Source organism: Salmo salar, chromosome 28, assembly GCF_965601325.2.
Source record: "Salmo salar chromosome 28, fSalSal1, whole genome shotgun sequence".
Lineage (NCBI taxonomy): Eukaryota > Metazoa > Chordata > Actinopteri > Salmoniformes > Salmonidae > Salmo > Salmo salar.
Window position 1 is genome coordinate 22,369,027 of NC_138318.1, and position 72,089 is coordinate 22,441,115.

General features: G+C 41.7%; 1 protein-coding gene across 3 annotated transcripts; it reads left to right on the forward strand.

The window, feature by feature from the left end:
- The first annotated feature begins 8,408 nt into the window (after window positions 1-8,408).
- On the forward strand, window positions 8,409-59,827 carry phactr2 (phosphatase and actin regulator 2). Of its 3 annotated transcripts, none has more exons than XM_014179906.3 (13): window positions 8,409-8,696; window positions 32,706-32,873; window positions 38,908-38,982; window positions 39,454-39,594; window positions 46,264-46,518; window positions 47,861-48,404; window positions 49,759-49,940; window positions 50,375-50,531; window positions 50,781-50,836; window positions 53,150-53,211; window positions 57,045-57,182; window positions 57,853-57,929; window positions 58,097-59,827. In XM_014179906.3, exons 1-13 carry the CDS (start codon window positions 8,654-8,656, stop codon window positions 58,110-58,112), a joined length of 1,914 nt encoding a protein of 637 aa, XP_014035381.2. In that variant the 5' UTR covers window positions 8,409-8,653; the 3' UTR covers window positions 58,113-59,827. The 3 variants fall into 3 exon arrangements, with proteins under 3 accessions (XP_014035381.2, XP_014035383.2, XP_014035384.2); XM_014179908.3 differs by having other exon boundaries at window positions 46,303-46,518; XM_014179909.3 differs by lacking the exon at window positions 46,264-46,518.
- Window positions 59,828-72,089: the final 12,262 nt, after the last annotated feature.

Consider the following 72,089-nt stretch of genomic DNA (forward strand, 5'->3'; position numbering starts at 1 on the left):
GGTGCAGAGATCATCTAAAAATGTAGGTGAATAGCAGTAATGGAATTAGTCTGGTTTTAATGAAGGTTGCAGAGCTCCCCCCCCCCCCCCCCTCTCCTTCCCTCTAAATGTCTCTCTTCCCGTGGCCTCAGGCTGCAGCTAAAAGCCCCAGTGGACAGGAAGGTTCCAGACTGGCTCAATCAGGCCCTGCTAATGGAGGTAATGGTTGTTGTGTCATCCCCCTGTGCTGCTTCATGGTCAGGTCCACTGCAGAGAGGCAGGCAGCGAGTAACACTGATGAATGTCAGAGAGCTATCTCCCTGCACGAGAGAGAGAGAGAGAGAGAGGGAGAGAGAGAGAGAGAGAGCCATCTCCCTGCACGAGAGAGAGAGAGAGAGAGAGAGAGAGAGAGAGACATCTCCCTGCACGAGAGAGAGAGAGAGAGCCATCTCCCTGCACGAGAGAGAGAGAGAGAGAGAGAGAGAGAGAGAGAGAGAGAGAGCCATCTCCCTGCACGAGAGAGAGAGAGCGAGAGAGAGAGAGAGAGAGAGAGAGAGAGAGAGAGAGAGAGAGAGAGAGAGAGAGAGAGAGAGTGAGAGAGAGAGAGACATCTCCCTGCACGAGAGAGAGAGAGAGAGAGGGAGAGGGAGAGCGCGAGGGAGAGCGAGAGAGAGAGATCTCCCTGCACGAGAGAGAGAGAGAGAGAGAGAGAGAGAGAGAGAGAGAGAGAGAGAGAGAGAGATATCTCCCTGCACGAGAGAGAGAGAGACGAGGAATAGAAAGGATCTGCTTACAAGGGTGATCGCTTTCTCCTCTTCCAGTCATGGAGCATGCTCGTGAGTGCCCTTTATTCTGTCTCTGTGTGTGTGTCTATGTTACTGTGTCTATTTGAGTGTGTCTGTGGGTGTGAGAGAGTTTCTTGTCTTTGTGTTTGTTGTCAAAGTTAGTGTGTGTGTGTACTGTACAGTAGTTGATAGCAGGAGCTCTCTAATGTTCTCTGTTGGCAAAATTGCCCCTGGACTGTGCATGAAGAGGGTCACCTAGAGCCAGCTGTGATTGCTAAGTACCCTACTGTGCAAGCCTATTGAAGAGGACCTTTATGAGTTTCCCTCTGTGCATTCAGATCAGCTGTTCAGGGAACACCGCCAGGCAAATAGACCCTTGCCTGTAGTGTGATTTTGTTGGTTTTCAGTTGTTTAAATTACTTAGTTTTTGCCAAAAAAATTTCAAAACCTGGTTTGTGTTGTAGTTATTTGATTAAATAACGACAAAACACACAGCCTTATCACTTTGAGGCATTACATTTAGTAATATTACATGCATCATCATCACATAACTTATCATATAGTGATATCTAGTGACAGGGTATGATGACTTGGTCTTTAGTAGTGCATTACGGTCAGTCTAAAATCACGTTTGCCACACTGTGAATGTCATAACATTTAGCCGAGTCTATTAACTCATGCCATAACTCCTGTTCAAATACAACTTGTATTGGAGAAAGTGGACTGACAAGGAGGACTAAGTACGTAGATTGCCCACACAGAAATATATCAACTGCCACTATGATAATACTACAGTAGTAAAAAAAACAATGATGTAATGTATACAAAGATGCGATACAAAGCCATTCTGCATGACTTTGTGTGTGTCTGTTATAGCTTTGTATATTTCTTTACCCATGATTTCATATGGTCCAGGTGGATTCTTAACAGTAGATTGTGTTCTTCAATATTTGTTTAACAATGCAAAACGTAATTTGTATTCTGTATCATACGAGGCAGGTTGTCCACATTTGCATCGCCTCAGACCACAGTGAATCAGCAGTGTCATATTGATGTAGAAAACCCCAATGCTTGACAAAGGCTAAAGTCATTTAAAGTGATTGATAGGATCTGCTTACTCCTTTGTTTATTTCACAAAACTCAAGAAAGAGTGAAAACTGATTTCTCAACTTCCCTGTGGCATTATTAATGCTGAAAGTTAGCTTTTTCTGTCACAATCAACCATACCCCAAAATAGATGTACTCCATGGTGAGAAATGTTGTACTATTTCCATTGGTTAATGATTGAATACGTTCTGACAAATGTTTGATTATTTTGTGTAGTTTTATGTTGTATTTTCAATTGAACTTTTAATTGAAAGAACTTTAGTACAGCGTGACAGCGTATGCCCTTGAAGCAGCAGACCAGCCTTGGTCCAAACAACAGGACTCATTGTGGCAGTGTAACGGTTCAATCTTGGAAAGGGACCAAAGTAACTGTAATAATGGTGAAAATCAATGACACTAAGCATCAATAACCTTAGCAGCATGAAACGTCTGAACAAAGACAATTGGATTGTAATTGAGGAAGATCAGATTTGTCATTTGCTACAGGTAGTGGTGGTGATTTTTCATTTTTTTCATTTTTTTGTGAATGAGCAATAGGTGTGTAGACCTCTGTCTCTGGCTGAGTCTGTTGTTGCTCTCCTCTCTCTCATAATGAACCTGTATGTGATCATTAAGCCCCAATTTCTCTGCACTGTGAAATATAATGCTCTCAATTCTCTCTGCAATGGGCTATTATTAAGCAGCCTAGATTTCAAAATAAGAGCCATCCAGACCAGGGAAAATAATCTACTTACTGACAGGATGCCATGTATTGATTTGTATATCTACAACATTTAGGTGTAGGAAGTGAAGTGGTCCCGTAATGATAGATTCACGCCATCCAAACAAAGTAACAAAGTAACTGGTATCAGTTTCAATAATAGTTTGCTTGTGGAGAAGATCAAATCTAATCATGCTGTGGATAAAGTAGATCATTCTGATATGTCAATGTTAGTTTTTTTCTCAATATACCATACAGGTATATACAGTATTTGTATGTGATCCCTTTTGATTTGTGTATGTGCTGAAAGGTTGAGGTTGCAGCATACTTTGAATCAAACTAGGGTGCAAATTGCACATGCAAAACATAGTTACCATCCCGTCACTACCATTGGAAGTATGAGTACGTGCTTGCACCTCTCTAGCTCACATTATGCCATTTTCATTTTTGTCTTTTAACTGTTGCTAAAACAGCCAATATTAGCTGGGTCCATCACATAAATTCACTTCAATGTGTACTGTACTGCCGCCGGTAATCTGAATGCACTCACTGACACTTAGCTCTGTGTGATTAGACTATAAGCAACTTGGCAAACTCAACGACCATCCAATTATTTCCCAGTGCTTGATGGCGAAACTAGGCCTTTGCTTTTTGGATCTAATAGCAATTACCTGTATGGGCAAACGGTCCTGTCTGCTCCACTCATTCCTTCATGCAGAACTAGTCATACAGTATGAGGCCTAACTCGATTTAGAGCACTGAATGTATCAAATTTGTTATGACATAGTTAGAAATGTTCACCATGGTTTTGCTGTCATTTTAGACCGATAGATCCTAGGTTATATAAAAGATTGTTTACCAACACTTTGGAACACATTCCCTTTGGTACCACATTTGAGGTTAATAAATAAATAATCTAAAGGAAGAGGAACTAAAAAGCACCACTTAAACAATAATTACCTTGTATTTTTTCTGAGATTGCTGCTTAATAATGTATGACTCTTTCTCTTTTTCCTCCACGTCGATGAGCTGTGGCCCATTGAGCTATTTTCTCAGACATCCTGTTACAGTGCAGTTCCTTTTTTATCCTTGGCCATTAGTCAATAAGTGAGGTATACTGTAACAATACAAAGACATACAGTCAGTATCCATTACGCTATTTCACTTCCTACTACTGGGCCTTCTTCATGATGAATAACTATGATAATACTGAGCAGTAATTGGTACTAGAATAGAAAAGTAATTAGGCCATACATAATTACTTGTCAAGTATTGAAACAATATAAATGTTGTACTATTTTTAACTTAGTATTTACCCAGTGATTTGTAAAAGTAGGCTGTGTTCCCAACATACCTATCAATACATTCAGGAACTGAATACGTAGTGGAGCTGGCTGGGGAATAAGTGTATTAGCACTGATAGATTCATGGGGCTGTATTTGGGTTCTTGTGGAGAGGTTGATAAGTAAAGAATATACTCTTGGCCAATCAGAAATCAATTCCCTTCCATATGCACTTAGACTGCACATTGGTTATAGTCCTCAGGGATTTCCTTCCTATGCCACTGCAGGCTTTCATCTCTAGAGCAATGTTTGGTAACACTTTACTTAAAGCTGACTAGTAATGCTTTAGTACAAATGTTGGATCTTAATTTGATCAGTAGTGTCACAGCAAAATAATTCTGCAGCAACAGGATTTGAACGTTTAGTCCATAATGTTACTTGATTGGTGGTTTGGCTATTTGCTGGCCAAAATTAGGCTACATGAAAAGTGCAATACTGTTAATATAACCATGTGTTAATATTAGTGCGAGTTTTCAAAGAATATATGTAAATCACAAAGCTCATCTGAATTTCCTGTGGTGTAGAAAAATTCTCAGCAACAAGAGTGATCAAATGAAGATCCTACACCTGTAATTATTATAAGCATATATATATATATATATATATATATATATATATATATATATATATATATATATATATATATATATATATATATAATTTATTTTATTTATTTAACCTTTATTTAACTAGGCAAGCCAGTTAAGAACAAATTCTTATTTTACAATGACTGCCTACCCCGGCCAAACCCTCCCCTAACCCAGACGACGCTGGGCCAATTGAGCGCCCCCCTATGGGTTCTTAACAGTAAATTGTGTTCTTCAATCTGAGTTTTACAATGCAAAACATAATTTGTATGCTGTATCATACGAGGCAGGTTGTCCACATTTGCATAGCGTCAGACCACAATGAATCAGCAGTGTTATAGTGATGTAGAAATATATGAGCCGTGATTGTGTTCAATATTATAAGGCTAATGTTATGTTTCTCCATGTACTGTGGAACATTTTGGTAACACTTTTCTTAGGTCTGATTTTGATTTATGGTATAGTTTCAATAAATCCTTGTATACGGAACATTGTTTATTAAACAGTAGATGGCAGCCTTGCACCTAAACCAAACAGTCTCTGTAAAGGCCAATTCATTTTTACAGACTCTTTTCATTAGGCTACTCTGTATATCAACTCACCATAGACCCTATTGTGTACATACATTCTGGCCATTAATCATGATTCAAATTTTCCTACATGTCAACACTACCTGGTCCTTTAATTGAGCTTCTATTTATAGTAGTTTGTACATTTCACTTTATCTACACTCACAGATTCCCTATTTGTACAATGCCAATGCTCTTACTTAAGGTATAAATTGTAGTCAGTGTGTGTGTCAGTGCTGGACTGTTTAGTATATCCATGTTTTGGTATGTGAAGGTATTTTATCTCTTGCTAACACACATCATGCAGCCAAGGTGTCAGCTGAGCCCCTGCAGAGCACTCTATGACATAAAAATCGCATTGCCCACGGTGGGCTGTCGAAAGCTGGAGTTCACTCCAACACACGGGTTGAGCCTCTTGCCTCGAAAGGAAATAGAGTCAGCCATCTTTGGTGTATTTTTAAATGGTGTGAGTGCGCTCAAGGCTGGTGATCTCATAGCATTTAGGGCTAAAGTAACAGCATATGCTTATTGTACAGTGCTGGCTTTGCCAATTCCAAATGATTGTGTTGTAACATTAGGAGATACACTATGGACTAGGAGGGAGCTGGGAGGACGAGGAGATGGATTATGGTGATAAGTTCACCATGTAGCTAGCTGCCTGTGAGACAATGCTCAGAGAGGGTCTGGAGGCAGGAGAGGGCTGGTTTCCGTCAGCTCTTGGCAGGAATTGGAGAGCCTTCCTGAGTGGCCTCCACCCACTGGCAATACAGCTCACTCAGGGCTTTTTTGTTCTTCTCAGGAAACCATAGCCTACAGCTAAAGAGGAACTGTTTGGATGGCTGTTACACTCTAAGAAAGTTGTGGGAAAAAAGAAAAGAAAAAAATAATATATATAATAAAGTTGTGCAGGTAGTAGCCTAGGCAGCCGATAGTAGCCACTAGATCTCTAAGATTGATGTTCATTCTCGGTAATACACTCTTGTCCGGCTAGTACATAAAGCATCCTCCATTCAGGCTGAAAAGGCATCATTTTCCTCCTCAACTAGCTTTAATGGTGGACCGTCAACAACAAAAAACGGGGGAAATATGTGTACTGTCTTAATAAATAAAACATAATTTTCCACCACAATTTTCAGATTTTCAGATAATTTAAGATGATTTATGTAGATCTAAGCTTTCCATTGGTCAAATACATTATTAAACAAACTTTCTATTCAGTTTTCAAAGACCTATTTTAACATTTCTGCTGAGTTCATATTTATTTTAAACTAGCTAAGTAAAAAACAAAATAAACAATAGCATGATTATTGTGATTTTAGAGATAAAACTAAATAAAACTTATATTGTCACATGCGACAAATACAACAGGTGTAGACTTTACTGAGGAATGCTTACTTACCTAAGAAAAGATTAGCAAAAAAAAGGAAATCGTAATACAATAAAATGACAATAACGAGGCTACAGTATATACAAGGAGTACCGGTACTGAGTCAATGTGCAGGGGTACGAGGTAGTTGAGGTAGTTGAGGTAATATGTACATGTAGGTAGGGGTAAAAGTGACTAGGCAATGAGGATAGATAATAAACAGAGTAGCAGCGTATGTGAAAAGTGTGTGAGTGGCGTCGATATGCATGTGTGTGCGTGTATTGTGTGTGTGAGTGTACGTAGTTTATGAGTGTGTGTGTGTGTGTGTGTGTGTGTTAAAGTGTCAGTGTAGTATGTGTGAGTGTGTGGGTAGTCTAGTGAGTGTGCATAGAGCCAGTGCAAGAATGTCAGTGCAAAACAAATAAAATATGAAAGGGGGACAATGCAAATAGTCCGGGTAGCCATTTGATTAACTGTCAGCAGTCTTATGGCTTGGTGGTAGAAGCTGTTCAGGAGCCTTTTTGTCCCAGATGTGGCGCTCCGTTACCACTTGCCGTGTGGTAGCAGAGAGGACAGTCTATGACTTGGGTGGCTGGAGTCATTTACATTTTTTGGGGTATTCCTCTAACACCACCTGGTATAGAGGTCCTGGATGGCATGGAGCTCAGCCCCAGTGATGTACTGGGCCGTACGCACTACCCTCTGTAGCGCCTTGCGGTCGGATGCCAAGCAGTTGCCATACCAAGTGATGATGTAGCCAATCGAGATGCTCTCAATGGTGCAGCTGTAGAACTTTTGGAGGATCTGATGGCCCATGCCAAATCTTTTCAGCCTCCTGAGAGGGAAGAGGCATTGTCGTCCTCTCTTCACGACTGTATTGGTGTGTTTGGAACATGATAGGTCTGTAGTAATGTGGACACTGAGGAACTTGACCCGCTCTCGACCCGCTCTACTACAGCGCTCCACTACAGAGCTGTTGATGTGAATGGGGGTGTGCTCGGCCCTCTGTTCCCTGTAGTCCACGATCAGCTCCTTTGTCTTTCTGACGTTGAGGGAGAAGCTGTTGTCCTGGCACCAGACTGCCAGGTCTCTGACCTCCTCCCTGTAGACTGTCTCATCGTCGTCAGTATTTTTGGTTGAAGTTTAATTGAACAGTATAAAACAATCAGAATGGAGAAAGACCCACTGAAATCACTTAGAATGCATGTGTTGCAACCTACCCAAAGAAAATGTAGAACGTGTATTATTCGAAAACATCAAATACCATCAAATACCACCATGCCTTCAAAAAAATGTAAAATACTGTGATATTATATTTTGGCCATATCGCCAGTCCGTGCTAGCTAAACAGTCCTGTATCTTAGATTGTTCGCTTGTTATGCAATCCTCAAACTGCCATCAGTTTGAAGATCTGAACACTGCAATTGTATTATGGTGTCACTGTGTGGTTGAAACATATCTATACTGTGTTGATTAAATGACATCCAACTATTTACATCTGTTATAGGCACGTTGGTGGTTGTAGGCTATTGGGGCGGTATAGCAGAGATTGTGGCTATAATGACGAGATGCTCGTGTCTCCACCCTAACAACGGGAGTCGTTGTTCACAAAGGCGGAAGACAGGCAGGAGGACGCCAGATCAGGTGGGACCATTATAGCCAATGAGAGGGCAGATACGCGTGTTAACAGTGGACAGAACTCTGATATCAGATATGTGTTCAAAGTTGCTGGAATGCCACGTGCGTCCACTCAAATCAGTACACTTGTAACAACCTAAGCATTACGAAACTTCTAGTCGATCAAATAAATCTCACGTAGCAAATTTGCAATATATATATATTTTTTAACCAAATTCGACACTCTCATTGGCCTCCATACACAAATTCCTCACTTCGTGGAATTATTTTCGTGGACAGATTTTGGGCGGAGTAAACCCTCTCGCTTCGCCTCTTCCTCTCTGGTTGTAGAGAATTCCTCCCCTCGACCTCTGACGGGTGGTATCCTAATCTGCATAAAGAAATGACAGGCATTCTTGAGTTGAATCGGAGGGAGGTTAAACAGGGGTTTTCAGTCCCAGCGAAGTTTTTTTTCAAGAGTTTTAACCCAACAATTGGCCTGAAGTAGGTCAAATTAACTTTAGTATTTGGCGATGATTTTACTGTGAAAGTTCATCGGGGACCGCGTGATTGTTGGCTTGGCGGTCCATTGAAGACAGAATGGGCCAGACGTCTGTCTCCACCTTGTCTCAAAATGCGAGTGGTGAGTCTGCTTTCCTCATTCACGCGCATACCGATATATCTTATTGTTCAGGAAGTCGATAATGTCTGACAATTTTAACTCGTCTTACTTTACCCTTTTGAAATTCACCTATTCAACAAGTTTGAGTTGGTTTGCTTGAAAATATCGGTCTTATTTTCCTTTTACTCCAATGTGATTGTGCATATGCATCTACATCATTGCAACTGATTTTGAATGCATAAAGCTGTTAGAATAATTGTATTGCATTAGGCGATAGTAACATTTACTTTGACAAGAATCGGATACGTTGTACCACTAACGGTTACGTTATGCTCATCAGTCATGGAACTAATGAGTCAACAATGTCTCATCTTCGAAACCAGTTTTCAATACCCAAACTAAATCACAATGCCCACTGGAAGACATGCAAAACAGATAATTTGTGCAATAGTGAACGGTTATTGCATAATAAAAAATCCAGTACCAAACTGCTCTGACTCTCCTTTTGACCGGTTTGAGTACTATGAACTACATATTCAATGGGAGAGATAATGATCAGCACATCTGTTGTCTTTTCAAAAGAGAGCAGGGGCATGTAGGTTTGGTGAATTATCATACAATGAGTAACGAAACCTCGACTAAGACCAGTGGTGTAAAGTACTTTAGTAAAAAATACTTTAAAGTAAGTTGTTTTCTGTACTTTACTATTTCTTTGCCTACTTTTACTTCACTACATTCCCAAGGAAAATAATGTACTTTTTACTCCATACATTTTCCCTGACACCCTAAAGTACTTGTTACATTTTGACAGAAAAATGGTCAAATTCCCTACTGCCTCTGATATGGTGGACTCACTAAACACAAATGCTTCGTTTGTAAATGATGTCTGAGAACACATATTGTGCTATCTGGTTTGCTTAATATAAGGAATTTGAAATGGTTTATACTTTTACTTAAATACATTTTAGCAATTCCATTTACTTTTGATACTTAAGTATATTTAAAACAAAATACTTTTAGACTTTTACTCAAGTAGTATTTTACTGGGTGACTCACTTGTACTTGAGTCATTTTCTATTGAGTTATCTTTACTTTTACTCAAGAATGACATATTAGTACTTTTTCCACAACTGACTGAGACCAGGGGGATAACACAGTAGTCTTGCAGACGACATGGGTTCAATACCTGGTTGGTCACACATGCTCGAGCAAACTGACATTACTGTATTGATGTCAAAGTTACAGTAATATGTGGGTGGTTTAGAAAGTTGCATGGTCTCTGTCCGCATGCCACCTTTGGCGAGACAAAATCCCACAGTAGAATAGAGTAGCCTAGGCTATGCAGTATCAGCCGACAATGCACTTTAATTAATGCCTATCCATGTGGTAGCCTCTGTTTATAAAACAGGCAGTTGTATTGGCTTTATAGTCCTGATACCTGACAAAGACTTAAGACATCATTTTGGGTATTCAAGCTCTAAATATCAGCTACCATAGGCGGCGGTTCCTAAAGTAAATTGGAAAACATTTTCCAGATGTGTGTATACAGTGGATTGGCAAAGGATTCAGACCCCTTTTCTTTTTCCTCATTTGTTTTACGTTACAGCCTTATTCTAAAATTGATTTAACAAATATTTTTCCTCCTCAAGCTAAACACAATACCCCATAATGACAAAGCAAAAACAGGTTTTTAGAATTTTTTTTTTAGCAAATTTATTAAACATAAACGGATACCTTATTTACACAAGTTTTCAGACCCTTTGCTATGAGACTTTCGAAATTGAGCTCAGGTGCTTCCTGTTTCCATTGATCATCCTTGAGATGTTTCTTCAACTTGATTAGAGTCCACCTGTGGTAAATTCAGTTGATTGGACATGATTTGGAAAAGGCACACACCTGTCTATATAAGGTCCCACAGCTGACGGTGCATGTCAGCACGAAAACCAAGCCATGAGGTCAACGGAATTGTCCGTAGAGTTCCGAGAAAGTATTGTGTCAAGGCACAGATCTGGGGAAGGGCACCAAAAAAATGTCTGCAGCATTCAAGATCCCTAAGAACACAGTGGCCTCCATCATTCTCAAGTGGAAGAAGTTTGGAGTTGGGCGCCCGACCAAACTGAGCAATCGGGGGAGAAGGGCCTTGGTCAGGGAGGTGACCAAGAACCCGATGGTCACTCTGAAGGAGCTCCAGAGTTCCTCTGTGGACATGGTAGAATCTTCCAGAAGGACAACCATCTCTGCAGCACTCCACCAATTAGGCCTTTATGGTAGAGTGGCCATACTGAAGCCACTCCTCAGTAAAAGGCACATGACTGCCTACTTGGCGTTTGCCAAAGGGCACCTAAAGGACTCTCAGACCATGAGAAACAAGATTCTCTGGTCTGATGAAACCAAGATTGAACTCTTTGGCCTGAATGCCCAGTTTCACGTCTGGAGGAAACCTGGCACCATCCCTACGGTGAAGCGTGGTGGCAGCATCATGCTGTGGGGATGTTTTTCAGCGGCAGGGACTGGAAGACTAGTCAGGATCGAGGGAAAGATGAACGGAGCAAAGTACAGAGAGCTCCTTGATGAAAACCTGCTCCAGAGCGCTCAGGACCTAAGACCTGGGCCAAAGTTCACCTTCCAACAGGACAACGCAGGAGTGGCTTCGGGACAAGTTTCTGAATGTCCTTGAGTGGCCCAGCCAGAGCCCGGAACTGAACCCGATCGAACATCTCTGGAGAAACCTGAAAATAGCTGTGCAGCTACTCTCCCCATCCAACCTGACGGAGCTTGAGAGGATGGGCAGAGAAGAAAAGGTGAAACTCCCCAAATACAAGTGTGCCAAGCTCGTAGCATCATATCCAAGAGGACTTGCGGCTGTAATCACTGCAAAAAGTGCTTCAACAGTACTTGTTGAACAGTACAAGTACTGAGTACTTGTAATATTTCAGCTTTTTATTTTGAATACATTTGCAAAGATTATTAAAAACCTGTTTTTGTTTTGTCATTATGGGGTATTATGTGTAGATTGAGGAACACAAATTATTGTAATCCGTTTAAAAATAAGGCTGTAAAGTAACAAAATGTGGAAAAAGTTACGGGATCGGAATACCTTCCAAATGCTTCAGTGGATCATTAACTTCTTAATTGTTTTGCTGTGGATTGTTTCAAATCACAGGCGAGTAGGCTTTGCATTGTTGGGCAGTCCACAATTTTGGCAGCTCTCATGGCAATAGACTTAGCTGATTATTGAGTTGTGCCTGTCAGTGAAAAGCATCAAAAATATGTGTGAAGATGTGTCTTGAGTATAATTTGAAATGTTGAGACAAGAAGGGGAGGTTTTGGTGGCGAAGATATAGGCTCATCGCTCTCCGGAATGTACTCAGCTCTCCGGAATGTGCTCAGCTCTCCGGAATGTGCTCAGCTCTCCAGAATGTACTCAGCTCTCCAGAATGTGCTCAGCTGTCTCCTGCCAATTCATGCACATTAATTGTTTCATTGTGTGAATTGTTTGCCCTTTGTTTATTTGTATCAATTCCTCATTACATATATCACCAGTAGTAGGCTGTATCACATCTGGCCATGATTGGGAGTCCCATAGGGCGGCGCACAATTGTCCCAGCGTCGTCCGGGTTTGGCCGGGGTAGGCCATCATTGAATAAGAATTTGTTCTTAACTGACTTGCCTAGTTAAATAAAGGTAAAATAAATGTAAAAAAAAAATTATATATAATAAAAATAGTAAATTTACAGTTAATCTCTGTCATTTGGTTACATTAATTTCTCTTAATGCATGGATTAATTACAGTCATTCTCTGAATGGAAACATTGTTTGCAGAGTTCAAAAGTTTTGGTTTATTTCATACCATGATTTATGAGGTTTGTCTATTATTTTTTTATTGTCTTGTTTGGAGCGCTCCATGTGAGCAATGAACATGTCTGGTTGTTTCTCTATCCTGTTGATGGAGTGCGAGCGCCTGATCACGCATAAAGTAGGCTACCTGGCCTGCAGCGCGCAAATGTAGGAAAGTGCATTTGGGGATCAGACATTTGAGTATGTCTGATTTCTGACCACCACTAATAATACACTGAGCTTCTGTCATTTTTGTAACCATGTGACAATGATTTTGAGAAATATGAAAATCATAACTGGCACGTAGAAATGGTAGGATACATTCTTAGCTTACCCAAAAGTGAAACTCACGTGCTGCCTGTCAGCTACCCAAGTTTATCATGCGTTGCGTTATCTTGAAAAACGCAGTTTGTATTTTCTTCTTTGCATGAACATATCAGAAATGGAAGAATTGGCCTACAAACTTGAAATCGCTAATTATCGTGACAATTTAGCCCACTTAGTGAAACAGCAGTAGTGAGTAGCCTAATTTCATTCCATAGGCTACTGTCCATTTGACCTGTCCTGTTTTTAGAATATGGTGTGTTTGTTAACATGTTAGTTCATATTCACATTGAAGCAAATGTTTTATTTGATTGGGCGCCATTTAGGCTATTTCATCGGAAGCGTACATGATGTAAAAAGTGTCTCATGACATTTCTATAAATTTGGTTGCCCTGTAGGCTACAGAAAAGGCCACAGAGGCTATATACTATCTACTGTATAGGCTACATGATTTGACGGAGTATTGGTGAAGTGCCACAGCACTGTGTCTCCAACAGCACCATGGAGAGGTGTGCTGTGCATGGACAAGATACATATTTTGCACCCCTGCCTTTGACAAAGTGCACTGCTTATCATGGGGAGGCATCGGCGTTCAATTTAATAGCCCAAATGCCACTGGGTGAGAGAAGTTTTCATTTTTTTGAGGCAGAGTTATGTGAGGTGTTATGTGTTTGAGGTGCGTCTTGATCAGTTTAGCTCGGAAAAGGCCGCCCTCGTCAATCTGCAGCTCTAGGCATCCGCCTAAACCTGCCTAATGAGCGGGCCTGCCCTGCTGTCGGCACAGGGTGGAGCAGGGATGCATCTTCTATAGCATACTAACCACAATGCTTACTTAACAATAACATTACTCACAAGTAAATGCATGCCTGACATTTCAACTCTTCAAGGCCTAAAGAACCTTATAGTGCAGCCACATAACCCAAGGTGTTATGGTTGAGTTTACCTAGCAAGGTATGTATTCTCTTTAACAACATTTTTCTCTCCATGTTCTTTTTCCTTCTATAAGCAATCATAGCCCATAATTTTCACTGTTCATAATAAAACATTTCAGCTTTTTACATGTTTGGTCGGTTACACTAAATTTGAAAAAACAATCTTGAATGTCAAATAGCTTGGGATCTTAAAATACCTTGATGTTTAAGTGCATAAGCCCCCCCCCCCCAGTGACTGTATAAACCCTCCCCGGTGGCTTCAGCTGAGGAAACCTCTCCCTATTTCCCCTTGACCAAATATTTTTCTGGTTGCCGGTGGCACATAAAGCAAGACAATGGGAAAAACATCTGGTGAGCAAACAGCATGTCTGATTGGATTTAAAGCACGCAGATGGATGTGAAGCATTTGAATGCTTTTTGATTTGGTGTGTAGTTCCATCGTATGTCATTTGACTACTCAAAGTTCTATTTGAGGCACAACCGGTATTGGTGTTTTTGGTTATGACATGCCTTTCCAATGATGTCATCATCCGTTCACTACAAGTCACACAGCTTCAAATAAAACTCCAGGCTGTTTGCAAAAAGTGTTTACCAAACAATATGTAAGTCCCTCAATAATCACATAGGAGCAGACATGCAATGTGCTTTGGCCCTCCTACGCAGCATTGTGGAAGACCAGGTTGAGGCTGAGCACTTTAAACCATTTTGCTGCTGTGTTGATAATGTCCTTTCATTACTTTAGGAAAAAAAAAAAAAAAATGTTTTTCAAGGAGCCTTCAAGTAAATGTTTCTCTTGGATAGTGATGACTAGATGCCTGTATTCTTCCCTTTGTGTTCTCCATTTGTGATGTTTCTTTTGTCTGATTCAGTTCTGCTTCCTGTCTCACTAGACACCTCGCAAACAATAATTATCAACCTGACTGAGACATGCTAGACCTTTTGTTTTTCAAAGTCTTATAGGCCTTTTGTTTTCTCTGAAATGGCTTGAATGTTATGTCATTACAGCCGAAGCTGATATAAACCTACTGATTTACATTTAAGTAATCTTAAATCTTAGATGTATGACTGGGACTATACAGAATCCATTTGTCTATGGCTGCGTTTAAACAGGCAGCCCAATTCCAATCTTTTCGGACGGGATACGTTTTACTGGGGGAGCTCAGGTAATGTAATTCTGTGTACGACCACAAATCACCGCATCTGTAATTTTAGTCTCGTCCGAATCTACCATGTCAGTCATTTTTACTTGGCAGAAAGGTTATTATCCCAACCCTAAAAACCTACTGTTTTTCGGCAAACTCCAACGTCCTCTGATAATACGAATCCCTTGCGAATCGTCATCCCTGTGTTGGGCTCCCGAGTTGCGCAGCGGTTTAAGGCACTGTATCTCAGTGCTAGAGGCGTCACTACAGACACCCTGGTTCAAATCCAGGCTGTATCACAACCGGCCGTGATTGGGAGTCCCATTGGCCCAGCGTTGGCCGGTGTAGGCCGTCATTCTAAATGAGAATTTGTTCTTAAATGACTCGCCTAGTTAAATAAAAAAGGAAACGTTTTTTTTTGTTTAAGGATATTAGAGTTTAACAGGTGCTGCAACCAGTTCGGGTAAGAACATGGGAACAAATTGATGCATAAAACAAAGTGCTACGCATGTAGCCGACAGATTAATGATCTGTTTTGTCACATATCAACTTTCCTAGTGCCATACTTCTCTTGTAAAAGATGAAGTGGATGATATTGTGCCAATGAATTGATAAATTGCCAAATCCGTCAGGTAATTAAATGTCTGCATAGGTTACAGTTCATAGTTCTTATTGATATGCATTATTATTTAGACTTTCTCCGAACTGAAGACCATCAGGCCAATATTAGGCTATCCCTAGACATTTGAAATATTCACGTCTAGAAGAGCCTCCAGGTTTCCGTCATAGCGGAAAAAATATATAATTACACGGGCAGTTTGGTGAAAATAATCCCGTCCGGACATGACGTTCTATAGTAGTACTAGTCCTGTGTGAATATGGCTTATATACACATTTATGACTGGGACTGTACAGAAGTGGCATTTTCTGTTTCCTTCATTTCGTTATGGCTCCAGGTCATTCTCCTTGACTCTGAAGGGAGGCATTGTTAGAGCTGAGGACTAACTTTGTTTGTGTCCCTAAATCATTTTCTCTCTTGTCAAGCAGCTGTTTGAATTATTATTGTCATGCAGTACTTTGTTTGATACTGTCTGTGAGTTATACCTCCACCCAAACATGAAAGCTGCTGCCTGGACTATACCAGAGATCAACACTAATCTAATAGGCTTTGTATACTGTATGTGATAGGAGATCCACATTGACAACAAATCCTGAATGTTTTTTTTCCCCTAGCAGATTGGCATTCTGCTGTATGTGGCCTAGATGTTTGTGCTGTCAGTGCAATCTCAATCATTGTCTGTTTGTTTGGTTTGACACAGTCAATTCACAAGATAATCAAACACATTTGAGAAGGACTACTGTTCCCTCTGTCAATGAAATGTGCTTGTCTAAGAACAGAAGAAAGTTGTCAGTAGTCCCATTTAAAAGTTGGTACTGTAAATTTCAATGTCTCTCAATTGATTTGAAATATAGAGCTATGTCCCAAATCAGTTCTCCCAAATAGTCAACCTCTAACTCTCTCCACTGAGCAGCAACAAGTGAAGCCGTTGTCCATTCGCTCCCAGGCAGTTCTAGTCTTTTTATTGAAGTCTAATGGTGATAATTGTGAGCTTTACAGATTTTTCTGTCATTAACCACACAAAGAACCTACTGTAACAGTCCCATTGTTCCTATTTGATATCAATCTGGGAATGAAACCATGGGATCGGAAGTTTGGAGTGCAGCTGGCCCCACGTCTTTCATATTTGTTTGTAAGCTTAGCTTGATTAATTGAGACTAAATGTGATTATTGTAGAAAACATAATAAATGTAATGTGTCCTTCAATAGGCTTACCCCAAAATGGCCTAAACAGTTTGTGGTTGTTTGTTTCAAACTTTCAGTTTTTTTTATTGGTAGCTGTTTGGGATATAGATAACTATCTATCAATCCCCCTACTGGGGAGCCAGGCCCAGCCAATCGGAATGAGCTTTTCCCCACAAAAGAGCTTTATTACAGACAGAAATACACTTCTGGTGTGGTTACACGTGGTCCGTGGTTGTGAGGCCGGTTGAACGTACTGCCAAATTCTCTAAAACAATGTTGGAAGCTGCTTATGGTAGAGAAATTAACATTCAATTATCTGGCAACAACTCTGGTGGAAATTCCTGCAGTCCACATGCCAATTGCACATTCCCTCAACTTGAGACATCTGTGGCATTGTGTTGTGTGACAAAACTGCACATTTTAAAGTGGCTTTTTATTGTCCCCAGCATAAGGTATCTTGATATGCCACACCTGTCAGGTAGATAGATTATCTTGGCAAAGGAGAAATGCTCGCTAACAGGGATATAAACAAATTTGTGGACAACTTTTGAGAGAAATAAGCTTTCTGTGCATAAGAAACATTTCTGTGAATATGACATTCACTGTAAATTCCTTGTCAGAATTGAGGAGCAAAGTCTGAACGGAAGGTATGTACTGATCTGCTGTAGTGGTGTATGACATGTTCTTGCAGTATTCAATGCTCATCACCTCAGGCCTTTTCAAAATTGAATGTCAGGCCTCAGGCAAGACATTATCCCTGCCGGTCTGGTCATTCATGTTAGTAATCACGAGTCATCATGGTTGTAAAAAAAATGTATAATAATAATAATTGCACCAATGTTTGGTAACTGCCATTTGCAATGAGAGAGAGTTATCAGTTTTTATATAGCTAATCAGTTTTATATGGGTAGAATGTTTGAACTTGGAACTGGAGCTCTGCTGAAAGGATGACTGGTCAATACATATTGGAAATTATATGTCAACCGTGTAAACACAATTCGGGCTATAAACCTGCCGGATGGCTTGAAAAAGTACTTTTCATTGCAATGGCATAATGATGGACGCCTTAGAATGATGGACAATTGTCATTCTCGAATCAAACCCAACCCTCGAACAGTGTCACATAAGCTAGCAAGACAAAAACAAGATCAGCTGAAATGGAGGTGTTAGCTCAAGCTGCTGGAACTCACACTTGCCTCATACTGTGCTTCTCTTCACACTGAAGCACTTGCAATGTACAAAACATTAGGAACAGACTCAATTTGTCGGGGCATGGACTCTACAAGGTGTCAAGCATTCCACAGGGATGCTGGCCCATGTAGACCCCAATGCTTCCCACAGTTGTGTCAAGTTGGCTGGATGTGGTGGACCATTCTTGATACACACGGGAAAGTTGAACGTGAGAAACCCAGCAGCGTTGCAGTTCTTGACACACTCAAACCGGTACGCCTGGCACCTAATACCATACCCCGTTCGAAGGCACTTAAATGTTTTGTCTTGCCCATTCACCCTCTGAATGACAAATACACAATCAATGTCTAAAGGCTTAAAATCCTTCTTTAACCTGTCTCCTCCCCTTATTTTACACTGAAGTGGATTTAACAGGTGACATCAATAAGGGATCATGGCTTTGACCTCTTTTCACCTGATCAGTCTGTCATGGAAAGAGCAGGTGTTCCTAATGTTTTCTACACTCTGTGTATAAACACTGGCGGTGACACATTTGATTATTCTTTAAGACCGGTGCCTGGGGTAAAACTCTCACAGCGCATTAGCTTATTACCTGTTATTTGTTTACTCAAAATGTCATGCAGACATGATACCATTCAGACCAATCAAATACATCTGTCTTTGATTCTACTGGGTTCTACTCTATAGACGTGTGTGAATATAGGTTGTGTGACAGTGAATAGTGATTTGACGTAGACTAGGTAACTTTCTTTGAATCAGAATGCAGTTGAGTGACGGAGAGAACAAGGATGGTCTGATTAATTCAAATGCCATTATCTTTTTGCTTTTCTTTTCCTCGTGACAGTTCGTTACCTCCTTTCCTTTTTCAAATGAGGTCAAGCTAAAGTCATAAAGAAAGACACAAGGTCACATTTTACAGCCTAGGAATCCAAAAACAACCAAGGACTCCCTCAAGATCACTGGACCTTGGGGGAGTGTCCTTGGTAGGGAATGTGGGTGTACTCCTTTGACTGGTGTGGAGGAGTACATACTGCGTAGTCTCCATGTCTCTCCTCATATAACATAGAATTGCTAATGAAATCCATCATAAGGTGCATGGCACACGGTTCCTGGTTGTTAGTGCTACGATACCCCTTGTCTGTCGTAATCTTGTGGTCTTTGGAGAGCCACACCTCCTAAGGTATTGAGGTAGGTAATGTTAACCTATATGGCCTTTTTGACGCCTCCAGCAATCGACCTTTGAACTACCTTCCGGCTTCCGCTTTTGAATCCTTGAGAAAAATATACATATAGGCTCATCCTTGTGCACTGCAGTGAACAGCAAATCTAAAAAGGAAGTGTTGAGTATACTGGAGATGTTGGTGTGCTTTTGTACTACAGTGCTATTACTCAAAGGGAAAATCTGTAGTTGCTACATATACTACCATTCAAATGTTTGGGGTCACTTAGAAATGTCCTTGTTTTCCATGAAAACATACATAAAATGAATAGGAAATAGTCAAGATGTTGACAAGGTTATAAATAATGATTTTTTTATTGAAATAATAATTGTATTCTTCAAACTTTGCTTTCGTCAAAGAATCCTCAATTTGCAGCAATTACACGCCTTGCTGACCTTTGGCATTCTAGTTGTCAATTTGTTGAGGTAATCTGAAGAGATTTCACCCCATGCTTCCTGAAGCACCTCCCACAAGTTGGATTGGCTTAATGGGCACTTCTTACGTACCATATGATCAAGCTGCTCCCATAACAGCTCAATAGGGTTGAGATCCGTTGACTGTGCTGGCCACTCCATTATAGACAGGATACCAGCTGACTGCTTCTTCCCTAAATAGTTATTGCATAGTTTGGATCTGTGCTTTTGGGTCATTGTCCTGTTGTAGGAGGAAATTGGCTCCAATTAAGTGCTGTCCACAGGGTATGGCATGGCGTTGCAAAATGGAGTGATAGCCTTCCTTCTTCAAGATCCCTTTTACCCTGTACAAATCTCCCACTTTACCACCACAGCACCCCCAGACCATCACATTGCCTCCACCATGCTTGACAGATGGCGTCAAGCACTCCTCCAGCATCTTAACATTTTTCTGCGTCTCACGAATGTTCTTCTTGTGATCCGAACACCTCAAACTTAGATTTGTCTGTCCATAACACTTTTCCTCTGTCCAGTGTCTGTGTTCTTTTGCCAGTCTGAGATATGACTTTTTTTCTTTGCAACTCTGCCTAGAAGGCCAGCATCCCGGAGTTGCCTCTTCACTGTTGACGTTGAGGCTGGTGTTTTGCAGGTACTATTTAATGAAGCTGCCAGTTGAGGACTTGTGCGGCGTCTGTTTCTCAAACTAGACACTCTAATGTACTTGTCCACTTGCTCAGTTGTGCAACGGGGCCTCCCACTCCTCTTTCTATTCTGGTTAGCGACAGTTTGTGCTGTTCTGTGAAGGGAGTAGTACACAGCGTTGTACGAGATCTTCAGTTTCATGGCAATTTCTCGCATGGAATAGCCTTCATTTCTCAGAACAAGAATAGACTGATGAGTTTCAGAAGAAAGATCTTTGTTTCTGGCCATTTTGAGCCTGTAATCGGACCCACAATACTCAGCTAGTCTAAAGAAGGCCAGTTGTATTGCTGCTTTAATCAGCACAACAGTTTTCAGCTGTGCTAATATAATTGCAAAAGTGGTTTCTAAAGATCAATTAAGCCTTTTAAAACAATAAACTTGGATTAGCTAACACAACGTCCCATTGGTTTGGTTGCTGGTAATGGGCCTCTGTACGCCTATGTAGATATTCCATAAAAAATCTGCTGTTTCCAGCTACAATAGTCATTTATAACATTAACAATGTCTACACTGTATTTCTGATCAATTTTGTGTTATTTTAAAGGAGAAAAAAAAGTGCTTTTATTTAAAAAACAAGGACATTTCTAAGTGACCCCAAACTTTTGAACGGTAATGTACATTTTTGGAGTTATAAGTTAATGATCTGTACACATTTGATTCTAGAAGAATATAACTTCTAAATGTCTCATGAGCTTAGTTCAACTGTCGTACCCCATCAGAACCCAACATATAACCTTGTTTTAATCCAATGTTTGTAAAAAGAAGTACACTGAACAAAAATATAAACACAACATGTCAAGTGTTGGTTTCATGAGCTGAAATAAAAAAAATCCTAGAAATGTTCCATATGCACAAAAAGCTTATTTAGATATGCCAACCCTGTCAGGTGGATGGATTATTAAGAATTACCAGTGGTGTAAAGTACTTAAGTAAAAAGACATTTTCCCTGACACAAAAAAAGTACTCATAACATTTTGAATGCAATTCACACACTTATCAAGAGAATATCCCTGGTCATCTCTACTGCCTCTGATCAGACGGACTCACTAAACACACATGCTTCATATGTAAAATATATCCTGAGTGTTGGAGTGTGCCCTAGCTATCAGTAAATGAAAAATAAATTGTGCTGTCTGGTTTGCTTAATGTGAAGATTTGTATACTTTATGATACTTAACTATATTTAAAATCAAATACTTTTAGACATTTACTCAAGTAGGTTTTACTGGATGACTCCCACTTTTACTTAAGTCTGTTTCTATTCATCTTTATTTTACTCAGGTATGACAATTGGGTACTTTTTCCACCACTGATCATTACACAGGTGCACCTTGTGCTGGGGACAATAAAAAACGACTTTAAAATATGCCGTTTTGTCACACAACACAATGCCACAGATGTCCCAAGTTTTGAGGGAGCGTGCAATTGGCATGCTGACTGCAGGAATGTCCACCAGAGCGTTTGCTAGAAAATTGAATGTTCATTTCTCTACCATAAGCTGCCTCCAACATCGTTTTAGAGAATTTGGCAGTATGTCCAACCGGGCTAACAACTGCAGACCATGTGTAACCATGCCAGCCCAGGACCTCCATCAGGCTTCTTCACCTGTGGAATCATCTGAGGGGGGGTGCTGAGGAGTATTTCTGTCTGTAATGAAGCCCTTTTGTGGGAAATACACATTCTGATTGGTTAGGCCTGGCTCCTCAGTCGGTGGGCCTGGCTGCCAAGTGGGTGGGCCTATGCCCTCCCATGGCTGCACCCCTGCCCAGTCCTGTGAAATCCATAGATTAAGGCCTAGTTAATTTATTTCAATTGACTGATTTCCTTTTATGAATGGTTTAAAAAATATATATATTTCACCTTTATTTAAACAGGTAGGCTAGTTGAGAACAAGTTCTCAGTTGCAACTGCGACCTGGCCAAGAAAGTATAGCAATTCGACACATGGAATAAACAAAACATACAGTAAACAAAAGTCTATATACAGTGAGTGCAAATGAGGTAAGATGAGGGAGTTAAGGCAATAAATAGGCCGTGGTGGCGTAGTAATTACAATATAGCAATTAACACTGGAATGGTAGGTGTGCAGAAGATGAATGTGCAAGTAGAGATACTGGGGTGCAAAGGAGCAAGATAAATAAATACCGTATGGGGCTGAGGTAGATAGATGGGCTATGTACAGGTGCAGTGATCTGTGAGCTGCTCTGGCAGCTGGTGCTTAAAGCTAGTGAGGGAGATGATAGTCTCCAGCTTCAGTGATTTTTGCTGTTCGTTCCAGTCATTGGCAGCAGAGAACTGGAAGGAAAGGTGACCAAAGGAGGAATTGGCTATGGGGTGACCAGTGAGATATACCTGCTGGAGCGTGTGCTACGAGTGGGTGCTGCTGGTGACCAGTGAGCTGAGGTAAGGCGGGGCTTTACCTAGCAGAGACTTGTAGATGACCTGGAGCCAGTGGGTTTGGCGACGAGTATGAAGCGAGGGCCAACCAACGAGAGCATACAGGTCGCAGTGGTGGGTAGTGTATGGGGCTTTGGTGACAAAACGGATGACACTGTGATTGACTGCATCCAATTTGTTGAGTAGAGTGTTGGAGGCTATTTTATACATGACATCGCCGAAGTCGAGGATCGGTAGGATGGTCAGTTTTACGAGGGTATATTTGGCAGCATGAGTGAAGGATGCTTTGTTGCGAAATAGGAAGCCGATTCTAGATTTAATTTTGGATTGGAGATGCTTAATGTGAGTCTGGAAGGAGAGTTTACAGTCTAACCAGACACTTAGGTATTTGTAGTTGTCCACATATTCTAAGTCAGAGCCGTCCAGAGTAGTGATGCTGGATGGGCGAGCAGGTGCGGGCAGTGATCGATTGAATAGCATGCATTTAGTTTTACTTGCATTTAAGAGCAGTTGGAGGCCACGGAAGGAGAGTTGTATGGCATTGAAGCTAGTCTGGAGGTTAGTTAACACAGTGTCCAAAGAGGGGCCAGAAGTATACAAAATGGTGTCGTCTGCATAGAGGTGGATCAGAGAATCACCAGCAGCAAGAGCGACATCATTGATGTATACAGAGAAGAGAGTCGGCTTGAGAATTGAACCCTGTGGCACCCCCATAGACTGCCAGAGGTCCGGACAACAGGCCCTCAGATTTGACACACAACTCTATCTGAGAAATAGTTAGTGAACCAGGCGAGGCAATCATTTGAGAAACCAAGGTTGTCGAGTCTGCCAATAAGAATGTGGTGATTGACAAAGTCGAAAGCCTTGGCCAGGTCGACGAATACGGCTGCACAGTAATGTCTCTTATCAATGGCGGTTATGTCATTTAGGACCTTGAGCGTGGCTGAGGTGCACCCATGACCAGCTCTGAAACCAGATTGCACAGCGGAGAAGGTACGGTGGGATTCGAAATGGTCGGTAATCTGTTTGTTAACTTGGCTTTTGAAGACCTTAGAAAGACAAGGTATGATAGATATAGGTCTGTAGCAGTTTGGGTCTAGAAGAGGGGGATGACCGCGGCAGCTTTCCAATCTTTGGGAATCTCAGACGATACGAAAGAGAAGTTGAACAGTCTAGTAATAGGGGTTGCAACAATTTAGGCAGATCATTTTAGAAAGAGAGGGTCCAGATTGTCTAGCCCGACTGATTTGTAGGGGTCCAGATTTTGCAGCTCTTTCAGAACATCAGTTTTCTGGATTTGGGTGAAGGTGAAATGGTGGTGGCTTTGGCGGGTTGCTGTGGAGGGTGCCGGGCAGTTGACCGGGGTAGGGGTAGCCAGGTGTAAAGCATGGCCAGCTGTAGAAAAATGCTTATTGACATTCTCAATTATAGTGGATTTATCGGTGGTAACAGTGTTTCCTAGCCTCAGCAGTGGGCAGCTGGGACGAGCTAGCCTTAGCCTTCCTAAATGTCTGTGTATATTTGTTCCAAACTTCCCTGAAAAGTTGCATATCACGGGGGCTATTCGATGCTAATGCAGAACGCCACAGGATGTTTTTGTGCTGGTCAAGGGCAGACAGGTCTGGAGTGAACCAAGGACTCTATCTATTCCTAGTTCAACATTTTTTGAATGGGGCATGTTTATTTAAGATGGTGAGGAAGGCACTTTAAAGAATAACCAGGCATCCTCTACTGACGGGATGAGGTCAATGTCATTCCAGGATACCCCGGCCAGGTCGATTAGAAAGGCCTGCTCGCAGAAGTGTTTTTGGGAGCGTTTGACAGTGATTAGGGGTGGTCGTTTGGTCGCAGACCCATTACGGATGCAGGCAATGAGGCAGTGATCGCTGAGATCTTGATTGAAAACAGCAGAGGTGTATTTGGAGGGTGAGTTAGTTATTGAGGGCATCAAGCTTAGATTGTAGGATGGCGGGATGTTAAGCATGTCCCAGTTTCAGTCACCTAGTAGCACGAGCTCAGAAGATAGATGGGGGGCAGTCAATTCACATATGGTGTCGAGGGCACAGCTGGGGGCAGAGGGTGGTCTATAGCAAGTGGCAACAGTGAGAGACTTGTTTCTGGAAAGGTGAATTTTTAGAAGTAGGTTCTCTAATTGTTTGTGTACAGACCTGTATAGCCTGCAGAGTTCTGTATTACTATCTTTGCAGTAGATTGCAACACCGCCCCCTTTGGCAGTTCTATCTTGGCAGAAAATGTTATAGTTAGGGATGGAGATTTCAGGGTTTTTGGTGGTTTTCCTAAGCCAGGATTCAGACATGGCTAAGACATCCGGGTTGGCAGTGTGCTAAAGCAGTGAGTAAAACAAAGTTAGGGAGTAGGCTTCTAATGTTAACATGCATGAAACCAAGGCTTTTACATTTACATTTACGTCATTTAGCAGACGCTCTTAACCAGAGCGACTTACAAATTGGTGCATTCACCTTATGATATCCAGTGGAACAACCACTTTACAATAGTACATCTATATCTTTTTTTGTGAGGGGGTTAGAAGGATTACTATATCCTATCCCAGGTATTCCTTAAAGAGGTGGGGTTTCAGGCGTCTACGGAAGGTGGTGATTGACTCCGCTGTCCTGGCGTCGTGAGGGAGCTTGTTCCACCATTGGGGTGCCAGAGCAGCGAACAGTTTTGACTGGGCTGAGCGGGAACTGTGCTTCCGCAGCGGTAGGGGGGCCAGCAGGCCAGAGGTGGATGAACGCAGTGCCCTTGTTTGGGTGTAGGGCCTGATCAGAGCCTGAAGGTACGGAGGTGCCGTTCCCCTCACAGCTCTGTAGGCAAGCACCATGGTCTTGTAGCAGATGCGAACTTCAACTGGAAGCCAGTGGAGTGTGCGGAGGAGCGGGGTGACGTGAGAGAACTTGGGAAGGTTGACCACCAGACGGGCTGCGGCGTTCTGGATGAGTTGTAGGGGTTTAATGGCACAGGCAGGGAGCCCCGCCAACAGGGAGTTGCAGTAATCCAGACGGGAGATGACAAGTGCCTGGATTAGGACCTGTACCGCTTCCTGTGTAAGGCAGGGTCGTACTCTGCGAATGTTGTATAGCATGAACCTACAGGATCGGGTCACCGCCTTGATGTTAGCGGAGAACAACAGGGTGTTGTCCAGGGTCACGCCGAGGCTCTTAGCACTCTGGGAGGAGGACACAATGGAGTTGTCCACCGTGATGGCGAGATCATGGAAAGGGCAGTCCTTCCCCGGGAGGAAGAGCAGCTCCGTCTTGCCGAGGTTCAGCTTAAGGTGGTGATCCGTCATTTTACGGTGAACCGCTTTTACGGTTACAGAAGTCAACAAATAAGAGCACTTGGGGAGTGCGAGTGGAGCTAGGCACTGCAGGACCTGGATTAACCTCTACAGGATAAGGGTACGGCTAAAGGCTATACGAACTGGCCGTCTAGCACGTTCGGAACAGAGAGTAAAAGGAGCAGGTTTCTGGGCATGATAGCATAGATTCAAGGCATAGTGTACAGACAAAGGTAAGGTTGGATGTGAGTACATTGGAGGTAAACCTAGGCATTGAGTAATGATGAGAGCGATATAGTCTCTAGAGACGTTTAAACCAGGTGATGTCATCGCATATGTAGGAGGTGGAACAACATGGTTGGTTAAGGCATATTGAGCAGGGCTAGAGGCTCTACAGTGAAATAAGACAGTAATCACTAACCAGGACAGTAATGGACGAAGCATATTGATAATAGAGAGAGGCATGCGTAGCCAAGTGAACATATGGGTCCAGTGAGTGGTTGAGCTGGCTGGGGACACGGCGATTCAGACAGTTAGCAGGCCGGTGCTAACAAGCTAGCAGTTAGTAGACCGGGTTAGCAAGCAAGCAGTTAGCAGACCGGGCAAGCTATCTAGCAGTTAGCAGACCGGGGCTAGCAGACCGGGGCTAGCAAGTTAGCAGAAGGGCCTTTGGGGCACGTCGCGATGGAGGTAAGTCTGTTTTTGCCTCTTCGTGCGGTGACGTCGATAGACCAGTCGTGGATTAGTAGGGTTCCAAGTAGCTCTAGGTAGCTAGCAGGCCGCGGTTAGCAGAATGGGCCTTCAGCGGACGTCACGTCTGAGGGGCCTGTAACTCAGTAATATCTTTGAAATTGTTGCATTTATATTTTTGTACAGTATGACGGTAAACAACACTATATAGCCTCAAAACATGGATAAAACTATGGTTTTGATATCATGGATGGTCAGTCCTTGCATCCATAGCTGTGTGAATTTGAGTGGTTACATTTCTCCAGCCCCATATTTTTGCCTTTTACTGAAACGGGCGGGGAGTTGGCGTTGTTGTTTCAACTAAGGATTACCGCTTTTTAAGAGGGTGTTCACATTTACTAGACTTTTTGCAAAAATACCCTCGGCTACACATATATAGGTCCAGTCAAAAGTTTGGACACACCTACTCATTCCAGGGTTTTTCTTTATTTTTATTATTTTCTACATTGTAGAATAATAGTGAAGACATCAAAACTATGAAATAACACATATGGAATCATGTAGTAACCAAAAAAGTGTTAAACAAATCAAAATATAGGGCCTCCCGAGTGACGCAGTGGTCTAAGGCACTGCATCGCAGTGCTAGCTGTGCCACTAGAGATTCTGGGTTCGAGTCCAGGCTCTGTCGCAGCCGGCCGCAACTGGGAGACCCATGGGGTGGCGCACAATTTGCCCAGCGTCGTCCGGGTTAGGGGAGGGTTTTGCCCGGCATGGATGTCCTTGTCCCATCGGGCACTAGCAACTTCCGTGGCGGGCCGGGCGCAGTGCACACTGACACGGTCGCCAGGTGTACGGTGTTTCCTCCGACACATTGGTGCGGCTGGCTTCCGGGTTAAGGGAGCATTGTGTCAAGAAGCAGTGCGGCTTGGTTGGGTTGTGTTTCGGAGGACGCACGGCTCTCGACCTTCGCCTCTCCCTAGTCTGTACGGGAGTTGCAGCAATGAGACTAGACTGCAAGTATAAACACCATGGGACCACGCAGCTGTCATACCGCTCAGGAAAGAGATGCGTTCTGTCTCCTAGAGATGAACGTACTTTGGTGTGAAAAGTGCAAATCAATCCCAGAACAACAGCAAGGGACCTTGTGAAGATGCTGGAGGAAACGGGTACAAAAGTATCTATATCCACAGTGAAACGAGTCCTATATCGACATAACCTGAAAGGCCGCTCAGCAAGGAAGAAGCCACTGCTCCAAAACCGACATAAAAAAGCCAGACTACGGTTTGCAACTGCACATGGGGACAAATATCGTACTTTTTGGAGAAATGTCCTCTATTCTGCTGAAAAAAATAGAACTGTTTGGCCATAATGACCATCGTTATGTTTGGAGGGAAAAGGGGGAGGCTTGCAAGCGGGGGTGGCAGCATGATGTTGTGGGGGTGCTTTGCTGCAGGAGGGACTGGTGCACTTCACAAACTAGATGGCATCATAAGGACGGAAAATGATGTGGATATATTGAAGCAACATCTCAGGACATCAGTCAGGAAGTTAGGGCTTGGTCGCAAATGGGTCTTTTAAATGGACAACGACCCCAAGCATACTTCCAAAGTTGTGGTAAAATGGCATAAGGACATCAAAGTCAAGGTATTGGAGTGGCCATCACAAAGCCCTGACCTCAGTCATATAGAACATTTGTGGGCAGAACTGAAAAAGTGTGTGCGAGCAAGGAGGCCTACAAACCTGACTCAGTTATACCAGCTATGTCAGGAGGAATGGGCCAAAATTCACCCAACTTATTGTGGGAAGCTTGTGGAAGGCTACCTGAAACGTTTGACCCAAGTTAAACAAGTTAAAGGCAATGCTACCAAATACTAATTGAGTGTATGTAAACTTCTGACCCACCGGGAATGTGATGAAAGCTGAAATAAATCATTCTCTCTACTATTATTCTGACATTTCACATTCTTAAAATAGGTGTTGATTCTAACTGACCTAAGACAGGGGATTTTACTAGGATTAAATGTCAGGAATTGTGAAAAACTGAGTTTAAATGTATTTGTCTAAGGTGTATGTAAACTTCCGACTTCAACTGTATGTGTGTTATTTCTATGCTTCCCGTTAAGTTTTGCTTTTGCGTCTTTTAATTTCAGAGTTGTACACCAGCTGAAAATACAATATTTTTGGTTATGGAAAAGATATTTCACACCGGTTTAGATGGTTCAATGATTCTCTATACTATATTTGCTTGCTTTCTCACATAAACTGTAATTAGTTGAACTATTAGAATGTTAGCAACCAGGAAATGGCGTAGCGGATGTTAAAATAAACCCTTTAATTGTCTGCACATGCTTGTGGATTGTTGCTTTATTCAAGAGTGTAATATGATTTGGTTTAATTATTCACTATTGTAATATGTTTTAGAAGAAAAGTTACTTGGATTGTTAAATAGTTTGCTTACTGGCTAGTGGCCACTGTGATATGTACGTTGTTGAGCTGCGGACCAAGAATGTCATGTTGCAAGCCACAACGAAAGGTAAGGTAATTATGTAATGTAATTGAAAAGTGGAAATCTATTTGGCCCCTCCGCTCCTTAGACTCTCCTCCATCTCTCGTAGTTGGAATAGGGCCTACATCTTTGACACTTCCTATGTTTCTCAAGCACATTATTTTTACACTGTCTTGGGAACCTCCCATGTGTTGCTCTTGTGTTCCCCTTTTGTTTGGACAGGCCTCACTTCACTTCCCCTCCATCAGAAAGAGACCCAAGATTTCATATACAGTTGTGCTGCTTATTTACAGCTACCAGGACATTAAATGAAACAGAGCTTGAATTGTTCTTGAGATGGTTAGGGATTCTATCCCACCATGTTTATTTCAATTTTAATAAATCATCCTTGGGTATTGTTTTTTTCCTGAACAAGGATGTGCCTCTTCAGCAATCAAAACAAACATCAAACATACTATAATAATAATAAATTGCATTTGTAGAGCGCTTTTCATTTACAGACATAAATCACAAAGCTCCTTAAATTGAGAGCTACCATTAAATGGAAAGAAATTGAATTAACCTCTCTGGGATATGTGGGACAGCCAGTGAAATTGCAGGGCAAACAACAGAAATCTCATAATTAAAATTCCTCAAACATACAAGTAGTACACACCATTTTAAAGATAAACTTCTTGTTAATCCAGCCACAGTGTCTGATTTCAAAAGGCTTTACGGCAAAAGCACACCATGCGATTATGTTAGGTCAGCACCTAGCCACAGAAAACCATACAGCCATTTTCCAAAGAAGGAGATGTGTCACAAAAGACCGAAATGGCTTTAAAATGAATCACTAACCTTTGATCTTCACCGGATGGCACTCCCAGGACTCCATGTTGGACAATAAATGTGTGTTTTGTTCGATAATGTTCATCTTTATGTCCAAAAATCGCATTTGAAATTGCCGCGTTATGTTCAGAAATGCATTGTCTCAAACAAACATCCGGTGAAAGTGCAGAGAGCCACATCAAATTACAGAAATACTCATCATAAACATTGATGAAAGATACAAGTGTTTAACATACGATTAAAGATACACTTCTCCTTAATGCAACCGCTGTGTGTGATTTCAAAAAGGCTTTACGGCAAAAGCACACCATGCTATTATGTTAGGTCAGTGCCTAGCCACAAAAACCATACAGCCATTTTCCAACCAAGGAGAGGTGTCAGAAATAGCATTAAAATTAATTGGAATAGGGCCTACCTTTTGATTATCTTCATCTGATGGCACTCCCAGGTCTCCATGTTAGACAAATGTTTGTTTTGTTCAATAATCTTTATGTCCAAATACATCCTTTTTGTTCGTGTGTTTTAGTCCAGTAATCCAAATGCACAAGGTGCACTCACAAAGTCCATTATAGTTTGTAGAAACATGTCAAACGATGTGTATATAATCAATCTTTAGGATGTTTTTATCATAAATCTTCAATAATATTCCAACCGGACAATTCCTTTGTCTTTAGAAAGGAAAGGGAACGGAGCTCACGCTCACGGCGGCACGCAATAAACAACTCAAGGCTTTCAGCCAGACCCCTGGTTCAAACAGCTCTTATTCGCTCCCCTTTCACAGTAGAAGCCTGCAACAACGTTCTAAAGACTGTTGACATCTAGTGGAAGCCTTAGGAAGTGGAATCTGACCCCATAGACACAGTATATTGGATAGGCAATCACTTCAAAAAACTACAAACCTTAGATTTCCCACTTCCTGGTTGGATTTGTTTTCAGGTTTATGCCTGCCATATGAGTTCTGTTATACTCACAGACATTATTTTAACAGTTTTGGAAACTTTAGACTGTTTTCTATCCAAATCTACAAATTATATGCATATTCTATCTTCTGGGCCTGAGTAGCAGGCAGTTTACTCTGGGCACCTTATTCATCCAAGCTACTTAATACTGCCCCCGTTCCCAAATAAGTTAAAGGGCTAAAAAAAATTTAAGCAAGAAAGTAAAAGATCGCAAGCAGCCTAGTATTATACAAGATACATACATACATTTTTAATAAAGGAGGCGACAAGGACAAAATAATAACTTGAAACGAATGTATAAGACTGACAACAGATACCACAACAATCACATTAAGCGAAATCCAGTTTGAAGAAGTGTTTCTTTAGCTCAGACTTAAAGGCAGTGGTGGTCTGGGGCATGCGGAGGTGGGGGGAGCTCGTTCCACAGCCGGGGGTCGAGACAGCAAAATGCTCAGCGACCCATTGTTTTTAGGTGCGTCTTTGGGACTGCAAGGAGTCATTGATAATTTGACCGGAGTGGGGTTGAAGTGTTCACTGAGGTATTGGGGACCAGAGGAATTGGGGGTTATGAAGGAGAGGGAGTCTGGGGTTGTGTTTATGTTTATGTTCTAGTGGAATTGGGTGTTGCGTTTCCTGATTAGGAAAGGAATGGGGCCTAAGACGGATCCTTGGGGGACGCCACTGTTAATCGTTGAGGCGATGATTCCACTTCTTAATCTTTTCAAATAAGTAGGTGGAGAATCTTCTACCATCCTCTGTGGTAGCAATGTTTTATGGATGGATGGATGGATTGATGGATGGTGCAGAGAAAACATTCAGCAGCCATGGGCCATGGAACCTCCCTATTCCTAAGAAGTGAGGCATGAGGAAACGCCACACCTTCTCCCTCCCCCTCCAGCCTTAGCATTCCAGCCTGTTCCCATTCCCCTGGCTTCTTACTTTCAAACAGGAAAGGAAATGATTAGGGAAGGACATGAATCTGGTTGCTAAGGCCAAGTACAGCAGCAAATGAATCACTGTGAAACGGGGCTGCACGTGGGTTATCAAAAGGTTTTATCTGCTATTTTGCTTTGCTATGGAGATTATGATTTGTTTTGCAAAGAAGATAAATTATTAAATGCAACAAAGTTGGGATAATTGTTGACAAAATGATTGGCCTAGGAAATCTAATTAAAGTCATGTGAAAGTACATGTTTATTTCTGACACATACTGAAGTGAATTCACCATTGTGCAATATCCGCTTTCTCATGTTGTGTTTAGTAATTCTTAAAGCATAGTGTTGCAAATGGAGGGTCGATTACCAAAAGTTTACTAGTAAACTACCGGAATTTTGAAAACATTCAGGATTTTATGGAATTTTCATAACATATCAAGTATATTTATTTTACTATGTCAATATGTTTTTGTAAATGTTTTGATGCCAAACTGGTGGCAGTTGTGAAAAAGTGTATTAGTTGGAAGAGTTGCAGAGTTAATAGAAAATTATGCCATTGTTGATTTAGATGTTTTTTCATTAATTAGGCTCTTTTCCCTTGAACCTTTGGTCTATTTACTAGAAACTCGTGGACAATATGTACGCAGATATAAGGATGAATAAATATGTGTTTGTAATTCAAATATATTACCAAAATTACCATAGATTACCTGTTAATTACCAAAATTATAGAATTATATAACTTGGTAAATTACTGGTAGTTTTGCAACCCTGTGTTCCACATAGGAATGAACAGGGCTAAGTAAGTAAGTTTTCTGATCAGGTGTGTCCTTGTGTGATTTCCCCACAGTTGATGGACTGGAAACAGCATCTCTGTCCAACTGTGATGTTGTGCTGGGCAGCACCCAGACTCCTCCACTGAAGCAGAAGGGGAAGCTCTCCACTATAGGGAAGATCTTCAAACCCTGGAAATGGCGCAAGAAGAAAACCAGTGACAAGTTTCAGGACCTATCCAAAGGTACTTCTGAAGTAGCCTGGACACATACTGTTTTATTATGCTGTTGCCATGCCATATGTTTTCATGCTAACATGAAACTTGTTCTATTTGCTATCCCCTGAAATTACCCCCCCACACACACAAAGCCATTGGTTTGTATTTTGCATGACGCTGAAATTCTTGGCAAGCTACATAGTGTGAGTACCCTAACTAATGTAAATCTTGTGATATTGACAATTTACATTTATGTAAAGATCTCGAGCGATACAATATAGGCTGGCTAGGGGCAGGTTTGAAATGAATTCAGTGCTGCCAAAGAATAGAAGTGTGATCATGGGTTCAATTTCTATGTAACACAGAACTAAATTAAGTGATATCTGATCATCATATGCAGTCATGTTGAGCTCTTCATGTCATTCTAGACCTGGCTTCAAATAATTTTTGTTTTCTTTCAAATACTTTTACCATTTTGATGGAGCCTGTCTGGGTGGGGTTTACATTGTTGGTTCTAACCCAGCTCAATCAAATGTAGCTATTTGAAAGAAAACCAATACTATTTGAACCCAGGTCTGTTGGCTGGTAGTGGAAAGGACTTCTAAGGTTCAATTCTTGGTGTGATAATTGTTTTTAGAACACAAATGCTCTCCATTAGCTGTGTTACAGTGGAAGTGATTGTCTGGGAGCATCTCATTTGAACAAAAGCAGCTTTTTGCACTCTTGCATGGCTAAAGTGTTGGATGGCTGTATCTGGGCCGCCAATAGTCAGCAGTGTATCCCCAGTCTATGCCAGCCTATCGAAATATCTGTCACATGCAAGGTGGTATAAAATCCAACCTTCTCGTGTAACTAGTATGAGTGAAACTGTATGCTTCCAAGTCAGTCACTTTTTCTATGGAAAACTAGAAGAACTAGGCCTAAATGAAAGTTGTAAGCAGATTACATTATCTAAAGGCTTCAGTTCTGAGAATACTCCTCTGGTGTGGACTGAAGAATGGTCATACCTAGGACTGTTGCGGTGACCATATTACCGCCACACCGGCAGTTATGAGTCATGACCGCAGTAAAATTCCACTTGACCGTTGAGTCACGGTAATCTCCTTTTATGCACTCTGGACATGCGTTGGTAGTACCCAACTCACTAACGACCATCAGGTCGCTAATGGCCTGGTACTCAGGGCTCTATTGTCCCTCTAACCACTCTGACATCAATGCAAATGCCATTAAAAATCACATCAAACACTTATCATCAAAACAGTATCATGCTTTTAAAACTCACTTCACTGTGATCGATCAATTTGAAGAAAGAAGTTCAACAACAGGTTGAAACTGAGTGGAAAACATGGTCATTGTGAATCTTGTTTCAAAGCCTAATACAACTAAATGGACAGCACTTCCTAAGGGGATGATGAATTAAAACCCCCCAAAATAGCCAAGGGCGTTTAAAAAAAATATTTTCATAATTAATAGACTGACATTACCCCAAGCTACAGAATATCTCACCACTGTGCGTTTCCCTCCTTTCTCGAGCGTGCAGAGAGGGGGGGGCTGTCAATAGTTTAATGAAATGTTTTCTTGCGAAAAAAAAGTTACTATCAATATTCCCTAACAGATTTGACTTTGTTTCCCAAATGAAGCTGCTGGAACAGGGTTGGACAGCCCATGGCATACAGAGTTTGGGCGGAATATAACCTGTCGCACAGCGAGAGGCTGCATGCTCCTCAAACAGCGGAGTGAAATAGGTGTTACTATGAGCCCAGTGTGAAAGCAGAGTTTTGATGGTTGCCACTAAAAAGAGGAGGATCCCAGCTGCTACTATATTTAGTTTTCAGCTGCTCATATTAAGCACATGCTCCACTATAATACTGGAGTAGCCTACCCTGCATGATTGAAAAACAAGCTACGGGAAAGCGGCCTCCGTTCACCATTCGAGTGCATGTGGATGACGTCTTTTTTCCCCTACACCTGTTCTTGCCCATTTTAGAATGGGCCATTCTAAATCGAAACAACTTTGACATATTAGTAAAGACAAGATTACATTTAGAATAGTCTGATGGGTGAAATATGGTCACTTGATGAGAAGAGTGTGTGCAGCCTGAGGCAAGGTACAGAGCGCCAGCTTTTTTTGTGGCTTTCTCAAGTCTTCAATAGCATATAGTCGCACCATGCAGTCCCATATACATTCTAAGGTTTGTATCATTCACAACTAAAGTTGGCAAATAACTCTAAATCTAGCATATAGGACCTGTTTCAAATGATCACTTACGCTCAACATAGCCACTTCATATGCACACTCACTCCAGAATGGGAAAATATATATTTTCTATTTTATCCAGCTATGTTCAATTATATTCTTCTTAATATAAAATCATATAATATAAAATAATGGCACAGGATTTATAAGCAATATCTTGTCTGCTGAATGAACAAGCCTACAGCCTATGGCATGGCGCATAGCCAGATAACATACAGTAGGACAACTCATATTCTGTTCTTCTGAAATACATTTTCTTCATATCATAATGTTTCTTTAGACCTGCCTAAAATAATGGATTTATTGTGATGATGTATATTAAATGGATTTATTCTACTCTTTTTTTTTTTTTTTTTTTTTTTTTTTAATGTAGATATTCCAAAGACGCGCATCAGTGGCTTGTAGGCCTATGCGTGGAGGCCTGGAGATGCTAAACGTGTTTTTATGTCAATTAAAAGGTCAATTACTGTGAGACTGGCAGTCATTTGCATGACAATAACCGTCTGACAAAATGTCAAGTCCTCCACAGCCCTAGTCATACCAGGTATTGTATTAGTCCTATGCAGTTTACTCCTTTTATCTCACCTTGGACCGCCTCTAGTTAGAACTAATCCATTCTCTTGAACACAATCTCAACTAAAGGCTCATGTAACACTTCACTGTGAGATTGTCATGCAAGTACTATTAATGATGTTAGGTGCTGTCGTGCTATTAGGTGACCTAAACTGGGACATGCTTAACACCCCGGCCATCCTACAATCTAAGCTTGATGCCCTCAATCTCACACAAATGATCAATTAACCTACCAGGTACAACCCCTAATCCGTAAACACGGGCACCCTCATAAATATCATCCTAACCAACCTTCCCTCTCAATATACCTCTGCTGTCTTCAACCAGGACCTCAGCGGTCACTGCCTCATTGCCTGCGTCTGTAATGGGTCTGCGGTCAAACGACCACCCCTCATCACTGTCAAACGCTCCCTAAATCACTTCAGCAAGGAGGCCTTTCTAATTGACCTCATTCCGACAGTAGAGGATGCCTGGTTATTCTTTAAAGTGCTTTACTCACCATCTTAAATAAGCATGCCCCATTCAAAAAATGTAGAACCAGGAAAAAGATATAGCCCTTGGTTCACTCCAGACCTGACGGCCCTTGACCAGCACAAAAACATCCTGTGGCGTTCTGCATTAGCATCGAATAGCCCCCGCGATATGCTACTTTTCGGGGAAGTTAGGAACCAATATACACAGTCAGTTAGGAAGGCAAAGGCTAGCTTTTTAAAACAGAAATTTGTATCCTGTAGCACAAACTCAAAAAAGTTATGGGACACTGTAAAGTCCATGGAGAATAAGAACACCTCCTCCCAGCTGCCCACTGCACTGAGGCTAGGAAACACTGTCACCACCGATAAATCCATGATAATTGAGAATTTCAATAAGCATTTTTTTACGGCTGGCCATGCTTTCCACCTGGATACCCCTACCCCGGTCAACAGCCCTGCACCCCCCAAAGCAACTTGACAAAGCCTCCCCCATTTCTCTTTCACCCAAATCCAGATAGCTGATGTTCTGAAAGAGCTGCAAAATCTGGACCCCTACAAATCAGTCGGGCTAGACAATCTGGACCCTCTCTTTCTAAAATTATCCGCTGAAATTGTTGCAACCCCTATTACTAGCTTTTTCAACCTCTTTTGTATCGTCCGAGATCCCCAAAGATTGGAAAGCTGCCGCGGTCATACCCCTCTTCAAAGGGGGAGACATTCTAGACCAAAACTGCTACAGACCTATATCTATCCTACCCTGCCTTTCTAAAGCCTTCGAAAGCCAAGTTAACAAACAGATCACCGACCATTTCGAATCCCATCGTACCTTCTCCGCAATGCAATCTGGTTTCCGAGCTGGTCATGGGTGCACCTCAGCCCTCAGCCATGCTCAAGGTCCTAAACGATATCATATCCGCCATCGATAAGAGCCAATACTGTGCAGCTGTATTCATTGGCCTGGCCAAGGCTTTTGACTCTGTCAATCACCACATTCATATCGGCAGACTCAACAGCCTTGGTTTCTCAAATGACTGTCTCGCCTGGTTCACCAACGACTTCTCAGACAGAGTTCAGTGTGTCAAATCGGAGGTCCTGTTGTCCGGACCTCTGGCAGTCTCTATGGGGGTGCCACAGGGTTCAATTCTCGGGCTGATTTCTTTTCTCTGCACACATCAATGATGTCACTCTTGCTGCTGGTGATTCTCTGATCCACCTCTACGCAGACGACACCATTTTGTATACTTCTGGCCCTTCTTTGGACACTGTGTTAACTAACCTCCAGACTAGCTTCAATGCCATACAACTCTCCTTCCGTGGCCTCCAAATGCTCTTAAATGCAAGTAAAACTAAATGCATGCTCTTCAACCGATCGCTGCCCACACCTGCCCGCCCGCCCAGCCTCACTACTCTGGATGGTTCTGACTTAGAATATGTGGACAACTACAAATACCTAGGTGTCTGGTTGGACTGTAAACTCTCCTTCCAGACTCAAATTAAGCATCTCCAATCCAAAATTAAATCTAGAATCGGCTTCCTATTTTGCAACAAAGCATCCTTCACTCATGCTGCCAAACATACCCTCGTAAAACTGACTATCCTACTGATCCTTGACTTCGACGATGTCATTTACAAAATAGCCTCCAACACTCTACTCAGCAAATTGGATGCAGTCTATCACAGTGCCATCCGTTTTGTCACCAAAGCCCTATATACTACCCACCACTGCAAACTGTATGCTCTCATTGGCTGGCCCTCGCTTCATATTCGTCGCCAAACCCACCTGCTCCAGGTCATCTATAAGTCTTTGCTAGGTAAAGCCCCGCCTTATCTCAGCTCACTGGTCACCATAGCAGCACCCACCCATAGCACGCGCTCCTGCAGGTATATCTCACTGTTCACCCCCAAAGCCAATTCCTTCTTCAGCCGCCTTTCCTTCCAGTTCTCTGCTGCCAATGACTGGAACGAACTGCAAAAATCACAGAAGCTGGAGACTCATATCTCCCTCACTAGCTTTAAGCACCAGCTGTCAGAGAAGCTCACAGATCACTGCACCTGTACATATCCCATCTGTAAATATAACATCCAACTACCTCATCCCCCATACTGTTATTTATTTTATTTATTTTGCTCCTTTGCAACCCATTATCTCTACTTGCACACTCACCTTCTGCACATCTATCAGTCCAGTGTTTAATTGCTATATTGTAATTATTTCGCTACTATGGCCTATTTATTGCCTTCCCTCCGGTATCCTACCTCATTTGCACACACTGTATGTAGACCTTTTTTCTACTGTATTATTGACTGTATGTTTTGTTTATCCCATGTGTAACTCTGTGTTGTTGTTTGTGTCGCACTGCTTTGCTTTATCTCGGCCAGGTCACAGTTGTAAATGAGAACTTGTTCTCAACTAGCCTACCTGGTTAAATAAAGGTGAAATAAAAAAAACATGATAGAGAATCGGAGTTCCATAAAGCCTTCGAGGGATCATAATTTACATATTTAATGGGCTTACTTTCCCGACTGCAACATGGAACCATTTCCCTAAGCTGTCCATCTTTCACATGATCTGTTGTAATTGATTCCTCTGTGTAATTGTTCCTGTGCTTTTATTTAATCCCTAACTTAGTGTGTGTGGGGTGGGGAGGGTGGGGTGCAGGTGTAGTGGGTAATATCCTCCCCTGTCATTGCAAAAGGCATAGAATTAATGACTGCATCTGGTCAATGATTAACAACTCTGCCATGCTCATCTCCATAGTTCTGGAGAGGAAAATCTCCACGAGGCAAAGTCGAGAGGAGCTGATAAGACGAGGTGTTCTCATTCCCGATCAAGGTGAGTTATGGCGGGGAAAATGTATGAAATCTAACAGTGTTCCATTTGTTTATTATAGTATTGTGTAGAAGTCCCGCTCCAAACCCCGTTTCCCTCTACGTCATCGGGGAGTGGAATACTGATGTTAGCTGTTGCTACGATGGGGGAAGAAACCCAAACTGCAGTTCCATCTAAGTTGTTTGTGTCCTCCTGGTACACTGTACTGTAGTCCCCTCCCACGCATTGTTAAACGCCAATTTAACATTACCTCAAATCTGCGTCAAGGAAGACAAATTTAATTTTGTTCTTAGGGGAGCTAATCTAATGGTAAATGTCTCGAGACGGAAGCCTCCTTTCTTCTTACATTCCTTGTGTGTACTGTATAATTAATGGATGTAGTAAAATAGCTGTCAGTTAAATGTCAGGTAATGTCAGCTAAAATGTACCCCATTCTCACCCCCTGCTAACTCCTAAATGTTTCGTTTGCACCAGAGGAGCCAGTGAACTCTGAGAATCTAAATGGCCATGCAACGCCTAGTGTGGGGTCAGATGAGGTCAAAGTTGACATGGAGTCTCTGCAAACACCTTTGGAGGAGAAGACAGAAGGGTCGGAGAATGCTGAGGACAAAGCAGGTATACTGGAATGCTTTTAACATGTTTGTCTGCAAGCAGGCCAAAGCTAAATGAAATGGCATGGTCTAAATCCATTCGGTGAGCTCCAATTGAATGTGTCCACTAGCGCTTCCTATTTTGGCTTTGACCTCCAAGCAGGAGTCTGAACAGAGCAATAACCCATCCACTAATGGTCAATATCACCCTTTTAGACCTGCAGGAGTATTGCCATCTGAAGCTTTTTAAGTGTTTTGGGGGTTCCTCAATAAAGAAATTCCATCCCATATCCATTAACACATCTCCATCGCTGTTGATCTTTTAGCGGTAGCCCCTGACACTCCAGCAGAACGTATCCAGATACACCTATGTTAAATCCCCTTGACAGTCAGATAGGGAAACGAAAGAAATCTCCTATTCTTAAGCCCTGCAGACAAAAGGAGGCTGTCACTTCTGCAATGATCAAAGGCCCTCAGTACTCTACTGACCATCACAATGTGGGCCTCTATTGAACCACTGGAGCCAGAGCTCTGGCCTCTTCAGATCAATAGTAAGCCAATCTACTGCTAGAGCGGCAGGTAGCCTAGTGGTTAGAGTGTTGGGCCAGTAACCGAAAGGTTGCTAGATCGAATCCCCAAGCTGACAAGGTAAAAATATGTCATTTTGCCCCTGAACAAGGCAGTTAACCCACTGTTCCTAGGCCGTCATTGTAAATAAGAATTTGTTCTTAACTGACTTGCCTGGTTAAATAAAAAAAATAACACTGCTGCCAACTTAATACTGCTGACCAAAGACAAACTGGGATGACCAGCTAGATCTCTCTCCAACAACACATTCAGAGTGGTTCAGCTGGTCAGTGTGGGTCAGGAAGACTGATTCAAATGAGGCCTCAGTTCATTATGGAGCCATTTGGTGCCCTGTCAGGGCAGATACCCAGACAATGCCTCATCTAAAGTGCCCGGGCACTGAGGGCTCTGCCTGGCAATAATATGTTGCATTATTGAAGGCAGCAGGAGCTTGGTCGTGATAGCTCAGATGAGAAGAATGTAAAGAGAAATGATCCTATAATGACTCTATAAGATATACTTTATTAGTCCATACTAGATGGACATTTGTCTTCTGCTTTTTTCCCCAACCCTTCCAAGATAGATGGATACTGTACATACATACAGTACATATATTTTGTGTATATAGTACCAGTACCATTCAAAAGTTTGGACACACCCACTCATTCAAGGGTTTTCCTTTATTTTTACTATTTTCTACAGTGTAGAATAATAGTGAAGACATAAAAACTATGAAATAAAACACATGGAATCATGTAGTAACCAAAAAAGGTTTAAACAAATCAAAAGATATATTATATTTGAGATTCTTCAAAGTAGCCACCCTTTGCCTTGATGACAGATTTGCACACTCTTGGCATTCTCTTAACCAGCTTAAACTGAAATTCTTTCCCAACAGTCTTGAAGGAGTTCCCACATATGCTGAGCACTTGTTGGTTGTTTTTCCTTCACTCTGTGGTCCAACTCATCCCAAACCATCTCAATTGGGTTGAGGTCGGGTGATTGTGGAGGCCAGGTCATCTGATGCAGCACTCCATCACTCTCCTTCTTGGTCAAATAACCCTTATACAGCCTGGAGGTGTGTTGGGTCATTGTCCTGTCGAAAAACAAATGATAGTCCCACAAAGCTCAAACCAGATGGGATGGTGTATCGCTGCAGAATGCTGTAGTAGCCATGCTGGATAAGTGTGCCTTGAATTCTAAATAAATCACTGACTGTGTCACCAGCAAAGCACCATCATAACACCTCCTCCATGCTTCACGGTGGGAACCACACGTACGAAAATCATCCGTTCACCTACTCTGCGTCTCACAGACACGGCGGTTGGTACCAAAAATCTCAAATTCGGATTCATAAGACCAAAGGACAGATTTATACCGGTCTAATGTTCATGTTTCTTGGCCCAAGCAAATCTCTTCTTCTTATTGGTGTCCTTTAGTAGTAGTTACTTTGCAGCAATTCGACCATGAAGGCCTGATTCACACAGTCTCCTCTGAACAGTTGATGTTGAGATGTGTCTGTTACTTGAACTCTGTGAAGCATTTATTTGAGCTGCAATTTCTGGGCTGGTAACTCTAATGAACTTATCCTCTGCTGCAGAGGTAACTCTGGGTCTTCCTTTCCTGTGGTGGTCCTCATGAGAGCCAGTTTCATCATAGCAGTTGATGGTTTTTTGCGACTGCACTTGAAGAAACATTAAAAGTTATTGACATTTTCCAGATTGACTGACCTTCATGTCTTAAAGTAACGATGGACTGTCATTTCTCTTTGCTTATTTGAGCTGTTCTTGCCATAATATTGACTTGGTCTTTTACCAAATAGGGCTATCTTCTGTATACCACCTTTACCATGTCACAACACAACTGATTGGCTGAAACGCATTAAGAAGGGAAGAAATTCCATAAAATAACATTTAAGAAGGCACACCTGTTAATTGAAAGGCATTCCAGGTTCTGGGTGACTACTTCATGAAGCTGGTTGAGTGAATGCCAAGAGTGTGCAAAGCTGTTGTCAAGGCAAAGGGTGGCTACTTTGAAGAAAATATATTTTGATTTGTTTTATCTTTAAAAAAAAAAAAAATGTTTTACTTAACTTTTTTGGTAACTACATGATTCCATATGTGTTATTTCATACTTTTGATGTCTTCACTATTATTCTACAATGTAGAAAATATAAAGAAAAACCCTGGAATGAGTAGGAGTGTCCAAACTTTTGACTGGTACTGTATATATTTTATATATACAGTTGAAGTTGGAAGTTTACATACACTTAGGTTGGAGTCATTAAAACTCGTTTTTCAACCACTCCACAAATTCCTTGTTAACAAACTATAGTTTTGGCAAGTCAGTTAGGACATCTACTTTGTGCATGAGATAAGTAATTTTTCAAACAATTGTTTACAGACAGATTATTTCACTTATAATTCACTGTATCACAATTCCAGTGGGTCAGAAGTTTACATCCACTAAGTTGATTGTGCCTGTAAACAGCTTGGAAAATTCCAGAAAATGATGTCATGGCTTTAGAAGCTTCTGATAGGCTAATTGACATCCTTTGAGTCAATTGGAGGTGTACCTGTGGATGTATTTCAAGGCCTACCTTCAAACTCAGTGCCTCTTTGCTTGACATCATGGGAAAATCAAAGTAAATCAGCCAAGACCTCAGCAAAAAAACTGTTGACCCCCACAAGTCTGGTTCATCCTTGGGAGCAATTTCCAAACGCCTGAAGGTACCACGTTCATCTGTACAAACAATAGTACGCAAGTATAAACACCATGGGACCACGCAGCCGTCATACCGCTCAGGAAGGAGACGCGTTCTGTCTCCTAGAGATGAACATACTTTGGTGTGAAAAGTGCAAATCAATCCCAGAACAACAGCAAAGGACCTTGTGAAGATTCTGGAGGAAACAGGTACAAAAGTATCTATATCCACAGTGAAACGAGTCCTATATCGACATAACCTGAAAGGCCGCTCAGCAAGGAAGAAGCTACTGTTCCAAAACCGCCACAATACAGCCAGACTACGGTTTGCAACTGCACATGGGGACAAAGATTGTACTTTTTGGAGAAATGTCCTCTGTTCTAATGAAACAAAAATAGAACTGTTTGGCCGTAGTGACCATTATTATGTTTGGAGGAAAAAGGGGGATGCTTGCAAGCCGAAGAACACCATCCCAACTGTAAGGCACGGGGGTGGCAGCATAATTTTGTGGGGGTGCTTTGCTGCCGGAGGGACTGGTGCACTTCACAAAATAATGGCATCATGAGGGGGGAAAATTATGTGGCTATATTGAAGCAACATTTCAAGACATCAGTAAGGAAGTTAAAGCTTGGTCGCAAATGGGTCTTCCAAATGGACAATGTTCCCAAGCATACTTCCAAAGTTGTGGCAAAATGGCTTAAGGACAACAAAGTCATGGTATTGGAGTGGCCATCTCAAAGCCCTGACCTCAATCCTATAGAACATTTGTGGGAAGAACTGAAAAAGTGTGTGCGAGCAAGGAGGCCTACAAACCTGACTCAGTTACACCAGCTCTGTCAGGAGGAATGGGCCAAAATTCACCCAACTTATTGTGGGAAGCTTGTGGAAGGCTACCCAAAACGTTTGACCCAAGTTAAACAATTTAAAGGCAATGCTGCCAAATACTAATTGAGTGTATGTAAACCTCTGACCCACTGGAAATGTGACGACAAGAAATTAACGCTGAAATAAATCATTCTCTCTACTATTATTCTGACATGTCACATTCCTAAAATAAAGTGGTGATCCTAACTGACCTAAGACAGGGCATTTTTACTAGGATTAAATGTCAGGAATGATGAAAAACTGAGTTCAAATGTATTTGGCTAAGGTGTATGTTATCTTCCGACTTCAACTGTATATAGGCGTACAGAGGCCCATTATCAGCAACCGTCACTCCTGTGTTCCAATGGCACTTTGTTTTAGCTAATCCAAGTTTATCATTTTAAAAGGTTAAATGATCATTAGATACCACTTTTGCAATTATGATAGCACAGCTGAAAACTGTTCTGATTTAAAGAAGCAATATAACTGGCCTTCTTTAGACTAGTTGAGTATCTGCAGCATCACCATTTGTGGGTTCGATTACAGGCTCAAAATGTCCAGAAACAAAGATCTTTCTTCTGAAACTCGTCAATCTATTCTTGTTCTGAGAAATGAAGGCTATTTCATGCGAGAAATTGCCAAGAAACTGAAGATCTCGTACAACGCTGTGTACTACTCCCTTCACAGAACAGCGCAAACTGTCTCTAACCAGAATAGAAAGAGGAGTGTGAGGCCCCTGTGCACAACTGAGCAAGAGGTCAAGTACAGTAGTGTCTAGTTTGAGAAACAGACACCTCACAAGTCCTCAGCTGGCAGCTTCATTAAATAGTACCCACAAAACACCAGTCTCAACATCAACAGTGAAGAGGCGACTCTGGGATGCTCTGTTCCACCTCTCTGATCCACCTCTACGCAGACGACACCATTCTATATACTTCTGGCCCTTCTTTGGACACTGTTAACTAACCTCCAGACGAGCTTCATTGCCATAACTCTCCTTCCGTGGCCTCCAACTGCTCTTAAATGCAGGTAAAACTAAATGCATGCTCTTCAACCGATCGCTGCCCGCCCGCCCAGCATCACTATTCTGGACGGTTCTGACTTAGAATATGTGGACAACTACAAATAATACCTAGGTGTCTGGTTAGACTGTAAACTCTCCTTCCAGACTCATATTAAGCATCTCCATTCCAAAATTAAATCTAGAATCGGTTTCCTATTTTGCAACAAAGCATCCTTCACTCATGCTGCCAAACATATCCTTGTAAAACTGACTATCCTACCGATCCTTGACTTCGGCGTTGTCATTTACAAAATAGCCTCCAACACTACTCAGCAAATTGAATGCAGTCTATCACAGTGCCATCTGTTTTGTCACCAAAGCCCCATATACTACCCACCACTGCAAACTGTATGCTCTCGTTGGCTGGCCCTCGCTTCATATTAGTTTCCAAACCCACTGGCTCCAGGTCATCTATAAGTCTCTGCTAGGTAATGTAATGTAAATGTAAAGCCCCGCCTTATCTCAGCTCACTGGTTACCATAGCACCACCCACCTGTAGCACGCGCTCCAGCAGGTATATTTCACTGGTCACCCCCAAAGCCAATTCCTCCTTTGGCCGCCATTCCTTCCAGTTCTCTGCTGCCAATGACTGGAACGAACTGCAAAAATCACTGAAGCTGGAGACTCATATCTCCCTCACTAGCTTTAAGCACCAGCTGTCAGAGCAGTTCACAGATCACTGCACCTGTACATAGCCTATCTGTAAATAGCCCATCCAACTACTTCATCCCCATACTGTTATCTATTTCATTTATTTTTGCTCCTTTGCACCCCAGTATCTCTACTTGTACACTCATCTTCTGCACATCTATCACTCCAGTGTTTAATTGCTATATTGTTATTATTTTGCTACTATGGCCAATTTATTGCCTTACCTCCGGTATTCTACCTCATTTGCACACTGTATGTGGACTTTTTTTCTACTGTATTATTGACTGTATATTGTGTTTATTCCATGTGTAACTCTGTTGTTTGTGTCGCACTGCTTTGCTTTATCTTGGCCAGGTCGCAGTTGTAAATTAGAACTTGTTCTCATCTAGCCTACCTGGTTAAATAAAGGTGAAATAAAATAAATAAAACTACATACATACATTGTATCATACAGGGCACAACGAGTTTTGATCAGTCATGGAAATAAAAGTGATGAAAAAGAGTGCTAAGATGGAGAACAAGATACTGGAGTTTTGGTGCCGGTACAGCCAACTAGTGCATACATAATATTGCGATATTATCAAAACAATACGATATATCATCTAAGATAATATCCCGATATGTAACTGTATCAATTTAAAAAAATTATTCTCCCATCACTATAATACACATTAGGTTGGAGGTCATGTCTGTTAGACTTCGCTTCCTACCTTAGATATGCACATGATGGAGCCACTTTACGTTCCCGACTTTTACGAGAATTAGCTAGACACATTTTTCTACATGGTCCCACCCTTGTGTTTGTCTCTCCCTGACTCCCTCCATCTGGGTTTGGTAAATTACAGGAGAGGTTGCTCTGCTCCCCCCTCCTCTACCTCCCTTAGTGAGGAATGAAATCAAAGCTACTCCAAAAGGAAACCAGGCCAGAACGCGGGAGGCTAAAAAACATCCCACCACCGCTCCTCCCAAATCAGCTGGTGGGGCTACAGCAGGGCGCAGGGACGGGACCGCTGGTGTTAAAAAGCTTCCCAAAAGCACAGGCAAGCAAGCTTCCGCTCTGCCGCCCAAACAAAACCCTCGAAACAATTACATTGGGAACGGTGAGTATCAGTGGCACTGGTTGGTTGGGAGAGAGAACCCTGTTGGCATGGAGAATGCACCCGTCTTCGCATGTGAAAGGCCTCCCACCGCCTATCTGTCCATCCCTCCTTGTTCCCCTTCAGGATTGAATGGTAGTGTCCATACTAGAAAGCTAGGGATCTACAGTAGTTGAATTGTTCTTGTTGTGAAACAGGAAGTGAGGAGAGTGTGTACAGAGAGTTGCTTGCCGAGACTTCTCCATTTTCAGACAGCATAGCACTACAATAAGATACACTGTGTGTCCCATCTTTGTTCCCCTGCCTGCCTGCCTGCCTGCCTGCCTGCCTCCGAGGGTTTCTGAAAACCCTTGCTTTTTTTGTCTTTGGTGCATGATTATCTGGTTCATGGATCGTTTGGTTTCCCAGGGCGATGTGGCCATGACGTGTGTGTGTGTGTGTGTGTGTGTGTGTGTGTGTGTGTGTGTGTGTGTGTGTGTGTGTGTGTGTGTGTGTGTGTGTGTGTGTGTGTGTGTGTGTGTGTGTGTGTGTGTGTGTGTGTGTGTGTGTGTGTGTGTGTGTGTGTGTGTGTGTGTGTGTGTGTGTGTGTGTGTGTGTGTGTGTGTGTGTGTGTGTGTGTGTGTGTGTGTGTGTGCGGGCGCCAGCGTCCGTGCATGTGACTTGTTTGACCCCACTGGAGTAAACTGCACTACCCAGGGACAATTGTGTTGATTGTAATGGGCATGCCTAACTTGGTATTTTATGAGTTTCTTAGAAGAAATGCCAGATTTTGGGCTGTTGATATTTCTGTTTCTGTTTAATATCCATTGTTATCCTCTGCCTATAATAATTTTGAGTGCACATTGTTCTCTTGTTGAGTGTCAGTAGTTTATTTGGTTTTGAATAGCTTTTGTAGATCTGCCAAATGGCTTATCCACATTACGACCTCTTTCACAGCCACTAATAATATTTGACTCTCAGACCCTGGCCATGACCCCACTCTATGAAGGTGTCTCAGGGAGAGTTGGGATATGCAAAAAAAGGAATGCTTATAATACACACTTGTACATGTGTGAAATAGGACAAATATAAGCACCAACTAAATAATAATTATTATTTTACTCTTCTTATTCTGTCACATGACCACCAACATTCTATAGAAGTAATATATGTTTTTTGTCAGGGACAATGCATCATTGACTGTTAATGTGTCAGACTTAGACAAAAGGCTCATGTTCGTTTTTAGTGCCTGGGCAGGTCATTTGACATGAATGCACTAACAAAAGCGCATAAAATGCAACAGGACATCAGACCGTTTTTGCCATTGTGTTTAACATAGATCTAATGAAGTTTCCTCTCCTCTCAGCCAAATCCTCTCATCCTAAGAAAACTGGAGGCACATCCAAGAGCACGGCCCAGTCCTCATCCTCCTCATCGTCCACACCGCGTACCACAAAGACCTCCAAGGACAGGCCTGCCAACCCAACTGGGACAGATAAGACAAACAAGCGCGTCCTCCAACTAGTAACTGACCCTTCCAGCTTCTCTGGAGCTCCCAAGGCCTCCCCAGAGACAGACAGCCTTTCTGGAGAGAGGCGGGTCCCGGGCACTGGGGATGGGCATGGGAACCAGGGGTGCAAGGAGGAGCCCTCTTCTGGCCCAGAGGGCAGGCCTGCTGCTCAGGATGACTCCTCTCTGACTGGAATGGATAAAGACAATGCCTCAGGAGCCAGTCCTCAGGACCCTGGGGAGAAGGCCCCTCTGGTCAACAACGCCACTGAGGACACTTTCTTCACCGAGTCTCATAGCGAGAGCTCCATGGAGGAAGCCCTGGGGACTGGGGAAGATGAAGGTGGTGACCGTGTGCAACAGTCGGGGGACGCAGACCATGAGTTAGAGAAACGTCAGTGGTACGTATCGATACTGCAACACAGATCTATAGGCTTCTAATGCAGAAAAATCCTATGGGAAGACCTGGGTCAAACACACTTTCAAGTATTTAAGATGTGTGAGGTACACTTGATATAGCTTGAATTCTGCACTTTTGGGACTGTTTCATTGAACCAGGCCAATTAAATCAACTATTTGAAAATAGTTGAGTTATATATTTGACCCAGGTTGGAATTAAAAGTCTCCTCCAAACTGAAGAAAATAAAATGTGGTCTTACATCATAATTGCTGTCATGAAACTTTAGAATGAAATCTGGTGGCATTGGTGGGAAAGCTCTTTACCACAGTCATGATTCCCAAAATAGAACAGTGTGCTTTAGAAAACTCCATTGAATACATGGTGTAATTCTTACTGCACGTGTAGTGTAAATTGATTTGAAAAGTTTCAACTGTGGCGGCAATGTTGTTCGTCATTCTCAGTGTTTTGCAGCTTGAGATGGTCAGCATTGGGAGTCACACAGTACTGCAGAAGATGGCATAGCAGTGTGAAAAGCTATCCTGTGTGGGAACATAATTCTGATAGGTTTTGCTTTACTGGATTATTTCCCACTGGTATTGCACTTGGTCATGTGTTCAACAGTAGGTCAACACAAAGGTCAAAGTCTATACATGTACAATACTCTACCTTTATAGTCACTACCACTCACAGTATGCATTCTAAAAGCTGTTGTTCTTAGTTTTCAACCTTCACATTTTACTATGTGCTGTATTCTTAGATGGCTCCTCATTGCCGAAGTACTGTTCTGATGATGAACGGCACCACAGCTTGAGTTCAAAGCCCAGAAAATGATGTAAATATTTTAGCAGCATCAGCAGCCTAGTTTACCATTTACCGCTACCTGGATTCAATGTTGTCATAATTCATAATGGCTGCTGTGTAATAGGGAGTAACCTATTTCAGCCCTCTATTTAAACATTTGGTGGTGTGGCAAATGGTTGTCTCTCTCTCACACACACACGTCTGAGTCAGCATAGATGTCATAAATGGCCTTCATAGCCCTGAGCTGAACTGGTATAACTTGAATTGGGACAGTAAGTCACAGAGCTCTGTCTGTGTTATAGGCCTTAAACCATTTGGAAAGATGATAGTTCACATGACTTGCATGATACCAGATTCATGAGGAAAAGACTGTTGGGAAAGAAAAGGCCTGTTATCACCAGCATTTTTGGTCTATATACCCTTCATTAGAGTTTGTATATCGACATTTTCCATTATGCAACAAGGAAAACAATGGACATGATAAATAAATCAGAAGACAAGATAAATCAAACCGGTAAGAATGGTTTATCAGGGTTTTGATGATGTGACTCCAGGCCTACCAATGGGATTGGAGAGAAGAAGCTCCACAGTGTTAACCTGGAGAGCCCAGAGGTTACGGTCATCCCAGACAGCACTACGGAGTCTGACTACCAGTCCACAGTCAGCGACTCCGACTCAGATGGGCCCATCCTCTACCGAGACGAAGACGAGGATGAGGAGGACGAGTATACCACAAGTAAGGAATCCGTCGCAGATATAGAAGCTTAAAGCTCATTGTACTCTAGCCTTTTTAGTCAGTCCGCATGTGTTAAATATCTGTCTGTCCAGCCTTTGCAACAAATTAGTCCGTAGCCACTCGTGCACCAGAAACAAGGACTAGAAACAAGAACAACAAAAAAGGACTACAAACAAAGACTAGAAAGAAGGACTAGAAACAATGAAAACAACCTTGATAACAATCTCACTTATTGTGTTTCCACACTCTTTATTGGTGGTTTTATATGTACTTCTTGACTTATATTTTATATTTACTGCACAGCACACATTCCTATAATGCCGTACTCTTGTCCTCTGACTCAGCCCATTTTAAGACTCTCTGGGGGCAGCCTGCATGGCGTAGGCTGGGGGAAGGGGCTAGCTAGATTTTCAGGATTATTATTGGTTTTGTAGGCTCCCTAGCCAGTAAGATTCGCCGCAGGGACACCCTGGCCATCAAACTGGGCAACCGGCCCAGCAAGCGAGAGCTGGAGGAGAAGAACATCCTGCCTCGCACCTCTGAGACCGAGAGGCAGGAACTCCGGCAACAGATTCACTCCAAGCTAGTGAGGTACAGAGTACACCCATGGAGTCATATAGACACACACACGCCTACACATGCATTGTGTGTATTTAAGATCGTATTTCATCTGAAATAACTGTTCTGGTGTGAGATTTCCGAAAACTTGGTAGCACTAAAATCCTCTTTCATCTAAGGGACTTAAGATGATCTTAGTGCTACAAAGCTTTTGGGGAACTCACCCCTGTTCCCAAATCACTGAGGTATTGTCTCGTTTCATTCTCCCTCTGTCCCTCACAGACGACTTAGTCAGAGGCCCAGCACTGAGGAACTGGAGCAGAGGAACATTCTGAAACGTGAGTGACGACAGACAGATGCCACCACAGACAGACAGCACCACATTGGCCCCAGTCAGACAACCCCTTAGTACTGTACAAAACATTTCCTCCACACAAGGTCTGTTTGTCTTCTGGCTTTGGTCATGTGTGTTTTTCAGATTATATACTGAACAAAAATATAAACGCAACAGTCAAATCTTTTAAATTGTTATTTGAGTTACAGTTCATATAAGAAAATCAGTCAATTTAAATGTAAAAAATTAGGCCCTAATCTATGGATTTCACATGACTTGGAATACAGGTATACATCTGTTGGTCACCGATACCTTTAAAAAAACAGATAGGGGCGTGGATCAGAAAACTAGTCAGTATCTGGTGTGACCATAATTTGCCTCATGCAGGGCGAAACATCTCCTTCGCATAGTTGATCAGGCTGTTGATTGTGGCCTGTGGAATGTTGTCCCACTCCTCTTCAATGGCTGTGCGAAGTTTCTGGATATTGGCAGGAACTGGAACACGCTGTCGTACACGTCGATCCAGAGCATCCCAAACATGCTCAATGGGTGACATGTCTGGTGAGTATGCAGGCCATGGAAGAACTGGGACATTTTCAGCTTTCAAGAATTGTGTACAGATCCTTGCGACATGGGGCTGTGGATTATAATGCTGAAACATGAGGTGATGGTGGCGGATGAATGGCACGACAATGGACCTCCAGGATCTCGTCACGGTATCTCTGTGCATTCAAATTTCCATCGATTTAAAATGTAATTGTGTTTGTTGTCTGTAGTTTATGCCTACCCATACCATAACCCCACCGCCACCATGGGCCACTTTTTTCACAACATTGACATTAGCAAACCACTCGCCCACAAGACGCCATACACGTGGTCTGCGGTTCTCTAAAACAACGTTGGAGGCAGCTTATGGTAGAGAAATGAACATTCAATTATCTGGCAACAGCTCTGGTGGACATTCCTGCATGCAAATTGCACACTCCCTCAACTTGAGACATCTGTGGCATTGTGTAGTGTGACAAAGATGCATATTTTAGAGTGGCCTTTTATTGTCCCCAGCACAAGGTGCACCGGTGTCATGATCATGCTGTTTAATCAGATTCTTGATATGCCACACCTGTCAGGGGGATGGATTATCTTGGCAGAGACCAACACTTTATATGTTGCGTTTATTTTTGTTCAGTGTAGATAGTTCAGTTCCACATGACCTAAAAAGCTGATGACTTTATCCCATTCAGTCAAAGGTTGATGCTAGACTAGTTACGTTTTCATAAGGAGACGGTGTATGTGAATAAATTAGTCCCGCTGGAATCCAAGACAAAGGTGAAGTTGTTCTCCTGGCCTGGACAGCTGTGCATCAAGGTCTAATGGTGCATTGATGTGGGGGGAGGCCAGTTATCGACTGATGGCTCATCTACTTGCCCAGTTTATTGGTTAGGAAATCAATTTTGTGAAACACATTACGCCAGATTGAGCATGACCAGTGAACATTAACATTTTTAAGAGGATAACATCTTGAGCTCTTATCGTGCCAGACAATGTTTTACATTTTTGGGTCAGAGAAGGTCAGGATAAAAGTCAATAGGAATGTGTTATTTATGTTTACCTGGTCATTCTCTCTATCGCCTAGAAGCTAACTTTGTTCTAAGCAAATCAAACTTAATCTAAAGTGCATCGGGACACACTTTACAGGCAAATCTAAGGACTACCATTTGATCAACAGGCTTAAAACATGTTCCTGTAATACAGTCAATGCTCACGTGGAGATTTCCTGTCTATTAAACAGGAAGCAGTGAAAGAAGGGGCCATTTTGTTGTTGTAATGCAGTAAACACCCCAGCAAGATTATTTATGAGATCTTTGTGGTAGAATCATAATACATGAGGCTGAGAGGGAGAGGGCAGTTAACTGCCTGTTGCCTTATTGAAAGCAGATGGCAAAGGTTGCACGCCTCCCAGGGACTCTATGCACATCTGTCACACACTCAACAACTACCTGTTGAAGAATATAACACAGGTCTACACTGCTCTGGTTTAAAGAGTTGACTATGTATGGTTAAGAAAGTACGACTCCAAATTAAAGTTTGTCAGATGTTTTCAGACCTCAAAAGCAGACTAATGTTGAGATAAGTCCATGTTCCAGGCCATCTGTTTTGTAGATGCAGCCATATGGCACGTTCCAAAATCAATGGGAAGGATAAGCACTGTATCATTTCCAGACTTTCCATTAACCACATTGCTTAATTGACAATCACTATATTGGTCAGTGAAGTACCACCTTAGCCTACTTACAACTTCTTTTTAATTTCACTGCAGAGACGAATGAAGCTGATAAACATGAAGCCATACAAGAGATTAAAAGGAGACTCTCCCGAAAGGTACTGTCATTTATACTTTATTTAGGCACACCAATACTAGGCTTGCTGAATGTCTGCATCTCATTAGACATATAATTCATATAATGACTCGTGTTGATACAGGGCATTCGGAAAGTATTCAGGCCCCTTGATTTTTTTCCACATTTTGTTACGTTACAGCCTTATTCTAAAATGGATTCAATTGTTTTTTTTGCTCCTCATCAATCTACACACAATACCCCATAATGACAAAGACAACAACGTTTTACATTTTTGCACATTAATAAATAAATAAAATAATAATAATAATGAAATGTCACATTTACAAAAGTATTCAGACCCTTTACTCAGTACTTTTTTGAAGCACCTTTGGCAGCGATTACAGCCTTGAGTCTTCATGGGTATGACGCTTGGCACAACCTGAATTTGGGGAGTTTCTCCCATTCTTCACTGCAGATCCTCTCAAGCTCGGTCAGGTTGGATGGGGAGTGTCGCTGCACAGCTATTTTCAGGTCTCTCCAGAGATGTTCGGGCTCTTGCTGAGCCACTCAAGGACATTCAGAGACTTGTCCCGAAGCCACTCCTGCGTTGTCTTGGCTATGTGCTTAGGGTCGCTCTCCTGTTGGAAGGTGAACCTTGGCCCATGTCTGAGGTCCTGAGCGCTCTGGAGCAGGTTTTCATCAAGGGTCTCTCTGTACTTTGCTCCGTTAATCTTTCCATCTATCCTGACTAGTCTTCCCGTCTCTGCCGCTGAAAAACATCCCCACATCATGATGCTGCCACCACCATGCTTCACCGTAGATGACAATGACCGTAGAACTCTTTGGCATTCAGGCCAAAGAGTTCAATCTTGGTTTCATCAAACCAGAGAATCTTGTTTCTCATGGTCTGAGAGTCTTTAGGTGACTTTTGGCAAACTCCAAGCGGGCAGTCATACACTTTTTACTGAGGAGTGGCTTCCGTCTGGCCACACTACCATAAAGGCCTAATTGGTGGAGTGCTGCAGAGATGGTTGTCCTTCTGGAAGATTCTCTAATCTTCGCAGAGGAACTCTGGAGCCATGTCAGAGTGACCATTGGGTTCTTGGTCAACTCCCTGACCAAGGGCCTTCTCCCCCGATTGCTCAGTTTGGCCGGGCGGCCAGCTCTAGGAAGAGTCTTGGTGGTGGGAAACTTCTTCCATTTAAGAATTATGGACACCACTGTGTTCTTGGGGACCCAATTGTTTTGGTACCCTTCCCCAGATCTGTGCCTCGACACAATCCTGTCTCAGAGCTCTACGGACAATTCCTTCGACCTCATGGCTTGGTTTTTGCTCTGACATGAACTGTCAACTGTGGGACCTTTTTATATACAGTTGAAGTTTACATATACCTTAGTCAAATACGTTTAAACTCCGTTTTTTCACAATTCCTGACATTTAATCCTAGTAAAAATTCCCTGTCTTAGGTCAGTTAGGATCACCACTTTTATTTCAGGAATGTGAAATGTCAGAATAATAGTAGAGAGAAGGATTTATGTCAGCTTTTATGTCTTTCATCACATTCCCAGTGGGTCAGAAGTTTACATGCACTCAATTAGTATTTAGTAGCATTGCCTTTAAATTGTTTAACTTGGGTCAAACTTTTCGGGTATGCTTCCACAAGCTTCCCACAATAAGTTGAGTGAATTTTGGCCCATTCCTCCTGACAGAGCTGGTGTAACTGAGTCAGGTTTGTAGGCCTCCTTGCTCGCACATGCTTTTTCAGTTCTGCCCACAAATCTTCTATGGGATTGAGGTCAGGGCTTTGTGATGGCCACTGCAATACCTTGGCTTTGTTGTCCTTATGCCATTTTGCCACAACTTTGGAAGTATGCTTGTGGTCATTGTCCATTTGGAAGACCCATTTGCAATCAAGCTTTAACTTCCTGACTGATGTCTTGATGTTGCTTCAATATATCCATGTAATTTTCCTGCCTCATGATGCCATCTATTTTGTGAAATGCACCAGTCCCTCCTGCAGCAAAGCACCCCGACAACATGATGCTGCCACCCCTGTGCTTCACGGTTGGGATGGTGTTCTTCAGCTTGCAAGCCTCCCCCTTTTTTCTCCAAACATAACAATGGTCATTATGGCCAAATAGTTATATTTTTGTTTCAACAGACCAGAGGACATTTCTCCAAAAAGTACCATCTTTGTCCCCATGTGCAGTTGCAAACCGTAGTCTGGCTTTTTTATGTCGGTTTTGGAGCAGTGGCTTCTTCCTTGCTGAGCGGCCTTTCAGGTTATGTCGATATAGGACTCTTTCACTGTGGATATAGATACTTTTGTATCGGTTTCCTCCAGCATCTTCACAAGATCCTTTGCTGTTGTTCTGGGATTGATTTGCACTTTTCGCACCAAAGTACGTTCATCTCTAGGAGACAGAACGCGTCTCCTTCCTGAGCTGTATGACGACTGCGTGGTCCCATGGTGTTTGTAGTAGCGTACTATTGTTTGTACAGATGAATGTGGTACCTTCAGGCGTTTTGGAAATTGCTCCCAAGGATGAACCAGACTTGTGGAGGTCTACAGTTTTTTTTTCTTAAGTCTTGGCTGATTTCTTTTGATTTTCCCATGATGTCAAGCAAAGAGGCACTGGGTTTGAAGGTAGGCCTTGAAATACATCCACAGGTACACCTCCAATTGACTCAAATGATGTCAGTTAGCCTATCAGAAGCTTCTAAAGCCATGACATAATTTTATGGAATTTTCCAAGCTGTTTGAAGGCACAGTTAACTTAGTGGATGTAAACTTCTGACCCACTGGAATTGTGAAACAGTGAATTATAAGTGAAATAATCTTTCTGTAAACAATTGTTGGAAAAATTACTTGTGTCCTAACCGACTTGTCAAAACTATAGTTTGTTAAGAAGAAATTTGTGGAGTGGTTGAAAAACGAGTTTTAATGACTCCAACCTAAGTGTATGTAAACTTCCAACTTTAACTGCTGACAGGTGTGTGCCTTTCCAAATCATGTTCAATCAATTGAATTTACCACATCTCAAGGATGATCAATGGAAACAGGATGCGCCTGAGCTCAATTTCAAGTCGCAGAGCAAAGGGTCTGAATACTTTTGTAAGTAAGGTATTTCTGTTTATTCGTTTTTATAAATGTGCAAACATTTCTAAAAACCTGTTTTCACTTTGTCATTATAAGGTATTGTGTGTAGATTGGGGGGGGGGAATTATTTAATCAGTTGTAGAACAAGGCTGTAATGTAACAAAATGTGGAAAAAGTCAATGAGTCTGAATACTTTCCGAATGCACTGTATATTTGGTAGACAGATCCATCTGGTGGACACAGCTGGAACTGAAATAACTGGAACCAAACACATGTCAATCTCATGTCGACTGAATATATGGACTGAACTCAATATAATGAATTACCAAACAATGTCTTGATTTCTGAATTTCCAAACACATTTCTAACTCATTTGTTCCTTGTCAATTAGTTGACTTTTTTTTAGTTTTTCGACAATGTAAAATTCAGCAACTGTAGGGCATTCCAACTCCGTGTGAGCAGCATGCCTCAAAGTGTAGCATCAGGCTGCTTGAAATTCCTCAGATTGCTCGCCCCCAGTGGTGGTAGGGAGGGAAAAGGGGATTGGCCAGGGTTAGGCCAACGAGGCTTGACCTCAGCTATATTGAGAATGGCACCGTGGAAGGAGTTCAACTTTTCCCACAACTCTCTATCCATCTTCTCCCGGGCCCCAAATGTTTTATCTACAAGTCCCAATTTACAGTTGTCAATCACTGGTTACTTGTGTGTGTGTGTGTGTGTGTGTGTGTGTGTGTGTGTGTGTGTGTGTGTGTGTGTGTGTGTGTGTGTGTAGCTGAGTGTGAGGCCCACAGTAGCAGAGCTGGTGGCTCGGCGGATTCTGCGCTTCAATGAGTATGTGGAGTGCACAGATGCTAAGGACTATGACCGCCGTGCAGACAAACCCTGGACCAGGCTCACTCCAGCTGACAAAGTGGGTCCCAGACTCCTACTGTATAATGTTATTGCAAGAGAACCTAAAATACATGACATTCATAATGTGATTAAATACTTGGAATAAGACAGGTTATAAAAAGGTGTAATTAAAAAACGTTTTGTTAGAATTTTATTCCTCATGCATACCACATACTGGCCAGCAACTGAACCATACTCTAAATACATTATTCACAAATAATAATAATGATTTATCATTTAAAGCTGCAATATGTAACTTTTTGGGCAACCTGACCAAATTCACATAGAAATGTGAGTTATAGATATGTCATTCTCATTGAAAGTGATGTTCTATGTGCGCTATTTCTATGTTTCCCATTCTTAACTTTTGATTTTGCACCTTTTACTTTCAGTTTTGTACACTAGCTTCAAACAGCTGAAAATACAATATTTTGGGTTATTGAAAATATATCTCACAGTGGTTTAGATAGTACAATGATTCTCTACACTGCATTTCTTGTTTTGTCACAAACTGAAGTTAGGCAAATTATTCAAATTTTAGCCACCATGAAATGGTGGAGCGATTTCTGCATATTGCATCTTTAATCTTCAGTTATATGAAACATGTTTACCTGTCTGAAAGTATTGATGTTCTGACATTTTTTCTTTGTAAATGAAGACTTTGATCTTGAATGTTTATATTCCCTCAGGCTGCTATCCGTAAAGAACTGAATGAGTTCAAAAGCAAAGAGATGGAAGTTCATGAAGAGAGCAAGCAATTCACCAGGTAATGACAACTTCGACCTTATTGACCCCCAGCCATTATACTACATTATGTTATGAGTCATACAAGATAATAAACTGCTGTTTGATTTAGCCCTAGTATGCAGTGTACTATAATAGGTAGACTGCCGTTCTGAACCAACAGCATCTGTTTTCCCTGTGCCTTGGCAGGTTCCATCGGCCCTGAGGTGTCTATTTCTCCAGTGGGGGTCCTGGTCAGCTGCCGGCCCTGCCTGAGGGCTCTTTCTTCCCGCTGCCCTGTGTCCCGCTGTGGGCTTCACCGAAGCCGGGAGCCTAGATGCCCCTAGGCACGGACACATGGACAATGTCCCCTGGGGCAAACCGGTCTCCAGCTATAGAGATCAATGACATTGGGCCACACCTGGTTACACAGACCAGACTGAGCTTTAGTGTTGTGTGGAAAGATACAGAGAGAGCGAGAGGCCAATATCCATCCAGAGAATGTGAATGGGCCGAGCCCATGCCCATTCACCGTCTTTGCACACCATGAAGAAAAAAACTGTTGCACTTTGTAACACAGCGCTGATTGAATTACCCACATACTGTACCTGTTGGCTTCCCCTAACGCCCCCTAACAAGCTTTGACCAAGTCCCTGTGGAAGGGAAATGGTTTTGCAACTATGGCGATGTTGTAGGTTAGGCAAGTCCAGCCAAGGGTAACGGTAATCAAATCAATACAGCATAAACGGTGCAATTAAATGCTTACTTGCGAGCTTCCTCAACAGTGCAATGAAAAATATAAACAAATCAAAAAGTTAAACACATAGTCGTAAGCTTAATGTAATGTAAGTGCATGGAAAGGAGTGTTTAAGAAAGAATGGTCACTTTTACTGCCATTTGGTTTTGATGGTGGAAATGAAGGTGTTTTAGGTCTTGTTTTAAGGGGTGATTGTTCATGCTGATCTTAAGGTGGCTGGGACTACATGAATTGTGCCTAGATACTAAGCATTATGTATCATTACTATATGTGTCATGCTTTTTGGAACTGTAAGTTACCATTATTGAGCATATCTTTATGGGGACAGAGAAGAGTGGACCCTTTTGATTGGTGTAGGCAATACTATGCAAATTCCCCTCTATCTGCAAGTCATCCAGTGAGTTTCCAAATTTAGAGCAAGTTCAGACACAATTGGTCTGCTTTTGATTGGTTGAGCTGTTCGTAATGGATGGTCTGTGTAGTTTGAAAGGATGTGGTAAATGTTAGCATTTTACAGACCCTTTTTTCCTGATCATAAAATGTCTTTTGTAAAGCATTTCTTTGACATTTCTGTGATCAGGTGTACCAATCCATCAGAATGTATATTCATTTCAGACTGCTAAGGGCAGGTGTAGAATATGGGAGGAGAACCACAGTATTCATGTCCATTTCTTTCTCGTTCTATAGATTTTTTTGTAAGAAAATGTATATCTGATGCATGATCACAACATTACTGCCAATTACCTGATAGATTTTTACACTGATGTGATGAACAGGACAAATTTCGTAGTTTCTTTTTAACCCCCCCCCCCCCCCCATCTCGATTGATGGCGCTATGTGCTGTTCATATGTGAGTACTGTATCTTTGAATTATGTCATGTACATAATAGTAATGTATATGCAGTTATTGTCACTCCCATATTTATCATGCATATAGGTCTATATGTGCATCATATGCCTCTAAATGTCTTTATTTTTCAGTTGTTGATCACGTAACTGTGGATACCATTTATGCGAAACATCAACGGTGTATGCTCAGGAGGAAGATGCCATAACCCTTCAGTATTAGCTACATAGACTGAAAGTGACCCCATGGCCACTGAATTGATGTCACATGTTGACTTAGACATCCATTAGGATGTCATGTATATGTATGAAAATACACACTGTATGTCTCACCGTCATTGTGTATTGGTTTTTATGAGATACCTTTTTTCGTACTGCTTCTGTGATCATTGTGCACAATGGCTTTAAAGTGGCCCGGATCCAAATGTTGTAGAAGTGTGTTTGTGTTGAAAATCATCTGTGCAGTGGAAAGTAATGTCTGCCTGGCCTGAGCCCACCGTGCAGTCAACTGTGAAGCCATTGAGTGGGTCAATTAAAAGCTGAGCAGGAGGGGGTGCGCTCGTTCTCAGTGGCATATTGTCTTTCTATCTGGTCCTTGGCCATTGATCCCAGTGGAGAAGGGATAGTCCAAAGCACCTCTGTGGACCTAGGCAGCATCAAGTGCCAAAAGTAAAATGTTCAGTCTCTTAGAAGGGTCAAACTTACAGGCAGGACTGCACACTTGAGACCACACGTCTCAAGTAATATTCTTTGTCATATTTTGAAGCAGTGTATCTCTGTGCTGGAAATATATGTAGCTAATATGTGTGTGGAAGATACTTTATGTGAATGTCTATTGGAGTGGAATGGGTTACTTTTAAGCTGTTTGTTTGACACCTGCTAAACACACAGATGGTTTAAAAGTTTCTTAAATGTCTTAACATTTTACTAGAAGTAAGACAGATGCAGTATGTCAATTTGTATAACTTTCCATTGGGTTACATCAACACAACTCACATGGATGGGGGTTTATTGGTTTCAGTTTGTAGGTTAATGTAGGAGTTGCAGTCAAACCGACATTGCTTGTCAGTGGAGGCTGCTGAGGGGAGAACGGCTCATAATAATGGCAGGAACGGAGGGAATGGAATGGCATCAAACACCTAGAAACCATGTGTTTGATGTACTTGATACCATTCCCGATTCCGCTCCCATCGTTACCTTCTCGTGCCACCAACCTCCTACTTACATCTGTGCACATATTTGTGATATTGGCCATTGGTTTCACAGGCTCAGCAATATGACATGACATCATCATACGGTACACAGCGAGGCGACTTCCTGTTTACAGCCATGAACAACAACGGAGTGTGTGAGCTTGTTTTGCACAGCCAGGGGACGCCGAACCATGTAACCAAAGGCAGAGTTTGCTGTTGTAATCAATTGCTGTAGAGTCGGGCGCAGCAAATGTTGGTCACTAACTAAAACACCGACAGATCAAAAAAGCAAGACTTGTTTCTCAGACAGCACCATGACACTGTTCCATTTGTCTCTGATTCAAATGGCTATTAACGTTTGTTAATCCGAAGTGCTAACTCCGCCCACCCGGGCAACAGCCAAGGGACCGGGCCTTGCAAAACAAGCTCGCTCGATTATAAATCTGCCAAAAATTACTTCTATTGGCTGTTTCCAAATTGTGTCCTCCTTTGCAGCATGTCTACACTGGGAAGAGCCAATAGTAGTAATACGTGGGACTTATATAGCGCTTTACAATTGTAGAAACTAAAACAATGCCAGACTAACAACAGGAAGAAACATGAAACAAAGAGAAGGGGGTAGGGCTTGAAGGTAGGAAAATAATGGGGCGGCTAAGGTAGATCAATCTGTCACTAGCCCTGTTTATACCTGGTGCTAACGTGTCCTTTGTCCTAATCTTGCCCACATTCTGATTGTGCCCATATATTTAGACAGGTGTAGACAATTTAAAAGACTTATTGTGATCAGATCTTATAAGTGTAAACTGACATGATCAGCACAATATCTGGATGAAAGACACATGTAAGAACTAGGTATAAACAGGGCTAGTGATGAGTATATTTGGGGGATCTCGTCCTTTGAAAAAGGAGTGGCAGACTTGGCAGATTCGTCATTGACATCTTTAAGCAGCAAGTTGCCTAGTTATTAAAGGTTAAATAAAAAAATATAGAAAGTTGCCCCGCTGTGTGGGATGATGTCATACTGATGAGTACGCTGTAATCAATGGAGCAGTCTAGCCAGTAAGGGACACAACATTCATATTGTACACCCTCACCTTGAAAGAGTGAAACTCTTTCTAATAACTCTCCCATCAAATCTTTTTTGATCAAAACCACTTAATAACCTTTATTGTCCGAGGCGCCACTTCCACATTGTATACCCTCACCTTGAAATATTGAAACTCAAAACAGCGTAGCCTTCTATCATCAGAGGCGCTAGGCCTGTAATAGAAGATTTAAATGATATTTACAGTGTTTTTCTCACATCTTGTTTACTCCCCTGCTCCTGAAATGTCCACAATTTGTTCAGGTGGAGATCAAGTGAAATGAAATATTTTTTTTAAAATGGTGTCCTGGCTTGATAATTTGATGTATTGTAAGAATTATTTCACAACTATAGAACGTTTTAATTGACCTCCTAGACCTAGACTATGCATTGACCTTGACGTTGTTTAGTGTTTCGTGGTCATTTAACGCTCTTCTAATCATATCTGGAACACAGTGTAGCTACTATTATAACTTAGAATTATATATCATAGACCTAGGGTTGCAAAATTCTGGTAACTTTCCCAAAAATCTCAGGTTTTATAGAAACTCTGGTTGGAGTATTCCGGATTTTCTGGTATACAGTCCACATACGTCGACTAATAGTTATACAAATGCAATGCGGCCCACTCTAATTGAAGTTGATAAAGCCAGGTGTTACATCCATGTTCCAATTGTCTCAAGGCTTAAAAATCCTTCTTTAACCTGTCTCCTCCCCTTCATCTACACTGACTGAATTGGATTTAACAAGTTACATCAATAAGGGATCATAGCTTTCACCTGGTCAGTCTATGTCATTGAAAGAGCAGGTGCTCCTAATGTTTTGGACAATCAGTGTACACACCAATGTATGACAAATCCCTCAGGACTGCCATGAAGATAATTTGTGCTTTCCAATTACCAATTGACCTTTATAATTAAATGAACGACTGCAATGAAGTGAAATGAATCAAATGGAAAAATACATCATTTAAGGAGAAATTAAAATCAATAGACACAAATCATACTTGAGTATTAATAGATGTTGTTGGTAGCAATGTAATTTCAGACCAGGATAGCTGAACCTATTGTATGGGTTGTGATATACTGCTCTGAACAGGTTGCAAATGGCTTTTACGCTAAATCAAGTATTGTTCCCCTACTAAATACCACTATACAAGTTTAAGTTACTGTATTGTGGCAGGTAAATGCTTTTTAAAGGTTGCTAAATGAACCACATGTCCTCTTTGTGCTCCTCGCAGACGGCATGTCACTTTAATTGGTCACAGACTGCACCAAAGTACATTAAAGGATAAATTGATAACCCAATTTTTCACAGCTCATCTGCCATACCAGCCTGCCAGCTATCTGTAGAGGCTTCGGCAGCATGTGTGTAATGAAAGTGCCTCTGTGAACGGGTTAAGGGAAGCGGCTCATCCTAGCTAAGGCTCTGTCTAAATGATGACACGGTCGCTCAATCTGCCCTCAGTCTGTCTTGTAGATGTCATGCACCTGGAAAATGTGATTTCACTAGCAGGATGACTTTCCCCATCTGGTACACTGCCTAGGTTTATATTCCATCTTGATCTATAAATAATTCACAAAAGGCAGTGTTCGATCTGTTTTTTTCTCCCAGATGGATGTTCCTCTTTGTGAACCTGGGATTTATCCATTTGAATGTTTTCTATTACTTCCTAATGAGTTTAGAGAACAGAGAGATACAGTGAGATTAAAGTGCTTCTTGTGTTGCTCTGAATCCACGATGTGGCAGAGGTTGAAAAGCCATAACACATACATTTTCTCAACAACAGGTTATTGTCAATAATATCAAAGGCTGCACTGAAATCAAACAGTACAGCTCCCTAAATCTTCTTATAAATTTCTTTCAAGCAATCATCGGTCATTTATGTCATTGACGAACATAAGCATGCTGAAAGTCTGTTAATTTATTTACAGAGAAATAGCATTGCATTTGTTCAACAACAAAAAAATCCAACAGTTTGCTAAGAGCTGGCAGCTAGCTGATAGGTCTGCTCTTAGAACCAGTAAAGGCCTCTTCTTGGGTAGCGGAATGACTTTGGCTTCTCTCCAGCCCTGAGGACAAAGACTTTCCTCTAGGCTCAGATTAAAGATAATTATGACAGATAGGAGTGGCTATAATGTCAGCTACCATCCACAGTAGCTTTCCATCTAAGTTGTCAATGCCAGGAGGTTCGTCATTATTGATCGATAAATACGTTTTCTACCTCTCCCAAACTAACTTTACATAATTCTAACTTGCAATGCTTTTCGGCAGTATTAGTAAAAATGTGATCAATACATGTGCAAGATCTTGTTCCTGTAATGTTTGTAAACACCCTGCTAGGTTGATTATTAACCTGAACCAGATTACAGGCACTTGATTACAGGCAGGTTGATGAAAACCAGTCAATATTCAGGTCCCCAAAATAGTAGAACTCTGGGTTTACATCACTTACACTATTAAGCATTTCACACATATTATTTAGATACTGACTGTTATCACTTGGTGCCTAAAGCAACACCCCAAAAGAAAAGGCTTTAGATGTGCCAGGTGAACCTGTAACCACAACACTTCAATAACACTTTACATAAGATTTTCTCTAAGCATTAGGGATATGGCTCTGAATATATACAGCAACACCTCCCCCATACAGATTCCCGTTTATTCTACAGATTTTATAACCTTGTATTGCTACTGCTGTATCATCAAATGAAAGAAATTGCTAATATATGAATGTTATCTGATGTTAGAAATAAGATTCATGAAATCAATCATTTGCTAAGGCTAAATATATTAATATGGGCTATTTTCAGGCCTTTTCTGGGTAGCTTATCAGAGATAGACATATGGAAAAGGGCGAACAAAGCAAAAAAATATATATACATTCAGCAGTCCATAATCAGTTAGTGTGTGTGTGTGTGTGTGTGCGCACGCTGCGGGGTTGAACCAACGAACCCATAGGCTTGGCTCTCATCCCTTCCAGGCTTTTGAGAGGGAGGGTGGAAAATGAGAGGATGTAAGCAATGTCCCAACTCGTTCACCCAATATGGATGAAAATACCTTCACATTAAAGCTGACAGTCTACACTTTAACCTCATAGTCATTGTATCTTTTCAAATCCAAAGTGCTGGAGTACAGAGCCAAAACAACCAAAAATGTGTCATGGTCCCAATACTTTTGGAGCTCACTGTATCTAAAGAAATATATGAAAGTAAATATCTGAGCCAGCACAATACGGTTCAGATGTGGTTTGAACACATTATTACACTACTATATTACTACTCTACCGTAACATATCTACAATACAAAATCAATAATACAGCAAAATAACCATTTTTTTGTGTGTAGATTGCAGGTGTTAGCATGTGTTTGCAAAGCTGTGTGTGTGTGCATGTCTCTTCACAGTCTGTTCCATAACATGTAGTTTTATCTTTTTTTAAATTCGATTTTACTGCTTGACTGAGTTACTTGATGTGGAATAGAGCTCCATCTAGTCATCATTTAGAAATGTATCTTGTCCCACCCTTTAAAGAACTCATAAGTATTTGGACAAATTCACTTAGTGTATTAAAGAAGTCAAAAGTTTAGTCCCACATTCCTTGCACACACTGACTACAGGCTTGTGACTATACAAATGAGTTGGTAGGGTCACACAAGCTTGATTTTGTTTTATTTATTTTTATTTCACCTTTATTTAACCAGGTAGGCTACTTATTTCCCTCATTAAAATGCAAATCAATTTATAACATTTTTGACATGCGTTTTTCTGGATATTTTTATTGTTATTCTGTCTCTCACTGTTCAAATAAACCTACCATTAAAATTATAGACTGATCCTTTCTTTGTCAGTGGACAAACGTACAAAATCAGCAGGGGATCAAATACTTATTTCCCCCACTGTAGGTCTGTAGCAGTTTGGGTCTAGAGTATCACCCCCTTTGAAGAGGGGGATGACCGTGGCAGCTTTCCAATCTTTGGGAATCACAGACGATATGAAAGAGAGATTGAACAGGCTAGTAATAGGGGTTGCAACAATTTCGGCAGATCATTTTAGAAAGTGAGGGTCCAGATTGTCTAGCCCGGCTGATTTGTAGGGGTCCAGATTTTGCAGCTCTTTCAGAACATCAGCTATCTGGATTTGGGTGAAGGAGAAATGGTGGGGGCTTTGGCGGGTTGCTGTGGAGGGTGCCGGGCAGTTGACCGGGGTAGGGGTAGCCAGGTGGAAAGCATGGCCAGCCGTAGAGAAATGCTTATTGAAATTCTCAATTATAGTGGATTTATCGGTGGTAACAGTGTTTCCTAGCCTCAGAGCAGTGGGCAGCTGGGAGGAGGTGCTCTTATTCTCCATGGACTTTACAGTGTCCCAGAACTTTTTTGAGTTAGAACTACAGGATGCAAATTTCTGTTTGAAAAAGCTAGCCTTAGCTTTCCTAACTGCCTGTGTATATTGGTTCCTAACTTCCCTGAAAAGTTGCATATCACGGGGGCTATTCGATGCTAATGCAGAATGCCACAGGATGTTTTTGTGCTGGTCAAGGGCAGACAGGTCTGGAGTGAACCAAGGACTATATCTATTCCTAGTTCTGCATTTTTTGAATGGGGCATGCTTATTTAAGATGGTGAGGAAGGCACTTTTAAAGAATAGCCAGGCATCATCTACTGATGGGATGAGGTCAATATCATTCCAGGATACCCCGGCCAGGTCGATTAGAAAGGCCTGCTCGCAGAAGTGTTTTAGGGAGCGTTTGACAGTGATGAGGGGTGGTCGTTTGGTCGCAGACCCATTACGGATGCAGGCAATGAGGCAGTGATCACTGAGATCTTGATTGAAAACAGCAGAGGTAGTCATTGATGTCGTCATTGTGTATAAGGAATATGGGACCAAATACAAAAAATGTGTCCAAATACTTCAACTGGAGGGGACAACTAGAGGGGACAACTAGATACATAAAGTACTTTCATTTCTACATCCTGTACTGACATCCTGTACTGTCACCTCATATGAAACATAAATCTCAAATCTAAAATACTGGATTATAGAGCCACATTTTGAATATTAGCATCACTGTCCAAATACATGTGGGGGTGATGTATTCGCATTCCATTACTTGATACAGTACATTCAGAAAGTATTCAGACCCATTGACTTTTTCCACATTTGGTTACATTACAGCCTTATTCTAAAATGTATTAAATTGTTTTTTCCCCCTCATTAATCTACACACAATAACCCATAATTACAAAGCAAAAACTGTTTAACATAAATGTTCAGATCCTTTGCTCAGTACTTTGTTGAAGCACCTTTGGCCGTGATTAGAGCCTTGAGTTTTCTTGGGTAAATGCTACAAGCTTGGCACACCTGTATTTGGGGAGTTTCTCCCATTCCTTTCTGCAGATCCTCTCAAGCTCTGTCAGGTTGGAGGGGAGCATAGCTGCACAGCTATTTTCAGGTCTCTCCAGAGATGTTTGATCAGGTTCAAGTCCAGGCTCTGGCTGGGCCACTCAAGCACATTCAGAGACTTGTCCCGAAGCCACTCCTGCGTTGTCTTGGCTGTGTGCTTAGGGTTGTTGTCCTGTTGGAAGGTGTCTGAGGTCCTGAGCAGGTTTTAATCAAGGATCTCTCTGTACTTTGCTCAATCCTGACTAGTCTTCCAGTCCCTGCTGCTGAAAAACATCCCCACAGCATGATGCTGGCAGGTTTCCTCCAGACATGATGCTTGGCATTGGCTTTGGGACAAGTCAATTGTAAATAAGAATGTGTTCTTATCTGACTTGCCTAGTTAAATAAAGGTTTAATAAAAAATATATATAAAAAGGCGCCAACAGCCCAAGTGCTGAAAAAAAGGTGTTTGCGAGGAATGTCCAGAATATTTGTGTCTCATTCGTTAAACCGGTGAAGACAGTTGTGACTGGATTGATGATGGATCTAATATCCCTAGCAAATTGATGTTGATCATCTGTGGTAGTCTGCTTGATTTACAGCAGGGTGTCTTTAGATTTAACAGAGAAAGCATCAAGGTAATGAGTTCATGTCTTCATATGTTTTGGGTAGAGCCACACCTGTTTTGCATGTTGTTTTGGCATTAATGTGTAACATATCAGTTTGCAAACAATGTAAAAAAACAACAGAGTTAATAAAGCCGCATACAAACATGGTTTCTTTTTTGCTTTCTTGAGTAAGGCAGCTCCAAAATGCAGGCGTTTCAGCCTAGCTCAGTGCTTTCTGTGGTGGTGGAGCGGCCGGTGGAATATACGGAGTGTAGGGGTTGGTAATGTTCTCTAGTTGCGCCGTGATTGGCTCAGTGTTCTGTCACTCATGGGGAGACTACGTCACTGCAAAATCTACAGGTAGAGTTTGAAAATTCAATCCCCTTGGGTGCTGCCATAGAGTTAGTACATTACAAGTGCCCATCCAAGAAGGCTCAAGGTCATTGTCCACAGATAAAATGACGTCAAATCACGTTATATCTACCATAGCTTTGATTGGACTGATCATGTCAACATCATACTTTCAAAATCTTAGCTAGCAATCTAGGCAAGCAGTCATCATGAATCACATCGACAATCTACTGGCAAATCCTTTTCAATCATATGAAGAGAAATTATAGATAAAAAGTATCAGTGGTCAGCCATTGGACATAAACTTTACACAATTTGGAAATCGCAAATTCAACAATGAGTGGTTTGGAAGAAATCAGTGGCTAACTGCAAGCATTGCAAAGCAAATCACTAGCCTGCTATTCAGTGGAGTGGGTGTGTGGTCTAAGTCTGGGTTTAACCTGTTAGGGACAGACGTTCCGCTACCAATATCCAATGGTATAGCGTGGCGCGAATTACAAATACCTCAAAAATTCTAAAACTTCAATTTCTCAAACATATGACTATTTTACACCATTTTAAAGACAAGACTCTCCTTTATCTAACCACATTGTCCGATTTCAAAAAGGCTTTACAACGAAAGCAAAACATTAGATTATGTCAGGAGAGTACCCAGCCAGAAATAATCACACACCCATTTTTCAAGCTAGCATATATGTCACAAAAACCAAAACCACAGCTAAATGCAGCACTAACCTTTGATGATCTTCATCAGATGACACTCCTAGGACATTATGTTATACAATACATGCATGTTTTGTTCAATCAAGTTCATATTTCTATCAAAAACCAGCTTTTTACATTAGTATGTTTTGTTCAGAACTAGCATACCCACCGAAAACTACCGGTGAATTTACTAAATTACTCATGATAAACGTTCACAAAAAACATAAAATGATTTTAAGAATTATAGATACAGAACTCCTTTATGCAATCGCGGTGTCCGATTTTAAAATAGCTTTTCGGTGAAAGCACATTTTGCAATATTCTGAGTAGATAGCCCGGCCATCACGGCTGGCTATTTTGACACCCACCAAGTTTGTCACTCACCAAACTCAGATTTACTATAAGAAGAATTGGATTACCTTTGCTGTTCTTCGTCAGAATGCACTCCCAGGACTTCTACTTCAACACCCAATGTTGTTTTGGTTCCAAATAATCCATAGTTATATCCAAATAGCTCAGTTTTGTTAGTGCGTTCAAATCACTATCCGAAGGGTGACGCGCCGGCGTGTTTCGTGACAAAAAAAAATGCTAAATATTCCATTACCGTACTTCGAAGCAGGTCAAACGCTGTTTAAAACCAATTTTTATGCAATTTTTCTCGGAAAATAGCGATAATATTCCAACCGGGAGACGTTGTATCCGTTCAAACACTGAAATAAGAAAATGGAGTCTTCACATGCACGCGCGCACCAGTGTCATTGTTCTCAGAAGTACCACTCTCCAAAACCCCTACTGTTTTTCGCCCAGAGACTGCAGAGTTATCATTCCACGTTCTGGCGCCTTCTGAGAGCCTATGGGAGCCTTAGAAAATGTCACGTTACAGCAGAGATCCTGTATTTTCGATAAAGAGGCTACAGAAGGCCAAGAAATGGTCAGACAGGGCACTTCCCATATAGAATCTTCTCAGGTTTTGGCCTGCCATTTGAGTTGTTGTACTCACAGACACCATTCAAACAGTTTTAGAAACTTTAGGGTGTTTTCTATCCAAATCTACTAATAATATGCACATTCTAGTTTCTGGGCAGGAGTAATAACCAGATTAAATCGGGTATGTTTTTTATCCAGTCGTGAAAATACTGCCCCCTATCCCTAACAGATTTTAAGGGTCTCTTATCTATGATTAAAAGGATAAACATTCAACACCATGGGCAATAGCCATGCTGTCAATCAAGCATATCTTCTGCCGCCCTCAAAACAACTGGAAACTCAGAACTGGGAAATCGCAGACTTCAGTGAGTTCAAGACAACTGGGAACTCTAGGGGGGAAAAACGAGCTCCGACTGGGAAAATATGTTTTGAACGGTCATCCAACTCGGAATTCCAAGTCGAGAACTCCAACCTCAAGATTACTGACGTTATGATCAAACTTGTTTTTTTGCCCTTGTTCCCAGTTGTCTTGAATGCACCATAAATCCAGAGAATACCAGACTTTGATGACAAAATGTGCCCACAAGGAGGACTGCCACGCCACCTTCCTGTTCAAGTGAGCACAGCACAACAAAGTGAGTCCAAAAATGTACTGTATATTGCTGTATACATGACGTAATATGCCAGGGAGGTATGTATACTGTAGCTAAGAAAGTAATACTAAGTTTATGTAGTGTAGTAAGCTGTTAGTAGCCCATGTGCCTCACCCTAATCATTTGGTCCCTTTCCCCCTCATAATTTAGCCTACGGTTCTGACTTGGTTTACAGGAAAAAAACTGTAAGAACGGCCCATGTTCTGAATTCTGTCGCTGTACATTTCAAAAGTGCTGAACAAATAGTTATATTGACTACGTCCGTCCTAGATCGCTCATTAATGTCTTAATCGAAATTACAGACTGCCTCATCCGCTCGTCATCCACTTATGCCATAGTTTGTACATCTCAATTGTCAGTAGAAACCACATTTGTTTAAGCAAGTCAGCCATGTTTTTTTAAAAGGCAGTAAATGTAGCTGAATTAACTGTCTCACTGCCAGACAAGGCTCTGCTGATAGCCAGGTGTAGCAGTGGTAAGGATTTACTCCATTGTGCTGGAAAGAAATCTTTGCTGTTGGGACAGCTTTATGTAGGCCCTAACAGTTTGTGGGCACCGTTTGTCACCATTATAATGCAATTCATGTATTGTTTAGTGATGTGGCTTTGGTGGCATGCATTCAAAAAATGTGGGGGAGTTTGCCTCACCAAGATTTACATGGTAAAATCACCACTGTTCTGGATATAATGACAAATGACATAGCCTAGTGGGCTTCTTCATAATATGATCTGGTAATGAAACATGACAAATACATTTCGGTTTCCATGTTACACATCAAAGGGGTTTGTAGTAGCCAAATTTAATTTGAAGTTGAGAAATTCAAGTACTGGAATAGGCCTACCTTGAAATTCAGACATTTCCTCAATTTGGTGCTTGAAAACGTCCTTGTAATTATTCTAGCCAATGTCTAAGTTCTCCTGCACCCTTATAATTATCAGTAATTTCATTTTTGATCTGTTTTTGTGAGAGGTGGCCACTCGCTTGTTTCCCACCGCTTCAATTGACTGGTGTTGTTGCGCTAATCTGTTGTGGTCAAACCACGTGCGGTTATTACGCTGAACGACAGTCAGGTCAGACCCCGGTGAGGACGACGAGCACACACAGGAGCTTCACTTACATGGTTTCTGACAGTTCTGAAAGTTTGTATAGTCCTATGTTGTTGTAAGTGGAGTTACAGGCCAATATGCATTTTCCTTTAAGTACACATGTGGAACTGCATAAAAATCTATTTGATTTTTGTTTAAAAACATATCACATCCACAATGTCACACATTGGCCCCAATATTTATAGGAAGACCCATACAGTATGTATATACCTTAGAGACATAGGTACTGCAGGTAACAATGACTTTCAATACAGGACTAAGATTGAATCGTGCTACACCGGCTCCGACGCTTGCAAACTAGTACGGCTACAAAGGGAAGCACAGCCGCGAGCTTCCCAGTGACACGAGCTAAATAAATTCTATGCATGCTTCGAGGCAAGCAACACTGAAGCATGCGTAAGAGCATCAGCTGTTCCGGACGACTGTGTGATCACGTTCTCCGTAGCAGATGTCAGTAAGACCTTTAAACAGGTCAACATTCACAAGGCTACAGGACCAAACGGATTACCAGGATGTGTACTCCGAGCATGTGCTGACCAACTGGCAAGGGTCTTTACTGACATTTTCAACCTGTCCCTGATTGAGTCTGTAAT

Excerpts from the sequence above, each read along its gene's own strand:
- phactr2 (XM_014179906.3), top strand. The coding sequence starts at position 8,654 with ATGGGCCAGACGTCTGTCTCCACCTTGTCTCAAAATGCGAGTG. Across the intron at positions 39,595-46,263 it reads GAATGCTGAGGACAAAGCAG|GAGAGGTTGCTCTGCTCCCC; the intron begins GTATACTGGAAT and ends GGTAAATTACAG. Across the intron at positions 50,837-53,149 it reads GCAGAGGAACATTCTGAAAC|AGACGAATGAAGCTGATAAA; the intron begins GTGAGTGACGAC and ends ATTTCACTGCAG.